The sequence below is a fragment of the Abrus precatorius genome, unplaced genomic scaffold, assembly GCF_003935025.1.
Source record: "Abrus precatorius isolate BTA unplaced genomic scaffold, Abrus_2018 Scaffold11, whole genome shotgun sequence".
NCBI classification, from domain to species: domain Eukaryota; kingdom Viridiplantae; phylum Streptophyta; class Magnoliopsida; order Fabales; family Fabaceae; genus Abrus; species Abrus precatorius.
The window spans coordinates 7,139,753-7,200,700 of record NW_020874303.1 but is presented as its reverse complement, the minus strand read 5'-3'; the positions used below and the strand labels follow the sequence as shown (position 1 = coordinate 7,200,700).

The following is a 60,948-nucleotide window of genomic DNA, read 5'->3' as shown; positions in this document are numbered from 1 at the left end:
ATTTTTCTTTTAGATAAACTAAGACCTTTTACAATTTACTTTACTTTCCTAAAATTAGGAGGAATTATACTCTTAAGATGACTTGAATCTTTCATAAATTTCATCGCATCATTAAAACAAACTTATGACATGTTATGTTTAGATTTTAAACTCAACTTTGCAATAACCATAGACAATTATGACATATTCTTACATCTTGGCCATAATGGTCGTTAAGTTGAATTCAACATGTTGTAAAATTTGATAGCATCTATATTTGGAGGTTCTTCTTCATTTTAAGATCAACAGGGTTAAACACCATACTTTGATATCTACTAACATGTTCAAAATGCACTTGCTAACTATTACAAGCAATATCAACATTCATGAGTAAACCTTTTCTAATAAATGTGAATATTGACCTCGTCTGGAGATAAATGTCTTATTTTTATACAATTTACATCGACACCGTATTTGTTAGGATTAATTCCTAACTTCCACTCTTGGAGAATGGACACGCACACTCACTCGTGGAATATATACACACGAGATCACACAGAATTTAACAAATTCTACACAAGTTTATATTTTGTATCTAATTGTTCAATGTACAGAATTGCTACTTATATATCTTTTCAAAATAACTATTAACTAATGATTTAACCAACTAATCTTATTTATTAACATCTAAATCTTATCAATTAACAACTTATTATCTATTAATAATTAATTACGTATAATATTATTACTCCTTCATTTAAATATTTTATTGACAAGCAAAATTAAGAAACTCTTCCACACCTTTTAAAAATTCAATTGTGTATCCCTTCGAGCAGGAAAAAAGTATATTATACATCCACGTTTGGTATGTAAGCATTTTCATTTTAAGCTCAACTTCAAAAGTACTATAAAATAAAACTAAGGATGTGATTATGTTCAATAAACAAACTCCTCAAGTATATAATTTAACTCCTTAGCTCCTTCTTTATAAGGTATGGTCCAACCCATTCAAAAATAAATTTTTTTCTCATTTAGCTAACAATTAGTCCTTAACTATCATACTTATACTTATATTAATTAATTATTTTTTAAAATAATAACATATTAAAATTAAATCTTATATTGTAACTTAAATTATATAATATTATGTATTAAAATTAAAATAATGTTATATTGGGCCCGCGTATTTAACATTTATATTGTTTTAATTCTTTTAACTTACATTTTATTATAACATTTTTATATAAAAATTTTACAATTTAGTCTTATATATAATATATTGCTTTTAATTTTGATATTTAATAAAAAAAATATAGTAATACCCTTTTATAACTCCAATGATGATAAAGATTTATTTTAATAAAATTATACAAAAGTCAAAATATAAATTTTATCATTTAAATACTAAAATAATAAATAAATTATTTACAAAAATTAAAATTAAAATTATTTTTTAACTTAAAATCAATATTAATATCTTTTGTCAACAGAAAATATTTTTATTTAAGTTAATATACATTTTTCTTAAATCATTTATAAGTATCTTCAAATTATTTTATATTTTAAAAAAAATAATTTTTATGGCTTTTGCTACAAATATTTCTTACACTAATTTTTACAATAAGTTTTTGTGCAAATTCACATATAACTTTTTCAGTAAAAATTTTGGTACAAAAATATGTAGGAAATATTAATTTTTTTCTGTTGTTTTATCTCCAGAAAATAATGTAAGAAGCTATAAGGATTGCTGTGAATTTTTCTTCAATTTTTTTAATGGAAATTTTGGCAAAAAAATTCGTAGAAAATTATGAACTTTTTCTACATTTCTTTTCTAAAACAATTTGTAAGAAACGTAATAAATTGTTGCAAATTTTAATAAGAATTTTTTCATAGAAAATAATAAAATTTTTCTAAATGTACATGAAAAATTGTAGAAATTTGCTAAAAAAATTCGCATGAAAAATCTGCAAGTAATAAACACAATTCTAATTGTGCATATTTAATAAAAGATATTCTTACAATAAATGTAAAATTAGTAAACATTATTATTTTTTAATAATTTTTATATTAAGAGAAAAAAAATTCGTTGAGTAAAGGAGAATCATATAATTTTTTTATTTGATAGATAGTTTAAAAAAAGAGAGAGAAAACAATATTATAGATATATAGACACTAGAGCTAAAAAAAAGTTGGTTTGACCAAGTTGATTTACTTAAGCCTGCTTAAAATATAAAATTTGAACATCAAACTTTAAACTATAATTAGTTATGGTGTTTTTTCAATCTATTTAAATTTTTCTTATCATTACATTAAAACACATACAAGTCATTTATCATGATGAATGCATTTTCTTTCTTTCACTTTTTTTGTTTTTTTGCAAAAAGAAAAAAAAGAGTTTATCATTTCATCGCTTTAACCCCTTAATCCAAATAATTAAAAAAACTATTTATTCACTTCTTTTTCTTTTTCCTAATTTTCTCTCCATGTCCATACAATCATAAAAAATGATAAATATTAGGAATAAAATTTGCTTCATTAGTATGTAAGAGTTAGAGATCATGTTATTTGAATTAATGGGGGCTTTCAATTGGCAGGGACAAGGAAAGAAACAGTATTTAGAAGCATCATAACACCTCTTTTAGGGAAATACTTCATTTTGACAACTTAAAAAGCCAACATATAAGTCAAAGATAACAAAAACCTCTCTCTTAAAAGCAACTGCACTAGCTAGCTTCCTGTCCAAAAATTTCGAAAGCCAAAACTTGTTTTATCTTGTTTTGATTTCTCTTTTGTACTACGTTTGGATCGACGACTTTGAATGAGGTCCTTTAATTAAGAAGGTCCCAATGTTGTTCACTGTCTCGGTCTAATTTCTACTTGACAAAACAGAACTAAAAATTTTGGATTTTGGCACTGAATTCTCAATATGTGGAGGAAAAGTCAAGACCACAATGCCCTTTTCAAGAGAAGAGTCATTTCGTGTCACATGGACATCCAAAGTCCATCTTTTTGCTCCAAGAAAATCTATATATCCTCACAATATAGTCGTTAATTATTGTGTCGATTTTTAAATTTGTCTAGTAAGTTTAAGAATACGGTAATTTTATATTTAAATTATACAATCATATATAAATAATTAAAATTATCAATTAGTAAGTAATTACGTGATTACTTTAAAACAAATATGTATTTTTAAAATTTTAATCATTTAAATAATTTTTAATAATTTTTATTTATTATTGTTATTCAAAAATTGAGTATTCTTATTTGAGTCATTATATGTATGCGTGTGTTTTATTCACTGATATGGTGTCTCCTTAATTATTTCTGAAAGATCTTGTGTTTGAAAAATGACCTAGTTCCTCACATGAGCTAAAGGGGGGGAAGAAAGATAAATACCTAATCTGATCCTTAGAAAGAATCGTTGAAAAAACTTTAATTTTGTATTTAATGAATAAAAAGGTTAAAACGTCTCTCATTTATAATTTAAACAATTAATTAATAATTTATTTTTGAGAAACTAAATCACAAGAATAGGCGAGTGCTGAGAAGTAGAAGGTTATTGGGAGACTAATTTCAACCATGCAGTTTGACCAAGAACCCTGACCTTTTCATCTTCGTCACTTACTAACCCCTTTTTGGCAGATTCTCAAGTCATCTAATGTATCTTTGACTTTACCTTTTCGACTACGAATTGTCAAAGTTGCTAAATCTTGAACTTGAACAATCTAGATTTCGATATCTGTGCTCAGTTTTCCAAATACAATAAAATTATTAATAATTAACGTTAGAATCAGCAAACATGCAGATTTTGAGGAGTTTGATCGATTCCTAGGATTTTGTATTGGATGAGATCAACATATTAAACTCGTTATTCCAACCTATCCCAAGCTTGAAATTCCCCATTTTCGAAGAATATTTCGAATGTTCATAAACATTTTATAAAATTCTTATGATTTTAAAAATTGGATTGGCAACTTTGATTCCTACCGTGCAATGTATATTTCTTCAAAGACTGAAAAAATCCCTTAGTAGCACTTTTCACGAAAAAATATTAATTAACATGTAAAATATTTTATGATAATTTTTAATAGATAATCAAAACTAGTTTTTATTGTTATTTATAAAATAAAAGGAATATTTTTTTAAAAAAAAATACTATCACAAAAATTAGTTTATTTTTTCAAGTTTATCCAAGACACACCATAATAATAATTTTATCATACCAATAAAAGACAAACAGAATGGACTTATATGGACAACTTAATTGCTGTAAGTATAATGTTTCGTGGAATGTCTTGAGGATTCTAAAGAGATGCTGTTTCATGTTTTAATAGAAGTAAAGAGATATATGTTTTGGATGTATATTAAGGTTTATTTTTTAATTGATAATTGAAAATTATTATTTTTATAATATATAAATTATCAAACAATAAATTTCTGGCAATACCATATTTAAAGACACAACATTAATTAATTAATTATGTTGAACTTCGTTGGTGCATAGATATTTTTTTTCACATTTTAATCAATAAAATATTTTTTATATTCTATTATATTGTTTTAATATTTATTAAACCAACGAGATTTGATAAGTCCGTTCTATAAGCTTATCTTATCATACTCTTTAGCATAATTTTTATTTTTTTTAGAGAATATTTAACTTAAAAATAGACAAGATATAAGATAGCATAACCTATTTCATTTATTATTTTAGCACACATCAATTATAAAATAAGATGAGAGCATATTGTATTTTTTTTTATCGTAGTTTATTCTTATTTCATTATTGTATTTTATTATTTCTTATCATATCCTATTAATTAAAAGGAAAATTAAGACTTCACATAAAAGAATTAATTTTTTTAATATTTTAAATTTTATAAAAATATTACTTAAATTTTATTGTATTTTTTTTATCTATTGTATTAATCAATATCTCATTTATTTATTAATTTTTTTATCAAAAATATAAATTATTAAATATAAAATTATAAAAACTTGATTGTTCATTAATTTTATAAATTAAAATAACAGTGAAAACGAAAACAACAAAATTGCTAACATGTTAAAAAAAAAAAGAGGGAGTATGTTTTATGTAATAACACAGTGTTGTGGTATTGTTTTTTTTGTTTTTGTTTTAATATTTTTTAAAATTATACAAAAGATATGATAGAAATAACATAATCTTGTTTTGTCATTTCCTTTGTAATATCTTTAAAAACTAAAGAAAATAAAATAACATTTTTTGTATTCTAAGTCATCTTAAGAAGAATCAAAATTCAAATTTAACATTTTTTGAATCGTCAAGACCTCAATGTACAAATGGGTCGAATATGAATTTCAAGACTCACTCAAATTCAATAATTACAACCAGCAACATATTATATACGAAATTTTTTTATATGATCTATAATCATATGATATAGACAAATTATATGATATTATTATATAAATTTTATGATTTATTAAGAAAACATAAGTGGTCAAAACTGCATAATTTCAGAGCATTATATAATTACTCCATGTACACCCACAGCAGAGAATTGTAACCAGCAAGTCACACCTTTGACATAAGGAGTTCTAGAACTCTGAATGATGCCAAATGACATATTTACTTTATCTTAATCTAGTCACTCTCATCTAAGCCCAATCTAAACTAGCAAACATAATTACCTTATGGGCACACAATTCCATTATTGCTATTTTTTGGTACAAACATAAATATTTTAATCCATCATAATCACATTAATTTTCTATCTCATTTATTCAGCTCTTATATTTTGGACCCACCTACCAGATTAAATCATAAATATATTAACTAAGTAATAAAATAAAACATTGCCTTATGTTTTCATATTTTATAAAAAAAAAAAATCAAAAGAGAGGAGTGGAGTGTGGACATCTCCTTTCCTCATTGCTAAGAATGCAACATAAACAAATATCATCACTATTCACCCTTTTTAATCCATCATCATCATTACTATAAACAAATTCAAAAGGACAACATAACTAAACAATACAAATAATTGACATTAAAATTGAGACAAATATCCCATGCATTAAATGCATGGATATTATAGATTTATGAAAATTAAAGTTTTAAGAGTATCAAAGTTAATTCTTTCATTTTAAACATGAAAATTCTATTTTATTACATAAATTAAGGTAAGTAATATGAACCACATATATGGTATAGACTGCCTGCAACGAGAGCAGCTTCCATAATCCACTTACATGAACAAAAAATAAAATAAAATAAAATAGGCGAGGCGCATATCACAAGTGTAACTTGTTTATAGGGGCGAAATTTTAAGGAGGGGTAGGAATATCTTTATATTACTTATATTTCTATATAAAAAAATTAAAGTTTTTATAAGATCAATCATTTTATCTTAAGATAAATTTTTGTATTAGTTTCTTTTATATGCATGTTTAATTGTATTGATAAAATTATATATAGATATAAATTTTAATTAAATATTTTAGACAAGTTCTCCACAAAAATTGAGTTAAAATTCGTGGATTATAATAATTGGTTTCAATATGTTTAATCTGTATAGTTTAATGAATTTTTAGTTTAAATTTCTAAGAATAAATTATTTTAAGTTTAATATTTTACTCTTTTTCATTGAAGTAATTTATGAAGAAGTTTTCATATGTTAATTTTTTTATTAGACTACATAAACTAAATAAACTTTTAAAAATAAAAATTTAATTTATAAGAATATAAAGGATAATATTAAAAAATGTCTAAAGAAACTAAATTATGTTTTTTGGCTTCAAATGTGAATAAATGCTTCTTACGTTGTTGGGCATAAAACCTTTTTAATTTAAAATATCCCCTTTATTCGGTGTTTGACGAAAAGCAATAACTCCCTCTGCAAGACCATGCAATAATTTCCTTCACTTAGAGTGCGTTAATATTGAACCAGCCACTAGTAATGCTCCAACATTTTATTTTATCTTTCTAATAAATATGTACCTTAGAAATTACATGTAATTAATAACAGGCCAAACTCAATGTCAATTTATCAGCAGAAAAAATAAAGCGAAATTTCTATTTATTTATTAGTATATGATTTTTATTTTTTTTCTTATTATCTTACAGAATTGAAAAAAATTAAGTCAAGGTTAATTCTTAGGACAAAAAAATATTTAGTAAACTTAACACCAAAAGAGCCTATCTTGAAGTAACCGAGTAATAAAAAAATTATTAAGTTAATTGTATAAATAGTTATAAATGCATTTTTTTAAACTATTTTGTTAGGCATAGGCTTAAAGCAGTTTTATAAATATGCATGATTAATGAATAAATACAGATCGAATGGTAACTTTTATAATAAACCACCAAATTATATAGTCCACTGACAAATTATGTGTAAGTATCATTGGATTAAATTTAAAATCAGTAATTTTTCAATTATATATATAAGTATTTTTAACATTTTACTTATTTTTATAAAAAAATATATAGTCATTTAATTCAACTGTGTTTATTTTATTTGTGATTCACGTAATTTGCTGATTCGGCTAAGAAGTTACTCATTCAGTATTTTGTCTCACTGCTTCTTCCTTCTCTTTCTTTTATAGTTTTACTCCTCAAATTGCAAGTAATGAATTGGAGTCCTCTACTTGATCTATCTGGCAAAATGGGGATTACTTTTATTATGTTATGAAACTTTATTTAATTTATATTATAATTGTGGACTTATTTGTGATTATGTGCAACTAATTAAAGTCACATTCATGAATTAATTATAATATTCCTAATCTTGAGTTATTTATTTTTTTAATTTCAATATATTTTGTAATCTTTTTATTAAAAATTTATATTATTACTTTATATGATTTGTTAGGAATTTATCGTTTTAATATAACTAAAGTTAATTAATTGACTAGTTATTGTATTATAATCAATTAACAAAACTATAAAATAAATAAAATTTAAAATTGAGGAGGATCAATCATATTTCGTTTACTTTTACTTAATTATTGGATCAACACATCTTTTAGAATGTTAATATTTGTCTTAATTATTACTTTACATGATTATTGAAGAAAATTTATACAAGAAACATATTAGGCACTGCATGATAATTAATTGCTATTAAACCTAAAATATATTCACAATCAGGAAAAAACCACAAAATATAAAGGATTGAAAAATGTTAATGATTGCAAAGGAACATTTTCTCGAGGATATGCATAAGAAAAATTACCAAAAATAAAATCATATTTTATGTTATATATTTTGAAAATACAGATAAAATTTAAATTTAGTTTTTAACTGAAAGTTATTATAGTTTAAAGTTAAAAATTATTAAATTAATTAATTAAATTTAAAGTATTAGTAAAAGGTAGCTATTAAAACTAGTGATGATAAATGTAAAATAATATAAAAATATTTATTTATATGATTTTTATATATTTTTTAGAGAAAAATACATTGTCAGGGGATTATAGTTTGACGTTCTTTTTTAGTTAATTTTCAGCTTTTGTCATTTTTGTTTGAAGAGCAACTATTTTATTAAAAAGTTAATTAAATTTTGTAATTAATATTATAATTAAAATAATGCAATGATATAAGATAGTTTTCTAAAATAAAATGTATAATATTAAATGAGAAAGTGAATGAGGAAATTTATTAAAGTATTAAGGATAAAAGCAAAAAATAAAAAAGTCAAAAGCTCAAGCACTATTTTAAGTAATGTCTAAAATAATGAAATTATTGAGATAAGGTTTTTTACAAAAATATTCATATAAAATGATTAAATAAGTCATAAAAGAATAAAATAACTTGTCAAGAACACTTAAAAATTACATTAAATTTGTTAGATTTATCTCTGTTAATATAGTTTTTGTTTATTGAAAACTTTTGTTGATGCAAATGTGATAGATCTACCTAACCAGTAATTCTTTTGTTAGTATATAAAATATTTTATGGTGTTCTCGGGTGCAGTGTAGTTAACTAAATATAATTAAGACATAAAAATATTCTTTATTATTGATTAAACTTTACATACGTTTTATCAAATAATTTAGGTTCAATAAAGAGTGTGTATGTTTTTAATATATTTTGAATTATTAAATAAAAATTTATTATAATAGAGAACGAATTTATGGGTTTTTAACAAAAATATATTGAAAGAGAATGAATCTAAGTTTTCTGATTGTATCCTTAAGTTGACCGGAGCAGCCACAGTATTGCATTAAAAAGCTTGGCAATCGTAATATGTAATTTAAATATTATAATTTAAATTTGCAAGATTTCATCGTAATATGTAAGTGTTTATATTTTCACACTAAGCTGACTATGATCCTTTATAAAAGTATATTCCCAGCACAACTTGACAAGTGTGTAAATCAAGACAAATTAAAGTAACAATCGAGGTATTATCACAACGTATGACAAAATTTAGGATAATTACAAGTACTTTTCTTTATTTTAGTTATATTTACAAGAGTTTAATTTTGATCTAATCTCACTGTAAGAGTTATTATATTATCAATCAATTGATAATTTACCTTCCAACTATTTTATTATCAAATATGTTACAACCAACATATAATATTTTAAAATTTTTTAATTATCACCATTTTAATTGTTCATATGGTTGGGTGAATATAATAAAAGTTTTGATCTTTTCCCATAAAATTATAATCTTCGTAATTTGAGTTGCATATCCTTGGTGTTACTGTTTTGAAGGATATTAGGTTACTTATGCGTAAAGAGTCACATTGAAATAACATAGGTGAGTGAATTTGCCTCTTTAATAAGGTCAAAATATTCAAATAATACATTAATTGTCATAAAGAAAAACAAATGTATTTAAGACGTAAAAAAACTGTATAAAGCATTGTTGACATGTAGCTGTAGCCGGAGTCTCTGACTAGACTGCTTAATTTCAAAAGGAAAGCTAAGTATCCTTTGACCAAACTGTTTCGGGCTTGTTGACTTAGCAACGCATATCATTTGGCAAACTTATAAACTATATAATTTTTATTTTATTTATTCTATTTAATAAAAAAATAACATAGTCATATTTTTTTAATTAAATTTGGAATATTTAAATTGCTAAGAATTTTTAATATATATAACTTTTTAGATATTGCTTTTTTGCTCTAAACAGAAATGTTAAAACCATGAGGAATTTAGAAAATTTCATAATATTATAATGTATAAGTTATATATTATTATTTATCTATTATTTTGGTGCTTTTGTAATTTTATTTTATTTATTTTTATCGTCATTATTCAAAATTAGCAAACAATCAGTATTTATTTTATAATTTTATCTATAATAATCAATACTTTGCTTGTTTTAGGATAATAAACCAGTGAGATACCAATTAATAGAAATAAAAAATATAATAGGAGTAATAAATTTTATAAAATTTAGAATATTAATATTTTTTAACAAATTTTTAAACCTTTAAGAAAAGAAAGAAGTATAATTATTGCTGTTGTGGTTGTTATGAACAATTAATAGTATCAATAAATATATAAGGTATAAAATGTGACAAGAAAAAATATATTCAAAAGCTAGTAATATAGCACATAATAAAAATAAAAGTAGTCTTGAAAACATGTCTTTATCGATCTAAGTCTAAATATTATTAAAAAAATTCTTCAATAAAGGAACCATTTCATAACAATATTTAAAAAAAAAATATAAACCATCTCTTATTTTGGATGAATGACAGTGATGACAGAATCGATGTCTTGAAGAAGATTATGGTGCAGCAACACACAGGACCCACGGAAATTAAGAACATATATGGTTCATATCTCTCCCCCTCTGCGACCTCCTTCTACGTTCTTATTCGTTTTGCATAAATGTGCACATGAATTGAATGCGTGTAATGGCAGAGAAACAAAGGAATTTTCAACATTCATAGTTTGGGAGTGCTACGAGACTTTTGAAAGTCCAAAGCTATAGAAATTTTTTAGTTGTGCATAGAATTTATCAACATCTGTCATTAATTTTTGCTTGTAGTTTGTCAACGGTCTTAGGTGTGGCTTTGCTTGATTGAGTAACATGACTTCTTTACACTTATTTTTTATATTCAATTTACAATTTTCTTTTTTACTTTTTCGATCGCATCTTTTATTATATTGATTATTTTTTTATATTTTTTTATCTCTCTTTTTATTTGAGATGTTTATCTTAAAGAAATGCCAAATGATCATTTTCTGATTATGTAATCACAATTTCTCTTCAGAGAAAAAGATAAATATTCAAAGATTACTTAGATAATATATCTAAGTTACAAGTTGTGAGTATACAAATAATTAAACTTTTAGTATTTCCCATGTCAAGATTACATTCGCAGTCCCTTATACATAAATAATGTTTCAATTAAGATGATGGGATTACAAGTTCAAGTTCAGAAGGAAAGTTCTTTGATGAAAATGAAGTTAGACTGTCATGGCTTGTTACAACAAAAAAGGAAAAAGAAAAACTAACAATAATATTATAAGCTATCAAATGTAATAAAAATAAGTTGTATGCATTATGAACTTTAATAGACCCTCTTATTTTTCTAAGAGCTTAAATATATATATATATATATATATATATATATATATATATATATTTCTGTATTATGAGATATTAGTTTTCTTTTTAGTTTAGCTAGTCTCTGATTTTTAAAAATTTAATATTTTTTAGTCTCTAAAATTAATGTGATAGAACAAAAAAAATAATATGTAATAATATCTTAATTATTCACATCATTATTAAAAAAATAAAAAGCGTTGAATTTAAAAAATTAAGAATTAAAATAAAAGAAATAGAGACTAAAATTAAAATTTAAAAAAAATGTAAGGACTAAGAATATAAAAAAAAATTAATACAAAAGCTCATATGCTAAAGAACTTACATGTGCATGAGTACACATAAACCAACGAGATCATTACAAAGGGAATCTCATCTATAATTAATGGTTTAGTATTGAATTAACCTTCACGTGAAACAAAAAGAATTGACTTTTTTTTAAATGGTTATCTAATAAAAAATAGATGACAATTTACAAGTATAAATGTAAATATCCATCAATAATATAATACACAACTTTAAAAAATAATTTTATTAGTATATATTTAGAATATGAATCTATGCAACTAAAAACGTTTCAATTAAAAAGTATTTATTCTTTTTAATATTATGAATATTTAATGATATTTGACGTGAAAATTGTTATTTATTTAGTGGATCAACTGTGAAGGGAAATTAAATGTTTTTGTCATGAGTCATTTTAATTATGTGTTGAACGTGGACCGGTCACGTTACAATACGAAGATGAATGTTACATAATAGAGGTCTATATCATTTATGGTTCAACCCACGAATTAGTGCAATAATTGGTATGGCTTTTAAAACACAACGGGGAAAAAGTATTTGAACGGAAGAGTTCCACTCGTCTCGCAATGCATTAAATAATTTAATATTAATGCGTATATTTAAGTCCTAAATGGTGACTTTAAATTAAACAATTAGAACGGGTCCATCACCAAAAAAATCATGAAGAGGCACAAGTCAGAGTTCATGACTTGACTTGCATGAAAAACTCATCGGTATAACATTGGACTCTCTTCACACTATAATAATGGAAAGAAGGTTCTTCACTTCTTTGAAATTGTTCCACGACTTTTTTCTTCTTATCCCCTTTATTTAGCAAAAACCAAAGCTAACATACACACACAGAGAGACAAAGATAAGATGGGTGTTAACGAAGATTTCATCAAGGATGATGAGTATTTGGATGATGAAGTTCCACTTCCAGGATTTCGGTTCCACCCCACAGATGAAGAACTTGTTAGTTTCTATCTTCGAAGGAAGCTTGACAAGAAACCCATAAGCATCGAGCTCATCAAACAAATTGATATCTACAAATACGATCCTTGGGATCTTCCAAGTATGTCTTTAATTTTCACTATAATTATATGTAGCTTTTTTCTTTTCTTTTTTCTTTCTCGATCTTCTTCTGTTTCTCTTGAACTTAAAAAATTTAGTAGGTTTAGTTTTCTTACAACATGAAATTAATATCTGAAGAAATAAGAATAGGGTTTTCATCTAACACACTCTAGCTTGATTCTTTAATTGGCTACCGTAGCCATATTCTCAATAACTACTAGAAGCATATATTAATGGTGATCACAATTACATGCATAAATATACAGTTTGATTAAGATGGGTAGACATAAACATATATGTACTTTTAGGCCTAACTGTTGAGAGGATGAACTTTGATTAATTTGGGGGTAAATGAAATCGCGCTTGCATGAGTCTTCGATCGTTTGTATGTATATATTGTACACAACATCTTTTTTCAGCTCTTGGATGTATGCTGCTTACTATCATGGTCACATGCAGCCACTTGTTCATCTAATAAACTGTGTGAGCCTTACACATCAATAGTCTCTTGTGAGCTCTCTCCTCCTATGTATACCGGTCGTGAGCAACTACAAACTATATAAGAACCAAAACAAGCTTATATAGGATTTTATGCAGATATATAACGTGTCAAAAAGAGAGATTTTTTTAGTTAATCAAATTTATTATAAAGTACAAACGTTACACAACTGCATATATACAATGTATACTCTAAAAATACCAGACTTAGTAACATTATAGCTTGATACAATCAATAGGACTTGAACACAATTTAGTGAATCACAAAATACAAATATTCTAATTATTCTCCTTCTCCACTTAGTGCAACTTTGATTTTTTTCTTTCTCCTTCCCTTATTTTTCTTTTTCATTATTGGCATCTAACCTTAATTAGCTCCAAATATTGCAACCTTTGGTGTATGCAGAAGCAAGTGCCACTAGGGGAGAGAAGGAGGGGTATTTCTTTTGTAAAAGAGGGAGGAAGTATAGGAATAGCATAAGGCCTAATAGAGTAACTGGCTCTGGCTTTTGGAAAGCAACTGGCATAGACAAACCAGTGTACTCACATGGAGGAGAGGGTAATAAATGCATTGGACTCAAGAAAACATTAGTGTACTACCGTGGCAGTGCAGGCAAAGGCACCAAAACTGATTGGATGATGCATGAGTTTCGCCTTCCTTCTAATACAGACACCCAAACAAACCTTCCCAACTCCAAGCATTATGTAGATATTCCACAAGAAGCTGTAAGAAATTTACATAAGCGTAATTTTTTTTAATATATTATATTTGACAGCATTTTAGTTTCTACATGTGACTGCTTTTCAAATATAATTCTGGTCTCTATAGTTTAAATTTTGAGTCCCTATAATTTCCTTTTAGTTAAGAAATTGATCTCTATATAAGAAATAAAGCCAAAAAGTATGCATGACAGTAGGAACTTGATATTCCTTGATAAAAACCAAAAAGTATAGAGAAACCAAATTTTAATGAACAGGAACAAAAACCAAAATTGTGAAAAGTATAAGAATTAAGAAATTTGTGAGTAATATTTTGTATCCATTATTTCATGATCACTTAAGCTTGGCATATATAACGAATTATAAAAGTTCCAATATGTTCACAACTTTAGCGAAAGTTAATTAATCAATTTCTATTACAGGAAATTTGGACATTGTGTCGAATTTTCAAAAGAAATGTGTCGCAAAAGAAGCACGCGCCAGACTTAAGACAATTAGCTGCTAAGCGTAATTCCATCAATGACAAGAGCACCAAGATGAGCAATGCAGAGTTTAACACTAATCAAGAAGCATATATAAATTTTGGTGCCCATTATCACAGTGAACAGAAACCTATCATTAATTACACAAGCAGTATTCAAAGGAATCAGTTTCATATGGGTCAATTGAGTTCTCCAGTGGCACATCAACCTCAACTAACTGCACCATCCTCTAACTTCGTGACTAATCCAATTGCAAACGACTTCTTCACGTTTGATAACTGGGATGAACTTGGATCCGTAGTGAAGTTTGCTGTTGATTCTCCTAGTTCGTAATTAAAGACGTGGTTCAACTTGAGTTGTGTAGTTAGGAATTAGATTGGAATATAAAAGTAGTGTGTTTGTGTTTGTATTAGAGATTATTGATATTGTTGAACACGACTTTTAGTATACTTGTTGACATGATCATGTGAATTTGTTGCCTGGATTCTTACTATACTCCTTCCATTTCAAATTGTTTTAAAATACTTTTATGTTAACTGAAATTTTATGATACTAATTAAGCATTTTTATCTTGTTTTTTTTTTTTTCTATTTTAACCTTAAACAACAAATAATTATTGTAATAATTTTTTTAACTTTAACGATCAATATTAATTATACATGTACTGCAAGGGAATGCGCTACAGGATGATACATGAGTAATTATTCCAAGTAAAAGAATAATTAAACGAAAACCAATTTGAAATGAAGGGAACAATTTATCTATTTTTTAAAAAAATCCTTGGTAAATGTTAATTTTACTTAATTTATGATTCATTTATTTTACATTAAATAATTTTTTTATACAATTAATTTTAAATAATTGAATAAGATATTAATCTCTCAACCAATCACAACCACAAGTTTTATATTAAAATACTTGTCATAATAGAAGGAATTAATTCTTTTGTCAAACAAGGACTTAATTTGATTCAACGACGTTGCCAAAAAAATAAAACTTTGATTCAAGGATGAATTATCTTTTAGTCACTATTAATTTATAATTTACTATTTTTTTCTCCCTTTTAATTATAATGAAAGTTCAATGTTCAGACCATCGAAATGTCAGTCTAGTTGAGTTAAGTAATTAGTTTATTATTATTATTATTATTATTATAGGGTCTTTTGATATTGGTGTAAATCTAAAAATTCTTACATTAAATTTAAATTTTTTATTTAACTTACATCTAACAGCTTATTATTATTATTATTATTTAATAATGCTCGTTCTTCTGAACCTTTTAAATTTAAATCCTTTTCCATCGTATGTTCTTCATAAGTGGTATATATATCTGAGTCTCCCTTCAGTTAAATATTAAATTCATTTGAATTATTCTATCAGAGTAGTTTGACTCAAAGTAGCTCTTAGATATTCAATTCATTTAGAAATCTTGATTTCTAGAATGAAGAAACGAAAAGTCATCCATATATATTGCAAAAATGAAAATTAATAATGTACTTAAAACTAATATTTCGAATAATGTCAACAAAATATATATTGTCATTTCTTTAAACGTTATTTTTTCCAGAAAGAATTAAGGGCGTGAGAAATGTAAGGTTTTTTTTTTTATATAAAAATAATTATTTTATTTTTACTTATGCAAATATTTTAAAAATAGTGAAACAGACAAAAAAATGTTTTCTTTTTAAATCAAACAAGTCCAAAATTTTTTGTTGAAAATTATATTAATTAAACTCTTACGACAAAGTTTTATATTCGAATTGTTAACACAATTCCAACAAATATTTGAATTTGGAAAGGAGAAAAGTTATACTTAACCGGTATTTTTTGTATGTTCTTTATGTAATGATCTATAGATAATCTATGAAAAGAAACTCTAGTACATCTAATGTGATCTCAAATTTCTCTCTTAATTAAACCTAGTGTTATATCAACAATATCTGAATAAAAAAATCATTAAAGAAATTATGCCAGCGGTTTAATCATGAAATTGCTAATTTTTACCCTTCAATCAGAAATTTGTTAACGAGGAACTTCTAATTTCCGTTAATCAATGAATTGCTATTGTAGATATATTTATTTTAGAATAAACCTTCATTATCAATTTCAAGTATAAACTACTAATATATAACAATTTAACTTATGTTTGTATATGAACGTAATAAAATAGATCAAGATAATTAAAATAAAATATATTGAAATACAATAAAATTTTACCATTTGAATATTTTATAATAAAATAAAATAACATTATTGTTTTACTGTTTAAATAATGAATGGAATAAAATAAATTATATTTTAATTTTTTATATTATTTTTATTTTAAAATAGTAATACTATATTATTATTTTTTATTTATATTGTATAACTTGAGCGATAGGACGAAGATTTTGGACAACATCTGAACAATCAAACACCTTTGGAAGTATGACAATTAATACTGGTTACTGGTTAGGGCTAAAAAATGTAGAATAGTAACTTTTATTGCCAAAGAAGTAATATGATACAATAAAAAAGAAAATGGCTCTTTAAAATACTTTTATTTAAAACAATTTTAAAAAATATCGTTTAATAATAATTCATATTTCACGTCTTATTTAACCATGCAACTTATTCTCTAATTGATTCTTGTATTTATTTTTATTTTGATAATTATGTGTTTAATCAGGTGTTATTAGTTCTTTTTATCTTTTCAATTACAATCTTTATCTTATATTATATTTTTTTTATATGTTTTAAATTCTTGTCATTTTAAAATATAAAAAATATTTATTTAGGAGTGTATTAAAACTCTAATTTTGATTGAAAATTAGCATTGATTTATAACAACACACCTAAACTTTATCTTTTATATTATTACTCTCTTATAAATTCTCTCAACAGTCGTACAATTTTGTTTGACATGTGACATGTCATATAAAGAGAAATATCAGAGAGGATAAAGAGATTTAATTGAGGAAAATCATAGTATTTAAAGATTTTAAAAAATTATTTATCAAAAAATTTAAGATTATGTTGCGTTTACATCATGAAACTTTATGAATTTAGTTATTTTTAAATCCCTCTTTTATCTTCAGTAATCTAACGTGATGTAGATTTAGTTTTATGAATTTCTTTAGGATTAATAGAAATTAATCTAAATGATGCATTACTATAATCCTTGTGGTGAGCATAAAGTATCAAATGGAGGATTGGCCTAGTCTCGAAGCAGAACCACAAAGCACCTTTGGGAGATGGGCCCAAGTAGGTTACCTTATATCTGAAATCATAATGGGATAAACTTGTCTTAGATACCATACATTCTCTTGTGTATACCGAAATTCCAGACATACTGTCTCTAAAACCATGCTATTTAGACTAGTTATTACATCATAAAATAAGAGTACCTCCTCTTTAAAATTTGATTAGACCAAGGTTGAATGGTATACTCTTCATATTATTTCTCTGTTTGGTCTTGATCCTTCATATAAAATCCTTGCCCATCTTATTGTGTTGTCCTGACTCTGGAAATTTTGGCCACATGTATGCAACCTGTTCTTTATCTTCTTGTCAATTGAAGATTTCCTTAGTGTTCTAAAGAATGCTACTACAGGTGAATTTTGTTGAGTATTTAAGTCTTCAGTTATCGTATATCATATGGGTCAAGTGTCCTTTTAATCGTGAATGAAGGAACAAACTTGGGGCATTTTTTTAGAGTTGAGACTGACACTAAATGAAAATTTATCAAAATTTTATGCTGGCAGTAAAATAAACGATTTTAAAAGTCATAGTAACGTTTTTGTTTGAATAGTAAAACACTAAAATGCTTTGAGCCCCAAGGGTTAAGCAACCTACTCTCCTGTTCGTGTACATTTTATTCAATTAGTGAAGGTGTGAAAATGAAAATTAGTAGAAAGTAAAAGGTGAACATTTTCAACCAAATAATATCAGCATTGGCACCTCTCTATATTCAGCAGATCAATTTTGAATGTATAGTTTTCTACATTAAAATCACCCATACCGTATAGGGAAATTCTTTTATCTAATTTATATCTTGAGGACTATTTAAGTTCATGCTACAAAGTTTCTCTCAAGTTATATTTTGATACTTGTGTCGAACACTCCAGAAACCAAGATGTATGTAATCCAAACGATACACTTTTCAAATAAAAAGTTGCTATATAGCTTGGTTTTAATTTCCTGAAGCCACGTACCAAAGTTCACTACAATAAGAGCTAAACCACAGCTCATTGCTCATTCCAAAATGTGAAAAATTGCATGCAATTTTTTATAATCACAACTTGAAGGGCAAGAGTGAGGAACCTCCAATGCCATTTGCATAACGATATGCCAAGTATTCTTTTAAAGAAGTTTCTCTATATATTGGTGGATTGTCTTCGGATAACAGTTCCTTGATTGGACCCAAGACTTTTGGAATACCCTGTGATGATTGGTCATCTGTTCTAAGAAAAGATGCAATTGATATTCTTGGGCCTATATGCTGTGCTAACACTCTGTGCTCAACACTAATGAACCTGTCATTAGTCACAAGCTGCACAAAAAAAAAAAAAGGAGTGAAAATCATAATCACAGTTCAATTCTTATTTGACATGTATACCTTAGCTATATTTTTATACTTTCCACAAAGATGATGTGAAATGACAAGTAGGAATAAACGCAGTTAGAACTACGCAGTTTTGAAGTTTTACATATATCTTTAAAATATGTGAATTAAATTCTGATAAACAAATCAAGATATGCAAGAACCTATGTTAAACTTGCGCATCCATTTAATCAATAAAACTACTATAATAGGTGAGCATAATTAATCTTTAAATTTATTTAATATTTAATTATATAAAAGCCTGATTGAAGCCTAGTGGCCGGTAATTGCAATTGGAACCATTTTTCACTTGACAGAATGTTGTAACATATCTTCATGTCAATACTTTTGTATCTATGTGCTCATGAGATTAGATTTGACTGTTAGACATACAGGATACACAGGTACTACAAAAGCAGGGTGACTTAAAAAAGTGGGATGCATAAACCAAAGAATTAAATGAAGATAAAATGGGTATATGGAAGAACAATTTTTGCTGGAGCACTGAAATACTGGAGTAAGAGGAATGCAAAAGTGATTCTAAAACCAGTATCATCTGGATTATCTAACTACCTTTCTACAACTATACTCTGTTGCAACTTACAAACTATTAGAATGTCTTCAAAATATCTTACAGAAACATTCAGAATGTATTGTTGAATCATTAGTCATCTAATTGAGAAACCAATTTATAGTTGCCTGATTTTCTTTTATTTCCTCATATGTTTTTATTTATTAAAGTTGTGAGTAACTATATAGAAGAAAGCTTGATCTGAATTGTACTAGTAACAGTACACTTTTGCTTTACACAAATATTAATATAAATATGACCTTTGTAGTAGGATTTTGTATCATATGAATATGGATAATATCAATCTAATAAAGTATTATCCTGGGTTTTGATTTTCACCTCTATCTCATGAAATTATCATTCCAAATAATAGACAACTCTAACTTCGATGATATGCTTCGAGCTTAGCATAATAAAACTATTTACTAAGTTGAATGAAATGTTGATTCTATACTTGATGAACCCACCTGCAGAAGATCCCCAATATTTACCACAAGAGATCCATGCGTGGGATGTACATCTATCCATTGATTGTCATGTAGCACTTGAAGGCCACCCGTTTGGTCTTGCAAAAGTATGGTCATGAAGTCACTATCTGAGTGCTTGTTAGTGCCTATAGTCAATTCTGGCTCAGGGCAGGGTGGGTAAGAGTGACATAAAAGAAGAAGCCCTTCAGCACAACCCATTTCTTTAAGGTGAAAGCGATCAAGGCCAAGAGCCTCTGACAATAGTTCAAACAAAATAGAAGCAAGCGCCATTATTTTTGTTGTGTATTCAATCACAATATCTCTGCATGTTATCAACTCATCAAGAAGGGTTTGTAAATTGTAACTATGAGATAATTGAAAAATGGAAATGAAAACATTACATCTGAAACATTAATCCAATAAAGATTATTTATTAAAATAAATGGACAAAACAAGAGCCAAGACCCCTACCAAGGCAAGGACATGATGATTAAGGAGTATAAAAATACAATATTTCCATGACCAAAATTTTGTATAAATATCATACAAAATTAAAAACTACCCTAAGAAATTAGGTCAATTATCCTTATTTAAGTTCAAGTTCCAACATGTCCAATAATGTTAGAAGTATTATCACAAACCTACAAACTTCAGGCAAATCTTCAGGTTTGGGTGGATTATGGGTCCAGATAAAACCAAGTGTATCCCTCCAATCAGTAGATGGGTCTTGATAAAGAGTATAATTGGAAACATAAACTACTTTCTTGCTGACATCACGGGTATAGTACTGTTTCCTCACATTTGCATCTTGTTGGTGAAACCTGCAAGTTCCTTTGATCATCTCATCCAAAACATGAGTTGGAATTCCATGATTTGTAACCTGAAAGAACCCCCACTCCTCACTTGCATTTCTAACTTTTCCCACAACATCATTTCTCAAAATTGGATCATCATGGATGCCTGTGAGATCAATGATGGGGATGCTAATCTTTGAACTTGATTCATTGTTTAAGCCATCCCTGAGATTAGACTCTCCACAGTAGAATATGCGTGGAACTTGTGTTACACCATTTTCTAGAAGTCCTTGGACACCAACCTTTGAATCATCAAATGCCTTGAGTTCACTTTTCCTATCATAACTGGAAACATTTTCTGGCTCCAACTCATTTGTGCATGTGGCTACCATATTTTGAGGCTATCAATATATGAAATTATGTAATGGAAGCAACTATGGCTGGTTCAAAATCAAGGGAAGTTAAGAGGAGTAGATTGAACAGTGAATGGTGTTTTTCATTTTTTTTAATCTATTTAGTTTTGCATATAAGCGGAATAAACTAAGATATCCTTGTTTGTTTCTGTGGATACTCTGCATATAGGACAATTAAATTATTAAGAGCAATAATTGAATAAAGCGAGTAGATAAGCAGCATTTATTGTTTCTACTTAGTTGAAGTATCTAGAGAATCCTTCTGACACTTTCTACATCATATTTGCTGTTAATTACATGTTATATGTTTTTTTTTTCCTTCTTCTGTTATTTAGTAGCCATATGGTGATTTGTTGCTGTGTCTTTTACTTTTTTTTCAATATACTAATTGGTTAGAATTTTCAGTATGGAGTATCTTGTTAATTAGCCAAGTTGATGATTAGGTCGAGTTTATTTTCAATATTAACTTTATTGATAAAAATTTTGCCAAATTCTATACAATCAACTCATATATCACATATTATCCCATCATGCATGTCAATAAGGTCCCAAGGACATAGAAACTAAATAAATAGATAAGGACAGACATTAAAATCTAATATATTTAAAGGAAATAAAAATATATTTAAATTTTAGAAAAATTATAGTTGTATTGTAATATTACAAATAAAGTGCAGATCAAGTTCTTTGTTAGTTATTCTATTTAAATATTTTTATAAATATTTAATTTTGTTAATTTAATTATTGGATTAAAAGTTCTTATACCGATAAGGATACAAAAAATAATTTAATAATTGATTGAGAATTTTATTTTAATACTTAATATACTTTTTAAAATATAAGTAAATATTAATTATAAAATTATATATTTACAAACGTCTAATTTATTTAATATTTATCTAAATTATTAATATGAATATATAAATTTATTAAGGTTGGATTAATGAAGTAAAATAATTATAAAAATTTATTAAATTATTTTTTAAAAATAACTTGATCCGCATAGGATGTCAAAATTAATATAGTTGCACTCTCTCGACAGATTAATTTTGAATGTATAATCTTCTACATGAGAATCTCTCTTACCTGGATAAGGAAATTCTTTACATTGGTTAAGAAACTAATTTTTTTTTTTATTATTAAAAAAGTAACAATACATTTTCTTTGTGATTTGCGATGTATTTTTAACATAATTTTTAATAATATTTTTATTTATTTCTTAACTACTGCTTTAAAAATACAAATTAGAAATATCTTGAAGACTATTTAAGTGCATGATATAAAGCTTCTCTCAAGTTTCGTTTTGATATTTGTATCGAATACTTTACAAATACCAAGACGCAAACTTATATATTTTCTTGTAATCTAAACAGATACAATTTTCATAGAAAGCTTAGAATATAGTTTGGTTTTCAATTCTTGAAGTCACATCCTAAAGTTCACCAGAATAAGATAAACCACATCCATTTCGATAAAAACATCTATATTGCATGCAATTGTTCATAATCACAACTTAAAGTGTAGTAGTGCACAGGTTCCACTGCCACTTGAATAACGATGTGCCATATAGTCTTTTAGAGTAATTTCCCTGTATACTGGTGGACGGTCTTCAGATAACAATTCCTTGATTGGACCAAAGACTGTTGATGGAACTGTTCTAAAAAAGGATCCAACTGAAATTCTAGGACCTTGATGCTTTGCTAAAACTCTATGTTGAACACTGATGAACTTGTCATTAGTCATAAGCTGCAATGGAAAACAGTGAAACTATATCACTATTCAGTTCTTATTTGACATGTATAAGCATGGGTTTGATGGAACACAGTAAATATGGATAAACCAAAGAATTAGTGGAAGAGAAAAAGGGTATATGACATAACAAAATTTTGATGGAGCAATGAGGTACTTGGGTGAAAGGATTCCAAATCAAATTATAAAACCAATATCTTCTGGTTGTCTGATGACCTTTGTGCAGCAATGTTTTGATACAACTTAACAAGCTGTTAGAATGTCTATTTAGAATATCTTAGAAGAATATTTTGAATATACCGTTGAATCATTAGTCATTTAATTGACAAATAATAAATTTTTGAGTACCCTGATTTTCTTTCATTTCCTATTTTTTTTCCTTATTTAATTAGCATCGTCACTAACTTAATATATTATTATGCTTGAGCAAACAGGGCTACATTTTTTTAACTTGTCCTAATTGTTAATATAAATAGAACTATTATGTTAGTTTTTGTATCACATTGGTATACATCATATCAATCCAATAAAGTACTATTGAGTATTGATTTTCACTTCCTTCCACCCTCCTAATAAACACTATAATCCAACATAATTTCTTTCGTGGATTCACCATTTCAAACTATATTCTCTCAGCTAAAGAAAATTATTTACAAATTTAAAAAATAATGGGGATTTATGCATGAAAAACCCACCTGAAGAAGATCCCCAATATTCACTACAAGAGCCCCATGCAAGGGAGGTACATTAATCCACTGATTGTCATGAAGAACCTGAAGGCCACCCATTTGGTCTTGCAAAAGTATTGTCATGACGTTACCATCTGAATGCTGCTTGTTGCCCATAGTTAACTGAGGCTCAGGGCATGGTGGGTAATAGTGACATAACTGAAGTAACCCTTCAGCACAACCCATTTCTTTAAGGTGAAAGCGATTAAGGCCAAGAGACTCTGATAGTAACTCAAACAAAGCATAACCAAGCACCATCGTTTTCTTTGAGTATTCAATCACAATATCTCTGCACATATGTCATCAACTCATCAAACACGCACTTTAGAGTCTTTAACCGTAAGAGAACTAACATTTGAAATGAAGACATTACATCTAAAAGACTAAATCCAATGGAGATTTTGAATAGGACAAGATTAGACAAAATACAGTAGATTTAGATAAGTTATTAGTCCTTGAAAATACTGTGTTTGTTTTTTAATTTCTATAAAAAATTATTTAATTTTAATTCTTAAAAAATATAAAAAGAACACGCAATTTTAGTTCTTAACGAGGACTAAAAATCAAGTGAATTTTGTTAAATATAAAAATTGAAATCCAATAAAAATTTTGTGAGAGTAAAACCATAAAGATATTTCTAAGTACTAATTACTTATTTTTCCTATAACATAAAAATGATGTGTAATGGCATCATATCATCAACAACTAAAAACTATTCCAAGAAATTAGTCATCTATCGTGATAAATTAAACTGCAGGAAATTCTTCAAATTAGAATTATCACGAAGGCCAATATTAAAAGTAGAATGATCACAAACCTACAAACTGAAGGAAATTCTTCAAATTGAGGTGGATGAGGTGCCATGGAAAATGCAAGGGTATCCCTCCAATCAGCATATGGGTCTTCATAAAGAGTATAATTGGAAAGATATGAAACTTTTCTACTAAAATCACGGGTATAGTACTCTTTCCTCACATTTGCATCTTGTTGATGAAATTTGCAAGTTCCTTTGATCATCTCATCCAAAACATGAGTTGGAATTCCATGATTTATAACCTGAAAGAACCCCCACTTCTCACTTGCATATCTAACTTTTCCCACAACATCACTTCTCAAAATTGGATCATCATGGATGCCTGTGAGATCAATGATGGGGATGCTAATTTTTGAACATGATTCACTAGGTGACCCATCATTAAGAGAAGATTGTTCACAACAGAACATAGGTGGAACTTTTGTCACACCATTTTCTACAAGTCCTTGTACACCAGCCTTTGAATCATCAAATGCCTTCATTTCACTTTTCCTGTCATAACTAGAAACTGTTCCTGCCTCAAACAACCCATCAGTGCTTGTGGCCACCATATTTAGAGGCTATTTGTTTATCAATTTTTTGATCTAAGTAATGAAGGGTTCACAACAAAAAGATTATTAAATAGGAGTTGATAGAGAATAGTGTTTTCAATACAAAGTGAGCAACCTAGATGCAATCCATGTTTGTTTTCCTGGATGCTGTACATATAGGACAAGTAAATTACTGTAACTACTACTATTCAATAAAGCGACTAGATAAGAAGCATTTCTTGTTTCCACTTGGTTGAATCAATACTCAGTCTCCTAAAGAAAAAAAAGAAGAAAATCTAGAGAGAATGTTTGAAATCAAACATCTTAAATAAGTGAAATCATTTTTAAATGTTTAAGAACCAATAAAGTTGTAGCAGATAGGGAGATCTCTTAAAATGCTGACATAAATTCCATACTCATCTTCGTATAAAAAATATTTTATTAAAAGAGATTACACGCATTTTAATGATCACTTCGTTTTTAAAAAATATTTTTTAACTGTAAATTAAAGAATACTAATGTGAGTACAATTTTTTTTTTCCCTAAGATATTATCTTCATGGCAATACTAGTAAAAAGAAAAACAAAATACTATATTGTTCTACTGATTTTTTATTCCCAAAACGGTTGAAATATATCATCTTAAAATCATTATTTAATTTTTCTCTTTTTAACGTCAAGTTTATGTGAATAAAAAAAAATTAATTGCACTTTTGATCTATATGTGTTTATTTTATTTTTTAATTTTATTTGTACTTTTAACTTTTTAAATGTTCATATTAAGTTATTTATCTCAAAATTTTATTTAATAATAATAATAATATAATAGAGGTACGATATTTTATTAATTTTTATAAATAAATAAATAAATAATATTTAAATATTTTTAAATTAAATTTTATGTCAGATAAATTAATTTAAATATATAAAAAATTAAATTTAAACAATTAAAAGTAAAAAAAAATCAAAATCACAAATATATTAAAATATATAAACTAAAAGTACAGCTAAGTTCTCCTCTCTCTTTCTCTCTCTATCTCTTAGAAAAAACCTGGCCTATGCTCAAAGGTGCAAATGCAATATGCTCCGAACATTTACAGATATGGAAAATGACAAAATTGCATTATTTTTATAATGGCCACTAATTAATTTGATCGGCACTTATCAATCTCAGTGCTTTTACACGTAAGATGAGAGTTCAAGAAGTCATTATTCTCAATTATTACCCTTTTATGTGACGTTTTTTGGCCACAATTTGCAAGGATGAGGGACGTGAAAAAATGTTTTAAAGTATTTGTCTTAAAACATTCTTATTTACTTTTTATTATAAAATATATTTAATGCATATAAAAAAATAATATTAACGTTAAAGTGGATAAGCGTTGTACATGTATTCCCATCATAGACACCTGTTAAGTTTATCAAGTATTTGTGAGTATCTGCAAATTTTTATAACTTTTTATTAAAAGTATAAAATTATAAAAAAAATTATAGTAACACTAAAAGAAAAATTATAACACTAAAATTATTAATATTAGAATTATGTTATTCTTTATTTATATACAAAGAATAATTTTTGTAATTTTATCTGTAAATACGTGCTTACGAATTAATAAGTACCTAAAAAATCTGTTAATTACACCTGCAAGTTGAAAATTTGAACTAAATTCGCTACAAATATTACAAGGGATGTGAAATTGTTCACCGTCCCTAATTTTAATCTAGAGGTAAATCATATTTTCATTTAATTATTTAAAATTTTAAGATTAAAAAAATTAAAAGAAATAAAATAGTTAAAGGCAGTGAAAATTTCCTATCTTCCGTTAATGTTTTATTTCTCGTTCACTGTGTCTATATATGATTTGTGAGATGGTTGCCGTTCTCCTTCGATCTCACCATTTATTTCTATCTTTTACTACTTCAATTTCACAGCTTCAAATTTCTGAAGTGTGAGACTATTTTTATACGCTTTATAATTCTGGAACTTTATGTTTTAAAATTGATTTTCTTGCTTGAATTTAAAACTTCCAAAAGTGTAACTATAATTTTTTAAGTTTAAATTTCACAAGTAAAATAATAAATTTTTGAAAATTTTATCTAAATAAAAATATTCTTTGTTTTTAATAAAAAATACATTTAATTCTTCAATTAATTCTTAAGGACAGTAAATATTACACAATTTTTTAAATGTACTACATTTATTTTCTCAAGTCAAGTCAAAACTGTAGGTGTATTTAAGAGATTTAAGAAGTGGATTGGAAAGCAAAGTGATTGTATACTTCAAGCTTTGAGGTCTGATATTAGTAAGGAGTATTACTTAAGAAAAATTCATTATGTACTGTGAAGAGGCAAGTATTAAGCATCAATTAACAATCCATTACACGTATCAAGAGAGACAAACTAGACAAGAAAGTTAAACCCAATATCTTTGTGAGATACAACTTGGTATTTAAATTTTCTAATCTCACACAAAAAAATATTTCTATAAGCCTTTTAATTTCAACATTTGTCTTTTCTCTTGTGACATTAATTTTCATTCTTTTTTATTTGTTTCCCTTTTTTTTTAGAAAGAAATTTCAATTGTTCATTCAATTTCCATGTACAATCAATTCATATTTTTGCAAAAATAGCATTCAAGACCTATCATGCCCTAATGCTCCTCCTCAAAGGTATGGAAAATAATAATTCTCATGTAAGGACTTGAGGTACATACATTTTCCAAAAAATTTGCTTTTAGGCTCAAGGGCTTCCAAAAATTGGATAAATTTTGAATATGAGTTAGCTTTTTGGCTCTAGCTATAAAAATGTATTTATAAACTATGCTTCAATCATCTTCATGACTTATTGTGCTTATAGCAATTAGAAACTTGAGCAAAGTTAACTGCCAAAATTCAGTGAAGTTTATTCACTTATTTACGACACTCACACTTTCACTATTTTGTCTGAAATCATTTTTCTTTGATTAAGATAAATAAATTGCTCAAACTTTCTAATTGGTTATTTCCATGCACAAGACATCCTAACTCTCTTTCATCTAGACCTTAACTTTCCACATTTACAAAAACCCTTTTTCTTTGATTTTTCAAAACAATTCCTAGATTCAGAACATGACCTATTTGACTTTCTCCAAATCACTTTCCACAAAATAAATGGTACTACCTCCAAAAACCAAAAAGGAGTTTTTCAAATCATTTTCTAACAACTAACAACTCTATTTACTCCACATGTCATTACACATTAGCTAATTCTATACAATGTAACCACCAATGCACTTATAACTTGCCAAAATATGCTTCAACAACATTGTGATGCAATATATTTACATTATCCAAAATAGAAGTGCAACCCACAACTAAAAAATATAGTCAATTACAACATAAACAACAGAAATAACAAAACAAAATTATAACCATAAACTATATAACAGCCCAAATTTTTATAATATTGATTATTGTTATATATATATATGCTTATGGGTATGTATAGATATGTATATATGATTGGATTGGATTTTCTGATGCTGAAAATAGGTTAATAGTGTAATACTGGGTTGTTCTCGCTGCAGCAAGAGGGTCCTGAGAGGAAGGACCGAAATTGTCGCCTTCTCGCTACAGCGAGAGACGTCTCGCTGTAGCGATAGAGCGATAGTTTGAGGTGCATTCCTGGATACTCGCTGTAGCAAGAGGGTCTCGCTGTAGCGAGATTCTGTAGAAATCAGAGTACATTTTTCTCTAAGTTTTTTCCTGTAGCGAGAGGGCATGTCACTGCAGCGAAGGGACCTCGCTGCAGCGAGAATATTTTGCTGTAGCGAGAGTGTCGCGACTAGAGGGGTTTTAGAAAGGGGGTTTAGGGTTTGGGAATTCATTTTCTCAAAATCCCTTCGATTCTCTCAACCCAAAACTTTTTTCCATCGATTAATTGCCTCCAAAGTCGTTCGGAAGCTAGATTGAAGGTTGAATTCGTGTGGGAAATGCTTGGAGGTGAGTTTTAAACAGTTAGGGTTTTTGTTTTCCTCTCTTTTCTCTGTTTTTGGTGATGGGATTTTCATAGAGTTTCTCCATGGGTTTAGGTCGAGATCTGTGTGGGGAGCACGTCTGAGGTTGAATTCGAGTGTAGGTCTTCAATCCAAGGTAAGGGGAGACTCTACCCTATCTCAATGTGTTGTAATTCTTGTGTGTTTTTTTCATTAATGCAATGTGGCTAAAATAGGGAGTAGAAATTATGTGTTGATGAAAATTGGTATGCAATGTGATGTGTGCTAGAATAATTAGACCCCGTGGGGGTGATTGTGTGTGATGAAATGTCATTGATTGGTGAATTAATGATATTGTGAATAAATGAAGGCTATGTGCCGTATATTATGGATAAAATGTGGGCTATGTATCGTGTAATGTAAATTGAATATAGGTTGTGTGCCATGTGTAAGCATGAATATTGCGTGTGTGAATGAAATGTATGTGAATGAGGCGTGTAGCACCGTTATAATGTACTGTGAATGGTTTAGCGATACACTAGGGTGTGGAAGATGAAGACGGTAGAAATACCTTGGGGAGGAGAGAGTGGTGGTTACACTGACTGTGAAACGAGTGCACCACGGGCCACACACTCTCTTCCTGACTAAACCTCTGACTACTATATTTACTGAGTGACCCGTGACTGCCCACGTGGTATCTGTGAGGCAGGAGTAACCGACGACCATCCATAGTGAACATCTATGATCACAGTGTCACGGTAAACGTGGCGGTGCACCTTGAGCGCGCGAGTGTGCATGATTGATTGCTGCATTAGTGTCAAGTTAAATTGAAATGTATGAAAATGTTGTTCATGTGTGTTTTGCGTGAAGTATAGGCAAGGTGAGACTCTATGATAGTTATGTATTGAGTAGTGTAGAATACTCACCCTTACATTCATGTTTCAGGTAATCAAGACGATCAGCACCAGAATCAGTGAAGGGACGGATGAACTGCTATAAGACTTAGATTTTATTTTAAAAATGTTGTAATTAAACTAGTCCTATAGCAGTTATTTGATATTAATTTGTAACTCTTCTTGTATTTCGAATCATCTTATGAAACTTTGGTTATTCAAATTTGCAAAATTATTATTTAATTGAATTTAAACTTAAGGTGTTACAAACTAAATATAGACATGTCCCTTAATTCTCTTCCTTCCTCTCTGAAATAATTTTCTCTCTAATCCTCTTCTTCCATGTCAGCACCAGTATCTTCATCATCATCTTCATCTCCATCTTCATCAGCTGCTCCAGATGAGTCTGCCACTCCCTGAAAATGTGTCATGTCCGTAGGCCACTGCTGATAGACTACAAACTCTTATAAGCTCATCTATATGTGTTGGCCCGGATATTGCAGCTGAGCCTGATGGTGGTAAGCATGCTATTGATGCATCTGGCCCCTACAGATGGCAGATTTCTGAACAGCCAAATGGTCTAGGCGAAGCTTGAGACAATGGAGGCGGTTTGCAAAGGCTGAGTTATCATGTCAGCTAGGTGCTTCCTGTACTGATGGCTCTTAAGGCTAAGGCTAAGGCTGTGTTGGTGGAAGAGGTGGTGAAGCTCCAGGCTGATCTTCCATGCAATGATTCTGAATGTAAGTTAGAGTGATAGGGAGGTTGATAAGCTCACTGAACTGGATACCTCGAGCTCCCTGCTCTTGACAAAGTGTTGTGATTAAAGCTGGATATCCAAGTGAGTCACTCTCTCCTTTCTTGATCACGAACTTGTAAATCTAATATGTGATGATGCGAGCCACATCCACAAATCCTCCTCTCAAAATATTGTACAAGAGGTAGCAGTACCTCATGGTCATGGATGAAGTGTGAGCTCTGAGGACTATGTTGTGGCAAATGAAGGTGGTCCATACTTAGGCTAGAGTGGTCATGTTCTTCCAATAGATTCTCAAAGCCTTTCTTTTCGAATTTGTGGTATAACTCCTGTTTGCAATATATAAGGCTTGAGCAGTGGCATAGTCACTGAAGGGCTAGGTGCATGAATTGAGCTTGGTGTGGAAGAAATCATTCTCATTCTCTTCCAGCTGCAATGGGTTCCCCAAATAATTATTGATTGCATCCCTGGAGTAGTCAACCTAAACCCTCCTCACCTTAGACCTTGTATCAAGCTTTCTTGAATTAAAATATGGTTTAGCATTGGCATAAAATTCTTTAATGATTTCTTCGTAATAGTCGCTCGGTTCAGCCAATATTCTCCAATTACGTCTCTCAATCTCATTATTAAATTCATCAAAATCTCCTTGCTTTAAGTCCACTCTCCTTTCCTCAATAATTAACCAATCCTGAATCTCTTTAAATCTGTCTTCTTTGTCCTTGTCTCTGAATTTCCTCAGATTGGATGGCGGTGGTTGGGAAGAAGAAGCACCTTTTTATTTCTTTGGTGGTGGAGCTGGGTCCTTGTGAGCTCTAACCTTAATTCTCCTGCAAAATTACAATCCCATAATTCAGTAAATTACAATGATAATAAAACTAATTCAACTCAATGTATTAACCCAAGCATGTTCAAGTTCATTTGAATGACAATCCTATAATCAATAGTCTTATTCAACCCAATTCAAATTAAATCCCAGATCAGTTCAATATACTCAATCTCATTTAACAGAATTTTATAATGGTATCATCTATGAAAACATTTCAATCCAAAACAAATTTTACAAGTTCAATTATAACACTTAAGCACAAAGAGCTATATAAACTTGTAAAAACAATCACAATGTCTGGACTACTCTCACCACAATAATTCAACCTCTAGCCCCTAAGATTCATGAAAACATAAAAAAATCTTGCTACCTAAGAGTGTTGGAGTTGGAAAATGAATTTTCTGAACACTTGCTAGCAACATTTCTTATCGATGCTAAAATTGTTATAAAGTTTCTCAAGAAAAACATATTTTGTAAGTTCGGTACTCCAAGAGTGCTTTAATAGTGATGGAGGGTCACATTTCTGTAATGTTCAACTTCAGAAATGTCTGGAGCATTACAGAGTTAGACATAAAATAGCATCACCTTATCATCCACAGACTAATGGACAAGTAGAGGTGTCAAACAAGGAAATTAAACGCATTTTAGAGAAAATTGTAACATCTTCAAGGAAAAATTGATCATTGAAATTGGATGATGCACTATAGGCATACAGGACTGCATACAAGTCTCTCCCCATTTCAATTGGTATATGGTAAGGCATGTTACTTGCCAGTAGAACTTAAAAACAAAGCATTTTAGACTTTAAAGTTTTTAAATTTTGATCCAAAAGCTTCAAGTGAAAAAATGAAGCTTCAATTACAAGAACTAAAAGAAATGAGACTCACTGCATATGAGTCCTCAAAGCTTTACAAGGAAAAGATGAATGACTATCATGACAAAAAGATCCTCAAGAGAGAATTTAGGATTGGCCAATTTGTACTCCTGTTTGATTTTAGGTTGAAGCTGTTCTTGAAAAATTAAAATCAAAATGGTCAGGTCCATTTCTAGTGAAGGAGGTGAAGCCTTATGGAGCTGTGGAATTACAAGATCCAGCTACTTAGAGAAGTTGGATAGCCAATGAACAAAGGCTCAAGTCATACCTGGGTGGTGAAGCTGAAGACTCACCACCATTATTTCACTACAAAAACCTTAAACAAACAAGCGTCAAGCTATGAGACGTTAAACAAGCACTTCCTGAGAGGCAACCCAGTATTTGTTTGTGCAATTCTATCCTTTATATTGTTTGTTTTAGTATTTATTAGCTATTTAGGAAGTTAACATGGTATTTTGTGACTCGGTGCATGATTCAAGGTATTTGTTCCTATTTTGTTATGAATTTGAGTGTTGGATGTTAAATGAATTGGTTTTGAATGATAGAGTGATTAAGGGCTGAAAAAAAATGGAGAATGGTCAGGTTAAAAGAGTGCTGAGATAAGGCTGGGAAGCATTCTGTGTGATTCTTGCTACAACGTGAAACCTCTCACTGTAGCGAGAGATAAGCAAAAAATAGAAGTCTAAAATATGTGATTCTCGCTACAACAAAAGACTTGTCGCTGTAGCGAGAACTCTGTTGCTGTAGGGAGACATCTTTTCGCTATAGCTAAAAAATTAGACAAAATTGCCCAAAAGTATCTGATATTTTTGCTACTGTAAGAGACCCCTCGCTGTAGCGAGAAAGCCCTTTGAAAAACTAATGAAACTGTGCCTTCTCGTTGTAGCGAGAGAATTCTAAATAAAAGAAAGCATTTTATCGCCCTTTCATTGCAGCGAGAGAGTTTGCATTTTAAACGTGCCCTCTTCCCTCTAATCCTCTCCAATCTCTTTCCCCATCACTAATCACTCAACTTTCACTCTTTTTCACTCAAGAATTTGTACAATGAGTCAAGGGTAAGTGGCTTTTCCTCTTATCTCATGTAAATTTTGTTCTTCCTTTTTATTTCTTCTCATTATGTGAACCCTAGGTATTTTTGTGTAGAATTTTTGAAAGTGATGCTTGAAAATAGAAATTATTGTTGTAAAAGTGACGATTTAGTGTGCCTTGTTGTTAATATGTTGTTTCTCAAACCCTAGGACCCTAAAACGTGGAAAATTGATAGATAGGGTTATAATGTTAGTTGAAAATTGAAGGGAAATTGATGGAATTGGTGTTTTGAGATATAAATGGGTCAATTCTTCATGAAACCCTTGTTTTGTACTTGAAAAATTTAAGTTTTGAATTGCAAAGATAAAGTAATTTGGAAGAATGTTATAATATTTGATAATGGTCGAAGCAGTTCAAGTTTTTAAAATCCTAGGAATTAAGTGAATTTGGAGGAATGAGGATGGCAGTGGTCCTACAAAATCAATTCCCCAACAATCAAACACTTCAACTTCTAGAATGGTGTTCGAGGGCATTTCATGTCTTTTTGATACTCTCCCTATTCTTTGGCAGTTGTTACATTGCTGAACATACTTGTGTGCATCTTTGAATATAGTGGGCCAATAAAATTCAGATTGAAGGACTTTTGCAGTAGTCCTCTCTCCATTGAAATGCCCATCATAAGAAAAGTTGTGACAATACCACAATATGCTTTGAATTTTATCTAATGTAACGCATCTTCTTAATAATCCATCAACTCTCAGCTTAAAAAGATGAGGATTATCCTAGACATAGTACCGAGCATCCTTCAAAAATTTCTTCTTCTGATGTCAGTTAAAATCTTCAGGGATAACACCTGCTGCTTTGTAATTAGTCATGTCTACAAACCATGACCTTTCTTGCACCAAGAGAAGTTTTTCATCTTGAAACTCCTCTATCACTTCTATTTCTTTGTTGGTCACCTCTTGGTTCACTAATCTTGATAGATGATTAGTAACAAAATTTTCACTGCCTTTTTTGTCCTTAATAACTAAATCAAATTCTTGCAATAATAAAGTCCATCTGATCAATATAGGTTTAGAATCATATTTGGTCAACAGATATTTAATGGCAACATGATCAGTATATACAATCACAGATGCACCAATCAAATATGCTCTAAATTTTTCTAATGCATACACTATAGCTAATAATTCTTTTTCAGTTATAGCATAATTAATTTGTGCTTCATTAAGAACTTTGCTAGCATAATGTATGGCATGAAAAACCTTAGACTTTCTCTATCCTAAAGCTGCTCCTATTGCATAGTCACTTGCATCACACATCAATTTAAAAACTAAATTTCAATCAGGAGCAATTATAACTGGAGCAGAAATTAATTTTTGTTTCAACAATTCGAAAGCATGTAAACATTCAGCATTAAAATTAAAAGGTGTATCCTTATTAAGCATATTGCTTAGTGGCTTTGCTATCCTTGAGAAATCTTTGATGAATCTTCTGTAAAATCCAACATGACCAAGAAAACTCCTGATACCCTTCACATTGGTTGGTTGTGGAAGCTTCTTAATCACCTCCACTTTTGCTTTATCAACTTCAATGCTCTTGGAGGAGATCTTGTTTCCCAGCACCACTCCTTCCGTTACCATGAAATGGCATTTCAACCAAGTCTAAAAAATTGGCAAGCATACAACATTGGAAGGTTGCTGGTGCATAGCAGAGCCCAAATGGCATTTTCTTGTTAGCAAACACACCAAAAGGACAAGTAAAAGTAGTTTTTTTCCTGATCTTCCCAATCTACTATTATTTGATTATAAACTGAGTATCCATCCAGAAAACAGTAAAATATTTGTCCTGTTAATCTTTCCAACATTTGATCCATGAAAGGTAAAGGAAAATGATCTTTCCTAGTGGCTTGATTTAATTTTCTATAATCTATACACATTATCCAACCTGTGACTGTTTTAGTAGGGATTAATTCATTTTTATCATTATAAACTACAATTATACCGCCTTTTTTAGGCACTACCTAGACCAGGCTGACCCAGGCACTGTCGAAAATTGGATAGATCACACTAGCATTAAGTAACTTCAACACTTCTTTCTTTACCACCTCTTTCATGGTCGATTCAATCAGCTTTTAGGTTGTGCTACAGGCTTGTAATCCTGCTCCATGAGAATCTTGTGCATACAATAAGATGGATTCATACCCCTTGAAATCAGATAAAATCCAACCTATTGCACCCTCATTAGCCTTGAGGACTGAGATTAACTTCTCTTCTTCAGAAGCAGTTAAGGTATTGCTAATCACCACTAGTTTGTTTCCTCTATCTGCAAGAAAAACATATTTTAAATGAGGAGGTAATACCTTTAACTCCAGCTTCTGACTTTTAGTTTTACTCTCCAATTGTAATTTTTCATATTTTTCTTCACTTGATGATATCTCTTTTGTTGAATCCAATTGCTTCAAATATTCATCTTCTTTTTCTTCTTCTCCATCAATTTCTTCACATGCACCTATCAAAGCTTTTTCTAGCAGGCTTGATTTTGTCAATTACTTCTTTGTTGCCAGAAAAATTTCATCTACAACATCCATTCTGAAACATTGTTGTTTGTCTTTTGGGTGTTGCATTGCTTCAAATACATTAAAGTTGACTTTGTCATTCTGCACTCTGACCTTTAATTTGCCATCATCAACATTGATAATGACTATAAGAGGAACTTCAACATCCTTCTCAATATCCATTACAACGAAATCCACTAGGAACATAAACTTGTCAACCCTAACCAGGATGTCCTTGGCCACACCATATGGATATTTCATGGATCTGTCAGCTAATTGTAATGTCATCCCTATAGGTCTGACTTTCAAATCCCCTATTCTTCTTAGCATGGACAAGGACATTAAATTTATGCGGCACCCAAGTCAAGTAATGCCTTGCCTACTGGACGCGTCCCAATTGTGACTGGAATAGTGAAGGTTCTAGGGTCCTTGGACTTTTGGGGTAAAGATTTCTAAATTATAGTACTACACCTTGCTTCCAACTCAACTGTCTCATCTGTAAATCTTCTTTTCTTGATTAGGATATCCTTCATGAATTTGGCATATGTAGGAATCTGCTCCATAGCTTCCACAAATGAAATGTTAATCTGCAGCCGCTTAAGGATATCTATAAATCTTGCGAACTGCCTCTCCTTATCTTTCTTTAAGGGATTATGAGGGTATAGTAAATTCTTCAACTGAGGTACTTGTGGCTCACTTTTCCCCCTCTTTTGTTCACTCTTTTTATTTTCACACTATTTTTCTTTTTCTTTTTCTTTTTCTTTATTCTTCTCACTATTTACTCTCTCACTTTTATTCTGTTTGACTTCTTTTTCACTTTCACTCTTTTCTTTTTCACTTTTATTCTCTCATTCTCTTCTCTCTCCTTCACCTCCTCTTTATTTGTCAAATGATCACCTATCCCTCTTCCAATCTCCTTACCACTTCTTGTGGTAATTGATTTGCAATATTCCTTTGGGTTGGTTTGTGTGTTGGTAGAGAAGTGTCCTGAAGTTTGCTACTCTGAAAGCTATTTTGCCAACCGCCTCACTTGTGTCTCTAAATTTTTGATGAATGTCTCAGTGTTCTTCTGGTTAGTCATTGACATTTGCATGAATTTCTCTAAGATGTCTTCCAGTTTGACTGTCTCTCATATAGTGGAGGAAAGTGTGGCTGGTGTTGTTGTTAGTTGTATGAAAATTGCTGATGAAAAGGTGGTGGTCTATTGGATGATCCTGCCTCTTGTCTCCACCTATATCCTTAGTTTTTGTTCTGCTTCCAACCCTGTGAAAAATTGTTAGAATAAGAATTAGTGTTAGCGTTAGAAAAATTACCTCTCCGATGTGGGTTGCTTATATAATTTACTTCCTTATTTTCTGCATTGAGTTGGGTAAGCCCAATTTTCATTTAGATGGTCCCCTCCACAGAAATCACATTTGAGTACTTGGCTAGTTGTGGAGTGAACTGAATGAAGCTGTTGTGGCAACTTGGTCATCTGTTTAGTAAGGGCTTCAATATGTTGAGTTAAAATTTTATTTTGAGCAAGAATAGCATCTGATGTGCTTAAATCTAAAACTCCTCTTCTCTGCACTGCCCTTCTATTATGCTGAGCTTGCCTATCAGTGGATGAAAGAGCATTAATTATTCTTGTGGCTTGCTCTACATCTATTGCCATCATTGAAACACCACCAGCAGCATCCAAAATCATTTTTGTGTTAGGGTGAACACCATTACAAAATATATTCAATTGATCCACATCTTCAAACTTATGGTTAGGACATTTACTAAGCAAGGACTAAAAATGTTCTCAGGCTTCATAGAATGCTTCATCCTGACCTTGTTTGAAAGTGAAGATATCAGATTTTGCACTCACATACTTGTAAGATGGAAAGAATCTGGTAAGAAATTTCCTTTCCACATCACTCCAGCTTATCAAACTCTGATTTGGATGTGATTTTAACCATTCTTTTGCTTTTCCAATAAGAGAAAATGGAAATAGTTTCAAATATGCTCCCTCCTTATCATCATCATCATCATTAAATCCCATAGTGAACACCAACTCATAAAAAGTATCAAGATGGGCATATGGGTCTTCATGGTCCTTTCCTGAGAACTGATGTGAACTAATTAAATTCATGAAAGCAGGCTTAATTTCTACAGTCCTTGCATTGGGTGGAACCACTATACTTGAATAGTGCCTTGGACCTTGATGCATGGCATAATCACCAAGAGTTTTTCTTAGTCGTGGATTTACTCTTGGTCCTCCATTCCCTCTATGATTTCCACCATTCTCATTGCCACCTTGGTTATTTTTTCCAAGATCAGTCATTTCTTCCTTTTCTGAATCTGAGTGAATTTCCAGTAGTTGTGAAGTTAAATATGCTTCTTTTTGTACTTGCTTCTTTTTTCTTCCTTGTTGCACTATTATTTCTTCTAGATGTTCTTTCAATCTCTGGATCAAACAGCAACTGATCTGCAGGAACTTTTCCGTGCAATATCATAAACAAGGAACTTGAAACAAGATTAGTAACAAAGAGTAATCAGATGAATGAAAATTAAATAAAACTAATTACAATACTCAACTAATTATATTTAAAAGCTAATATAATTTGCACATTGTTCTCCGGCAATGACGCCAAAAACTTGTTAGAACTTTTCCTTCGAATACGGCAAATGTACTAGGTCTATTGCAAGTAATAACAGATAGAGTACCGAAGTATCGTCCTCATAGAACAATTCAAACCTATTAATTATTAAGATAAAAATTGTGTTTATATACAACAAAATTGATTGATGATTTTCATGAAATTTTGGATAACAATTAAAATGTAAAATGATAATGTAAAATATAGTAAAATTCAAGTTTAAGAAGCTAGGGTTGAATTTCATCTATCTTCCTCTCTATATTCTAGTAATTCAGCGATAAATATAGCAACTATTTTCAATGAATTTGATGCAAAATACGTAGGTCATATATTTCAATTCCTTGAAAATATATTTCTAAGGTAATTTCTTAAATGTTGATTCCTCAAATAGTTAACAAACTATCCAACATTAAAATTAGGATTTAAAACCAATTAATAACTTAAAATCTATTCCTAGAGTAACCAGTTATTGAGTAATCTCAACCAGATCTAGATCTAAATAATATCTTTCCAAATATAACTTAGATATGAGCTCCAGAAACTATCAGGTAGATTGATACAACCATTAAAAGGATTGAAATCACCAAATCAATAGAAATGAAGAAGCAACAGTTATATTTATATAAATTACTGAGAATACATCAAGTTTGAAGATTTACATTCAATCTCATACAAAATTTAGCTGCTCATTGCAACCATAATACCAAGAATTGAGATACAAATGGAGTAAAACATCAAAAATCGAGTATTCCTACTCTTTTCCTATGCCCTGCATCGCTCTCCCTCTTTAGAATGAAAATGAAACAGTAACCTTCTTCAAAAATATAAAAGTCGTCTTTTATACTGATCTGCATGAATTTTTCTCACTACAGCGACACCTCCTTGCTGTAGCGAGACATAGAGATAGAAATTAGGTCATTTTGTTTGTCTCTCACTACAACGATAGTTCTCACTAAAGCGACACAAGGGACTCTCACTACAACGACAATTTTCTCTATAACGATAGGAGTACAGATTCACCTTCTTCACAATTAAGCATTCTCGCTGCAGCGAGGGTGTCTCGTTACAGCAAGAAACTTCCAGAAGTTAACTTTTTCTATAACTTCATGTTTTATATACTTTTTTTCTAACTTTTTACAATTTTCTTCAACTTTAAATGATGTTTCTCTTTCGATTTCAACTACAAAATATATCAAAAAGGAGTCAAAACACCAAAAATTGCATTATTTTCCTAAAATATACAAGTAATTGTAAAAGTTCCAAGTTTAAGGGAAATTTAACAAAATAATCCAACTTTGAACATGAAAAGTGTTCAAGTCATCATTTCAAATCACTTATTTTATATAGTTATCATGAACTTATTTAATAGTTCAAGAATGATATAATGTAAGTATTTGAGATGATAGACCTAGGAGAAATGTCTTATTTCCTTGGTATGGAAGTTAAACAAAAAGCAAGTAGTATCTTCATCTGTCAAAAGAAGTATACAAAAGAGATCCTAAAAAAAAATTAATGAGAGTTGTAAAAACATGAACACTCCTATGTATCAAAAGGAGAAGTTATGCAAGGATAATGATTCAAAACAAATGGAAGAAACACTTTACAAAAGTTTAATTGACTACTCAATATACCTCACAATAATAAGACTAGATATCTTGTATGTTGTAAGTGTGTTGTCAAGATTCATGAATTATGCAAAAGAATCTCATTTCGAAGTAGCAAAGAGAGTATTAAAGTATGTTAAGGGGACCTTAAATTATGGCATCAAGTTTAGCTAATAAAAAAATTTTAGGTTGCAATGTTATTTTGATAGTGATTGGGGAGGATCTTTAGATGACATAAAAAGTATCCTAGGCTATTGTTTTAATTTTGGATCAAAGATATTCTCTTGGTATGCTAGAAAACAAGAAATTGTTAGACAGTCTACAATAAAAGTAAAATTTATAACACCCACAACAACTATTAATCAAGCCTTACGGCTGAAAAAATGTTAACTGACTTACATTTGAAGCAAGAGACAACTATTAAGGTAATAGTGGACAATCATACAGTCATAACGATCTCTAAAAATCTTGTCTTTCATAGAAAAACAAAGTGTATTAGCATCAAATTATTTTTTTCTCAGAGATCTATACAAGGATGGTGTAGGTGCTTAAATTGCTACAAAATTAAAGACCAGTTGTTAGATATATTCACATTTTCAATGAAAGTGCATATTAGCATTTGTCTATTATTTTCTTTTGCTAGTTGTTTGACCAAGTTTTTTAAAACTGTTTCTTCAATTTTCAATTACTCATTTTCAAATAATGTTATTGGCTATGATTTAAAAAGTTCATTACTAATATTATTCAATTAAAATACATCTTATTCCTTATATTTTTAATGAAATAAAATTACTTCTTTTTTACTTACAATTGATAAAGTTATGAAAATCAATGAATAAGAATAGGTAACGATGCTATAAAGATAGGAATATTTAATGTCACACCTATAAAATTTGTTATCACTCTTATCTAAGAAATTTTTATTTAAAATACCTTTACTATTAATTTTATTAATCAAGGGGAAAAGAATATTTAAACAAAATTATTTGAATAGGAATCATAATAGACATTTTAGAGTGGCAATATACAGGATCCGGATTCCCTCATTTTCTTGCGCAAACATAAGGATCATGTTACACAGAACATGAGGGTCTTGTAATAGGAGGGAATCCTTCTCCCAGTATACACACCATCTAACCAAAAGCAGCAACGTCACCTTCCATAAATTTAATTTATACCTTGAATACTAGTCAAGTGTTGTTCATATTGATAGTTGTATAAATAGAACTAAGAAGCATAATTATTTAGAAAACCTATGACTTGTTTTCCCATTATTGAAGACATGCCCCAAAGTTCACTAGAATAACATATAAAACACAAAAGATTGCATTCAGTTGTCCATAATCACAACTTCAAATTTGATAGCGCGGAAGTTCCAATGCCCTTTGCATAATAATATGTTGTGTACTCTTTTAAAGAGACCTCTCGGTATACTGGTGGACTTTCTTCAGATAACAGTTCCTTTATCGGACCATAGACTACTGATTCATCAAATGCTCTAAACAAAGATGCAACAGAAACTCTTGGACCTTTTTTACTTGCTAAAACTCGGTGCTGAACGCTAATGAACTTGTCATTAGTAAGAAGCTGCACAAAAATGCAGAGAAACTGATAATCACAATTCAATTCCTATTTCCCATGCATAAGCTGAGCTACATTTTGGACAGTGTCCATAAGACAGTAAGTAAAAAGAAAGAGTGGTTCTTGCTTGTGGGCAGTGTCTATAAGCACGCTCATTCAAAAGCTTAAGATACACATTAAAATAACAACAAAAAAGAATAAATCCAATGACTACACAGTCCTTGTCATTTCAATATTTTAATGTAAATGTGTGAAAATTTCCGTTTAAATTTCAATGAACAGAACAATATAATTGATTTGTAGCCAACACATATTTCAAACTAATGTGAAAATTTCCGTTCAAATTTCATACTATTTCAAACTTATTGTAACACATTCATATTAACATGGTTAACTATGATGCGGTACATGTGCTTAGCCTCAAAAAAGTTATTTATGAAGTTGTATGAACATGCTATATTTATGCATGATGATTTCACCTGCAAAAGATCCCCGACGTTTATTACAAGGGCTCCATGGATGGGAATTACATCAACCCAATGATTATCATGAAGAACTTGAAGACCACCCATCTGGTCTTGCAGAAGTATTGTCATAAAGGCATTGTCTGTGTGCTTGCTAGTGCCTATAGTTAATTCAGGCTCAGGGCATGGAGGGTAATAGTGACATAGAAGAATAAATCCTTCAGCACAACCCATATCTTTAAGGTGAGATCGATTAAGGCCTAGAGCTTCTGATAGTAACTCAAATAATGTAGAAGCAAAAGCCTTTACTTTCTTCGAGTATTCAACAACAATATCTCTGCAGGTATATATATTATCAACCCATCAAGGATAGAGAAGTTACAAATTAGAGGGTTAACTATAAATGAATTTCATTAAGTTGTACAAAGTGAAACTTTCAGAGACGAAACATAAACATAATGCTACTTGTACAAATCAAATTGTATATTTACTCAGAAAAATGGAATGAGGACATCACATCCAAATCTGATGAAAATTTTCTACAAAAAAAATAAATAAGTGTAAAGCAAATACTCTTACAAAGGCAATGACACGAGGATTAAGGAGTAACAGATTAGCTTTATTCACAAAACGAAAATTGCAATGTAGCACATGGATGTCATTACCATACAGAAATTATCAAAATTATCCTAAGAAACTAGTAAATTGTTACGTTCAAGTTCCAGCACGTCAAAGAAATAATGCAAAAGATAGTATTATCAAAAACCTGCAAACTGTTGGCAATTCTTGTGCTTCTGGTGGACGAGGTGCCATCAAACAACCAAGTGTGTCCTTCCAAACAGCAGCAGGTTCATGGTAAAGACTATAATTGGAAACATAAGCAACTCTCCTGCCAGGATCACGGGTGTAGTACTCTTTCCTCACATTGGCATCTTGTTGGTGAAACCTGCAATTTCCTTTGATCATCTCCTCCAAAACATCAATTGGAATTTCGTGATTTATAACCTGAAAGAACCCCCACTTTTCACATGCATATCTAACTTTTTCCACAACATCATTTCTCAAAATTGGATCATCATGGATGCCTGTGAGGTCAATGATGGGGATGCTAATTTTTGGACTTGATTCACTAGTTGACCCATCATTAAGAGAAGAGTGTTCACAATAGAACATAGGTGGAACCTTTGTCACACCATTTTCTACAAGTCCTTGTACACCAGCCTTTGAATCATCAAATGCCTTGAGTTCACTTAATCTATCATAATTGTAAGCAGTTCCTGCTTCCAACTCTTCTATGCTTGTGACCACCATATTTTGAGGCTATATGGGCATCAATTCTGTGATGAAAGTAACTAGAAGGATTGGTTCAAAACAGAGGGGAGAATGAAAACGCTTTGGTTTCAATTTCGGTTTTCCACAAGAGTTGAATAAACTGAGGCATTTTTTTTTCCCTCTCGATGTAAGACAACTAAATTGTTGTCATGTTGTGACAACTTGGATATAATAAAGAAACAACATACGAAGTTTTAGTTGTTATGTGATTAGTAAAAGCGTGGCAATCTTAAGAATGGATCACCACAATGAATAATAAACGTCGGTTAAGGATTATTTAATTTGAATAATTGAGTAAGATTTTTAAATAACTTTATCAGGTATGAGGTAGGTTGAGCACATTGAGCTAAACAAAAATGTATTTTTTTTACGATTGTCTAATGTTTAACAAGAACTTATCAATTCCCATTGCTTTACGTTAGGTGGGAACTAGGGAGAGGGGGATCTTGAAGACGTTGTTTAACGATTATCATAAAAAAAAAAAAAAAAGGTCCATGATTAGGAGTTACCAATTAGAAAAAGAAAAACTTTACATTTGTTCTTACGACCAAGCAACCGGAAGAAAAATAGCCAGACAAGAAGTGTTGGTTTTCTTCAAATTTTTTATTTTTAATCATAGTAGTCTTTCTCTGATTGTTATCGTCTTTGTATCGTAATCTAAAATTAAATATTAATTTTATTATTAAATTTTAATGTAAAATGAATTAATCATTTTAATTTAAAATAAATAAGCTTAAATAAGGCTTTATTTCCCTAAAAATTCACCATTTTTTCTTTTGATCCCTCCTTGTTAATTTTTCCCCAAATAAATCTCTCCATAAATCATTTTTCTTAGTAATTTATTAATTTTTTTAATATTTATTTATATAACATCTAATTTAATTCATATTCATGTTATAAAATTTATATAAATGATGATATGATATTTATATTCTCATTTATTTTATATTTTTTAATTTTAATTTCATAAGTTTTAATTTTATGACTTAAAATTACATTCAAAACTCCAAAATAACATTAGGATATATATCTCTTTCATGTTACGCTTTAATCAAATGATACGAGACAACTCAGACGTTATGCAAACAAGTAACGAAATATGTTAATAAAATTACTAATAATGAGACTAGATGAAAATAGAAAATAGTTTTAAAAGAATTAAATTGAAAATAATAAAAGACAATTACCATTGAATTTTAAAGAGTCGTTATAAAAATAAAAAATCACTCATGTTAAATGATAATTATTTAAAAAAAATCTATAAAATAAATGAGGCTTATTATAAAATTGGGGTCTATTACAAAAAGGTGTTTAAGTTGTCTTTTGGTTCCAAGGCTCTGGTTGATGTTTCAATTATAAAGGTACAATTTTTTAAATTATTTTTAAAAGATAACGTTATCTAACGTTTTACCGATAATGAACACGTGCATCAATCGATAAATAGTTGCTTTAATTTAATTTGTAATCTTAAATTTGAATTTTGATAAATCTAGTGGTGCGATATAATTAGAAAGAAAATTTTGTCATTTGATCCTATCAAACTCAAATAAATAAATACTTTTAATCTAAAGAACAAGTTTGACCATTTTTTAATAGTATTTTAAAAAAATTACCAATAAAATTGTTCTTGCTCTTAATTTTTAAATTCACCACTAGTAAGAAAATGAACATGTGATAACTTCTTATAATCACGCCATCATTAGAAATTAAAAGTATTAGATTTAAAAAAAATAAAAAACCAAAATAATAAAATCAAATTTAAATTTAAAATCTATAAAAATATAAGAATAAAAACACATTTAAGCTGCAAAACTTTCATGCTATAAAAAATTATTTAATTATTATATGAAATGAATATTAAAAGGAATCAGTTCAATATATAAATATTTAAATTAATTTTTTAATGTCTCCTTTTTTCAGTTTCTCAATAGAAAAATTAATTATACTTTTCATCTATATACGTTAATCTTAATTTTTTTTTATTTTAATTATACTTCTAACTTTTTAAATGTTTATATTAAGTTTTTTATCTCAAAATATAAATTAATAATAATATAGTTGAGATATGATATCTTATTAATTTATGCAAATGAACAAAAAATATTATATGAAGTGTATAAAATATAATAGAAATATAAAATTTTATATTAGATAACTTAATTTAAATATATAAAAAATTACATTATTTTTATAATGGGCACTAGTTTGATCGGCACTTATATCTCAGTGCTTTTACAGGTAAGATTGGAGTTTGAGAGTGACTTTTTTGGCCAAGAATTGCAAGAACGAGGGATGTGAAAAATCAGAGTGTTGCGTTGAAATGTACAGAGCAAAACACAAAAAATGTTTTGTTGAAATCTGATTTCCTATCTTCTGTTAATGTTTTATTTCTCGTTCACTATGTTTATATATGATTTTTGTTTCACCGATTATAATTCTGAAGCTTTATATTTTAAAATTGAATTTCCTTAGTGGTGCCCCGTGTATTATATGAACATTTGCATTTTATCATTCTTAATGTACTTACAAAAAATAAAGTGATTTGTTTAGTTATTTAGACAAACAAACTTTAAAATTTGGATTTATTTGAAAATATGAAAATTGAACTTGAACTTGAATTGATTAACTAGTTTACAATTTGATCTCCTTTTAATTTTCATTTTATTATTTACTATTTTGTAGACATTCTTAATTTAGTAGATGAAGCAAAACAATAACATTAGCACCATCATCAACATATCATTTTCTAATGTATAATCTTACATTAGAATATCCCTACCATAGAAGAAAAATTCTTTTATTTAATTTACACCCTCAAGACTATTCAAATGCATGCTACAATGCTTCTTCTCAAGTTTTATACTGATATTTGAGTTGAACACTTAATTTATAAAATTAAAAATCAAGATGCATTTAATTATAGTCTTAACAGATAAAATATAACTTGGTTTTCAGTTCTTGAAGGCACGTACCCGAGTTTAGTAGAAATGAAATAAGCCACAACTCATTCTAAAAACATCAAAGTGTTTCATGCAATTGTTCATAATCACAACTTGAATGGGGTTAGTGAGGAACTTCCAAGGCCCTTTGTATATTGATGTGCTAAGAAGTCTTTTAAGGAAGTTTCTCTGTACACTGGTGGAGTGTCTTCAGATAATAGTTCCTTGATTGGACCATAGACTTTTGGCATACCCTCTGGTGATTGGACATCAGTTCTAAAAATAGATGCAACAGAAATTCTTGGGCCTTGATAGTTAGCTAAAACTCTATGCTGAACACTAATAAACTTGTCATTAGTCACTAGCTGCACACAAAAAAAAAATTAAATTGATCATCACAATTCAATTCCGATTTAACATGTCTTTTTACTTTATATATACAAATACACCATTTTAAACTAAAACAAACACACATTCTCTTTGGTCTAAAATACAGTCCCCTATAGTTAATCACGATGTTGTCCATTATGCATAGCTAAAGAAAATTATATATGATGTTGAATGAAAATGTTATTATTATAAATGATCAACTAACCTGCAAAAGATCCCCAATGTTTACTATAAGGGATCCATGAATTGGTGGTACATCAATCCATTGATTTTCATGAAGAAATTGAAGGCCACCCATCTGGTCTTGCAAAAGTATTGTCATGAAGTCACCATCTGGATGCGTAGTAGTGCCTATAGTTAATTCTGGCTCAGGGCATGCTGGATAGTAGTGACAAAGAAGAGTAAGACCTTCATCACAACCCATTTCTTTAAGGTGAAAGCGATTAATGCCAAGAGCTTCTGACAGTAACTCAAACAAAGAAGAAGCAAGTGCCATCACTTTTGTTGAGTATTCAATCACAATATCTCTGCAAATATATACTATGTCAACTAATTAAAGATAGAGAAGTTTCAATTTAGAGGCTCATGCCAAGCATTTCTTATATGACCAGACTACTTATAAGCATAACTAACTAAAAACTTGGTATACAACTATACATTAAAATAATAATAAAATCTATGTTGAAGATGTTTAAATATTCCTTATACTCATGCAAGAATTGCTTAGGTTTGTAATTTCAAGAGAAGTAAAAGAAAAAGGAAAATTACATCTAAAAGACTAAAATCTCAAGAAGATTTTCTATAATAAATGGGCAGAACAGCAAGACACCTACCAGGGCAATGACATGAGGATTAGGGAAAAAATAGTTATAGATTTTTACCAATGAAAAACTATTAACAAACCCTTAAGATAGTCACCAAAATTGTTTGAATTTTTTATTTTTGTCACTAAAATTTTAAAAATCTCTTGTTAGCATTTGACTGTGCAAAATGATATTTAATTAATTTATTTTTAATTCAAAAGATAACAAAAATAAAATATCCAAAGGCTAATGTTAAAACTAGAATCACAAACCTACAAACAGCTGGCAATTTTTCAGCTTCGAGTGGATTAGGTGCCAAGAAAAATGCAAGTGTATCCCTCCAATCAGCAGATGGGTTCTGATAAAGACTAAAGTTGGAAAAATAAATAATTTTCTTGCTGAAATCGCGGGTGTAGTACTCTTTCCTCACACATGCATCTTGTTGGTGAAATCTGCAAGTTCCTTTGATCATCTCATCCAGAACATGAGTTGGAATTCCATGATTTATAACTTGAAAGAACCCCCATTTTTCACATGCATTTCTAACTTTTTTCACAACATCATTTCTCAAAGTTGAATCATCATGGATACCTGTGAGGTCAATTATGGGAATGCCAATCTTCGAATTTGATTCATTGTTAAAGCCATCACTGAGATTAGACTCTTCATAGTAGAACATACGTGGAACTTTGGTGACACCATTTTCTACAAGTCCTTGGACACCAACCTTTGAATCATCAAATGCCTTCACTTCACTTTCCCTATCATAACTAGAAATAGTTCCTGCCTCCAACCCATGTGTGCTTGTTGCCACCATGTTTTGAGGCTATCAATGCTTTCAAAACTTTAACCAAAATAAGAAAGCTTCAAAACAAAGGGATTGAAGAGGAGTAGATTGAATGAAGAGAATAGATTAATGTTTCCTTTTCGGTTTTTCATTCAAGGTGAATGAACTAGATGCATCCTTGTTCGTTTCCTAGATGTTTGCTTTGCATATAGGACAAATATAAATTATTGAAACCACTTGATTCAATAAAGTGAATACGTAGGAAGCATTTATTATTTGAACCTTGTTCAAGCATCTACTATATATTATTTATCTAAATAAAATACTAGAGTATGTTTGGAATCAAATATCATAAAAAAAAATTAATTTTTTCATAAATGAAATGTTTTAAAGTATGATATGATTTGAAAATTCATTCTGGGAGAATGAACCTACATGATGGCCGACAATAGAAGGTGAAATTAAAAGACCAGTAATCATTTTTTATTATCAGTAGTCCCTTGTGTCATGCTTTCAATTTTTATACATTTTATAATTCGTGAGATGTATGCTGTTCTTCTTCTAAGATTTATATTTCTTTCTTTTTTACGTGCAATTTCAGAACTTTAAATTCCGGTAGTGTAAAACTGTTTCTATATGATTTTACAAATTTGAAACTTCATGTTTTGAATTTTTTTTTTTTTTTCTAAAACTTGAAATTACAAAAGTGTAATTATAGTTTCAGAAACCTAAGTTTCAAAAGTAAAAAACAATTGCAATAACAAAATTTAAAGGTCCAGAATAGTAAAAATTACATAGATCATATATATATATATATATATATATATATATATATATATATATAATACTAAGTATAAATCTTTTAAAAAAATTTCTTTTTTACACGTTTATATTTTATGACTTTAGTCAAACAAAATGTAATTTTTTAACTGTTAAATTATTGATTTGTGTGGTTGAGATTTAGTCTAGTAAGATAATTAAATCCTAAAATCAAAACAAGGATCAGTGGCAAAATTACTCTATCCTTTTCTTAATATCATATGAATTTCATGTCTCAATATATTTGCTTGCAATTATTTAAATTAGGTATCAGCCACTCCTCCAGAAGTGAACTACCTCTCCTTTAAGCAATTAACCCTAACCTAACCCATAAATATTTTTTTTATATTAGGGCCTAGATCTAAACTTCACCTACTACCTGCATGGCTTTCAAATATTAATGAGTTATATATAGAAAAATATGAAAGTTTAATTTTGTTAAATTTTTAAGTTAAGTAATTTATATATTTTAAGAGTAATAAACAAATTAATATATAATACAACATAAATTTAATTATTTTTCATATGTTCTAAACTTCTTTTTTATTTCATAACAATATAAATATATATATATATATATATATATATATATATATATATATATATATAGAAATTACCAAAGAAGTCAAAACAAATTAGTAACATTGAAATTGGTTTCTAAATTAAATTGACTAATCAAATAAATCAAATCACTTCAGATTAACAGGCTTTAATAGTTAAGGATCTAATCTAGGACCTCAACCTGATAGCTTGAAATTAAAACCCATTCTCTCCTCGTTAACGTGAAGAATCTTTACTATATTTTTTTAATAATTGGGTTGTAATATTTAAAACCTTGGTATCAGGTATACATACTTCAAAGTCTAAACTTTAACAAGTGGACGCATGGAAAGTGGCTAAAATGCATTCTTTAATGATGATCCATAACTTTTAATCTATCATGCTCAATTAACCTAGTACTCTCGTTAGTATAAAATTTATCTTAAACGAAACGAATAAAATAATTAAGATGAAAATATCTTATCTTATTGTTAACAAATATTATTAAAATAAAAAAGTATAATTTATCATATCATTAATCTGACTATCAAATAAAACGTACATATGTAGGAGGGGACTAAGGCAGGTCTTAAATATTCCCAGTTATTCTTCCTTTTGTGATGTTGTTTGTCCACTATTAACAAAAACTAGATGTCAAAACATGGGACTTACAAAATTTATTTCAAATAATTATATAATAATTTTTAGAAACAAACTTAGAGACTTTATCTAATTAAAAAACAATTAAGATAAATGTCTTGGCTATTAATAAGGTTTCATGATTTAATAATTAATATATATATATATATATATATATGTTATAAAACTGATACACTAATGGTTTCAAGAATTGTGTCAAATACAATCTTTATATATTTTTTGTTTGTAAAAACTATTACAAATTATAAAATTATAATAATAATAGTATCAAAATAGTAGATTAAAAAAATTAACTATAAGTATATTACTTCTTTATCAAATATTGTTATATTCTATTAAAATAAGAATAAAATACATGGATTTAATTCAAAAGCTACAACTAATTATTGAAATGTAAATTCAAACGTACACTTAATAAATGATTGAAGTCACGTTTAATTAATTACGTATTCACATTTATTTCAATAATATTAGTTATAACTTATGTATTAACATGATTTAAAAAATGTTCAAATGCAAGTACACGCGTGCTATTACATATTAGATTTTCTTCCTTTTTTATGTTATGAATTTGTTTTATTTTAAAAATAATTTTCAATGATTTTATAAATAAGAATATTTTCTTCTACTATAAATGTGGTAATATATAAACTAAATGAACTATTTAATTATTAAGCATGTCAATATTAAAAAAATTATCATTGAATTATATTATTATAATAATTATTGATAATTTTATATAAATAAATAAAATCCATGTGTTCATTTTTTTAAAATTATATTTTTATATGTAACATGTAAAGAAAGTTGACTTGAAAGATTTTAACTATTTTGAAAAGAAAAATTAAAATAAAGTAAGCTTAAAAGGAATAAAAAAAATGAAAAAGTAGTGTGTAAACAGGCATAATAGAGCCCGTTGATGGAAAAATTATTGGATGTTAACCACATATTTACAGTCTTAGTTAGTTATTATATGACACGTGATTATATTTTATAATTAATAAATAAAAGTACTAAAACTTTGTCATATATCGTATAAAAATATTCTAACAATACATTTTTTTTTAAAATACACTTTTATAGCACATTCTCAGATTTCAATTTTGTAAGCCAAATGAAAGGTAAACATTTTTTTCAATTTGAAAAAGTTTGAAAACCCAATTTATATTAGCTTGAATTAAGACAAGCTTATTTTGTCACCCCTAAAATTGAGAAACTCGAATCAAAATAGAAGAATAATTGAGCCATCAAATCATCCATTTGAGAATTGATCACCCACTTGCTAATTTAACCCAGCACACAACTACATTCACAAACCACATACATTAACCATCAAAGATACCCAAGTTTTTAAGCCATTGTTCTCTTGTGCAGATCATATATAGTTTACAGCACATTACACAACTATATAATACATATATCATAACAATGGCTAATTATTCACCAATTAACTCTTAGAAAGAGCAAGGAAGAAAATGTCATCAAGCCTGTCATTACTAGGAGAGTTGCCACCATACACCAGCAATCCCTCACGGCCATCATGGGAAGCTCCGGCGAAAGCACACCACCCACGGGCCCCGGGATGGCGACCTGAGTCCACCTGATCATCTTCTAACCTTTTCCATGTTAGTGTCTCTGTGTCTAATGCATAAACCTCACCTGAAAATTGACCAGCACCCAAGTGACCTTGGTCACTAGGATCAATTTCCCCACCATACACAACTATGTGTTTCCCATTACTAAGAGTGCAAAACACACTACGTGCCGTAGGTTTCTGTCCACTTGTTTCAACCTGGACCCATGTCTTTTGGGCCAGATCAAAACGATGAACATCATCCATTTCCTCCCCAGAGAAACCATACACAACCCATATTTTTCCTTGGGCCACTGCCAGGCCCGGCCCACCTCTCCCCTTGCAATTTTCACCAGGAGAAGGAAACTCAACCCACTTGCCCTCAACAACATCATAGGCCCACAAATCATTGAGCCTTCCAGCAACCCCACAGCCACCAAATACATACACATGTCGGTCATCGGCGATCATGGAGTGGTAGCTCCGGTGAGGAGGCCCAATACCCTCACTTGAGATCAAGGCCCATTTATTAGTGACTGTATCAAAAGAGTAGAGCTCATTCAGCTCTTGATGTTCAGCATCCCTTCCACCAAATACATAGATGGTTTCTCCTACTACAGCCATTGTAACACCGACACGTGGCGGCGGTGTATCCCCTGATGCATCTGCCACCGACCATGTCAGAGCCTCTAGGTCGAACACGTGGAGCTTGTTATCAACTGGAACACGTGGCACGAATTCGCCTCCAAATGCATACAGCTTCTGTCCTACTATGGCTATGGCATGTGAACTTCTCGCTCCCAGCCCTGTTCCTCCTTGATCAAGCTGATGTAAGATTCAAAAGTTTCTGTTTAATTAGGTTTAAATCTAAAAAATATATTTTTAATTTTTTAAAAACGGAAAAAAGAGTAGTTTTTTTTCTGAGATAAATTGATTTAAACATAGACTAAACCTCGAAATTGATTTATCAAAATTTTGTTGACAGATATTATGAATTTTGACAAAATTTTGTTCTGATTCTTAAAATTTGTAAATGTTGATCAAGTTGGTCTTTGACAGAGGATAATGTGTTCGGTGTGGTTCTAATGATCTAGAATAAAGTATTTGAGATTATTGTTGTGAGATTTATTTGAGAATTAGTGTATCTTTACAAATCTACTAAAATCACGTTAAATTGTAGCATTAAAATCACTGTTTATAGTATTAAAATTGATCTACGGGCGAGTAAATTTAACATCAGTCCAAACACACCGTTATTTGGATCGGAAGTCCAGGTATGATTCAAGTACTTTTCATTGAAAACTTAACTTTGGCATGAAATCTTCATCCTAATAGCAAGCCTCAATCACCTATAATCATAGTTAAAGCACAGAGGAATCCTGAACCCCCAATTTTTCATTTCAACTTCTCTCCAACCCTTGAGAGCAATTTCTTCCGGAATTTTGTTCACCATGGATGTGAGAAAATCATTTTCTCTAAATATGACTATTGCAAGGACTTGCGCTCTGAGAAAATGATTGCAATTGGAAAACACCAAGGAAAAGAAATTGCAGGGATGGAGAAATTAAAAAGGGTAAAAAATATAGTGCTTCGTCAAACATGATTTCATATTAACTTGATACCTATGATCTATATATACAAGCATAATAACAATAATAAAGATGATAAAATAGGGATATTAGAAATGAAGGAACAGAGAACAAACCTTGACCCAGTTGCCATGCACTACCGCCATTGCTGGAATCTACACCCAAAGTGGGATAGCCACTATGTTTCTGATACGTGTTGGGAATTTCGCCTTATATATAGAAGTGATTGGTTAGTACTTAGTTCAATATTTATTGCTCATTAACCTATTCTAACATAAGAAAAGAAACAGGTGGGTGATGAAGAAGATAAAGAAAGAGAATATATGATAACAAACGATGATGATGAGGTGGTTTTACTGTTTTTCTTATAAAATATAATTATTGTATTTTCTGAGTTTGTTCGTCGAGAAAAAGGACAAAAACAATAAGTACAAAATGTTAATAAGTTCTGAAAGGCGTTGACAGCAGTGTGGTCCCCTATTTTGGCACGGAAATTGCAGCTATTATAATGTGTCAAAATCATTTTTTATAACTTTTACTTCCAGTATGTTAATTTTTTATATTGTAAATATTTTGGTGTTAAATGTAGTAAGCTATAATAGTCATCAATTAAATAAAATTAATTTGAGTTGGATTTATTCAAGGCAGAAGACTTTTTTATCTTTTTTTTTCAAAGTAAAACTTTATTTAAGAGAAATTAAATTTATTTTCATTTAAATTAAGTTGTATTCATTGTTTAAACGATAGCCTATATTATATGAGTGAGGTTTGTAATAGTTAAGATTAAAAGATAAATTTTTATATTTTAAAAGAAATGTGTCTCATCAAACTTTTCAAAAATGAATTTTAGAGTTTATTCTTATTTTAAGAAATGGTTAACCTGGGTGGATACCTACTGGTTTAGGTGTTTTGCAATTATAAATATGATCTTAGTTGTAATATTAAATTTTGATCTATGTATGAAAAAATTTTGATTCCCTTAAAAGGCCTAGATCACGCCTTGATGATGTAATATCAAGTTGAATTGTCACAATAGGCCCAAATATTAGTTTAAATTAAGTGTCACAAGCTCACAATCCACTAATTGCTTTTTTTCAAGCGATTGCTTTCATTCAAGACTTCAAGTAGTTCTTTTAATGTGAGCTTATTGATATTAATTAAGGAAATGCTTTTAATTACTTAAAAAATAAGCACATATGAGTTTGATATTTTAATATAATATATATTTTTTTTAATCAACTTCAATAAACACACATTAGAAAAGTTGCAGTGGTTAACTACTCTTGTCCATATTTTATAAAGGCTGTAGATTCGGCGAGTTTTAGCTAAATAATTGAAAGTCTTCAATAATATTACGGTTTCAAGCATATAAGAAAGCATTTGTAGAAAGAGATTATTACAAGATACACCCACGAAGTGTGGTTCAGATGACAATATGGCTGAGTTTGCATGAACAGCTAAGGGTTTGATCCCAACTAAGCACACTCACAGAAAGGGGTGAAGCGCCGTAACTGTGTTTAAACTCCGAGTTTAAAACAGTTGCTTACTAACATGATGAGCAAATACAAAATACTATTACCATAACAATAATTAAGTCTTATCTCACTAAGCAATGTGAGATACAAAATACTATAAAGAAAAGAAGGTTACAAAATACTAGGAAAAAAAGTCTACTATACAAGGGTCGCGAATCTGATAGGTTCAAATGGACCAAAAGTGTATACATTAAAAGATCAACGATATTGAATGATGGATTAGTGATGAACATGTAATTTAGGGATCTACTGCAAAGGATAACTTTAGACTGCTGACAGAGACAGCATATGTATATAGATTCAGTCTGGTATATGTCTAAAGTAATGGTCTCGTAAACTTATCTTTCAGCATCATTGTCATTGGAGTAAATTTTAGTTCTGTATGACAGGGAACCCACCTTTGTGCTACAGAACCACAATCGAAAACTTGGATGCATTTAATGCAAATTAACAACAAAAGCAAACAACATAAGTAGCTGAGCCACAACACTTTTATTTTTTTTGTTGTGTCCTGTACATTGTTTGGTGATTAATGTGCATAGTAATTTTAGAACTAGCTAGTGTGGATGAGGTTGTACAGTCTTATACTGGTTGCACTCATTCATTGAATTAAACCCGTCAGTTTAATAGTACCAATACAGAGAGAGGATATCCAAGATTTTTTATTTTCTGTCAACACTTTCTCCTTAAATCTTCCCAATTTTTGGTACAAATGTTATTCTATAACATCTATGAGAAGTGGTCTTTCTGGTTGAAAGCTAAAGGATGCAGTGTTAAGATACATCCATTTGATGTGAAAAAATGTAGTACCAAACATGCGCTTAAAATACATAAAATAGCTGAAGAGAGTATACCAAAAAAAATCTGTACTAGTTATCAAGCACAAAGTTCAGCTAGTCTTCCTGAACTGCTTATTGCATAAAAGTCAAGTTCTGTCACATGATAAAAAGTTGTATTGAGCAATTCTTAACAGAAATTATGTTATTGTAGCACAAGAGGCTTAAAAGAGAAAGGGATTGAAGAGTCAAGGTTACAGCGGTCAATAACCAATTAACCATCACTTCATATCTAAGCCAATAAAAAAGCCCCCAAGAAATTGTGTTTTTTCTCGCCAATTGAAGTTCATAATGGAATTACAAGACCATAAACCCAAAAGGCAGCAATAAAGAGTATCAACCTATTAGTATAACTTCATTCAAAACTAACCGCTTCAACTTTCAACTAGGACTAAAAGGACAGAAGAACAGGAGTAACATCAAGGAAAGTGGAAACATTGCCACAAACAATCTTAAAACTCCAAGCACAAATTCCAGTTTCAGATATGCCATAAAAAAGGTTTCAATGATCCCACTAATCATAACACCAAAACATTCACATTTTATAAGATCAGTTCATCCCAAAAAGACAACCACACTTGACAGGATAACAACCTCAACAAATCATAGGTTTGCTATCAAAGGCTTCTCTTCCTTCTATTAAAGTCTCTTTCCAAGAATATTCTCCTACTAAACAAATGAATTCCCCCATGATTTCCAAAATGTTGGACTATTTGGTTCCTTCCATTGTTTTCTACTTATTCCTTATGTTTGCTTTTGGCTTTCATTTTATTCTTCTTCATCTTCATTACTATCTCATCACTTAAACATCTTCTCTCCTTTTTTTTTCTTACTGATTTGTCTCTCTTCTTCCCTATTCCAAATGAATGTAATATTCCCATCAATAAATCAAGTCTGTTTGTCTGCTGCTTTCATGGGCACAATTTTCCTCAATGGTGTCAATTTTCATTTGAATTGAGTGTTTTATCCATAGCATGTTTTTTCTTTCTCTCTTGCTTTCCCTTAGATGTCTCCAGCTCAAAACTGCTTACCAAATTGTTTCTGTCAAATCTTAAACCGTTTTCTTCTCGGCTTTTAAAATATATGTTAGAATTGGATATTAAAATGTAAGTAATTCATTTTATTAAAACTTTTTTCCTTATTAGCATCTTTCCCCACGTTCACTTGTGTTTAAAAAACTTAGACTTTTGTCATTTTATTCAGTTGGTGAAGTTATGAAAATCAGTGAACAGGATAGATAACCCATGTTGTAAAGATGGGAATGTCTATCGTCACACCTATAAAATTTGTTGTCACTCTTATTTAAGAAATTTTTGTTTAAAATAACCTTACTATTAATTTTATTAACCAAGTTGAAAAGGATATTTTAGACAAAATTATTTGAATATATAAATCATAATAGACATTTTAGAGTGGCAATTTACACACCATCTAACCAAAAGCAGCAATGCCACCTTTCTTAATTTAATTTATACCTTGAAGAATATTCAAGTGTTGTTTACTATTTATATTTGTATAAATAGAACTAAAAAGCATAATTATTTAAGAAATCAAGATACACAATCATTTTCTGAAGACGAAACCGATAAATTTTTCAAAGAAACCATGCAATATGTCTTGTTTTCCCATTATTGAAGACGTGCCCCAAAGTTCACTAGAATAACGTAAAAAACACATATAGTTGTTCATAATCACAACTTCAAATTTGATAGCGCGGAAGTTCCAATGCCCTTTGCATAATAATATGTTGTGTACTCTTTTAAAGAGACCTCTCTGTATACTGGTGGACTTTCTTCAGATAACAGTTCCTTTATCGGACCATAGACTACTGATTCATCAAATATTCTAAACAAAGATGCAACAGAAACTCTTGGACCTTTTTTACTTGCTAAAACTCTGTGCTGAACGCTAATGAACTTGTCATTAGTAAGAAGCTGCACAAAAATACAGAGAAACCGATAATCACAATCCAATTCCCATTTCACGTCAGAACCTGAGCTACATTTTGGACAGTGTCCATAAAACAATAAGTAAAAAGAAAGAGTGGTTCTTGCTTGCGGGCAGTGTCTCTAAGCACGCACGCTCATTCAAAAACTTAGGATACATTAAAATAACAAGAAGAAAGAATAAATCCAATGACTACATAGTCCTTGTCATTTCAATATTTTAATGTAAATGTGTGAAAATTTCCGTTTAAATTTCAGTGAATAGAACAATATAATTGATTTGTAGCACCACATATGTCAAACTAATGTGAAAATTTCCGTTCAAATTTCATACTATTTCAAACATATTGTAACACATTCATATTAATATGGTTAACTATGATGCGGTACATTGTGCTTAGCCTCAAAAACGTTATTTTAGTTATGAAGTTGTATGAACATGCTATATTTATGCATGATGATTTCACCTGCAAAAGATCCCCAATGTTTATTACAAGGGCTCCATGGATGGGCATTACATCAACCCAATGATTATCATGAAGAACTTGAAGACCACCCATCTGGTCATGCAGAAGTATTGTCATAAAGTCGCTGTCTGTGTGCTTGCTATTGCCTATAGTTAATTCAGGCTCAGGGCATGGAGGGTAATAGTGACATAGAAGAATAAATCCTTCAGCACAACCCATGTCTTTAAGGTGAAACCGTTTAAGGCCTAGAGCTTCTGATAGTAACTCAAACAATATAGAAGCAAAAGCCTTTACTTTCTTCGAGTATTCAACAACAATATCTCTGCAGGTATAGATATTATCAACCCATCAAGGATAGAGAAGTTACAAATTAGAGGGTTAACTATAAATGAATTTCATTAAATTGTACAAAGTTAATACATTCGAGGAATAAATTGTACAGAGTGAAACTTTCAGAGACTAAACATAACCATAATGCTACTTTCACAAATCAAATTGTTTATTTACTCAAAAAAATGGAATGAGGACATCACATCCAAATCTGATGAAAATTTTCTACAAAAAAAATAAATAAGTGTAAAGCAAATACTCTTACAAAGGCAATGACACGAGGATTAAGGAGTAACAGATTAGCTTTATTCACAAAACGAAAATTGCAATGTAGCACATGGATGTCATTACCATACAGAAATTATCAAAATTATCCTAAAAAACTAGTAAATTGTTACGTTCAAGTTCCAGCACGTCAAAGAAATAATGCAAAAGATAGTATTATCAAAAACCTGCAAACTGTTGGCAATTCTTGTGCTTCTGGTGGATGAGGTGCCATCAAACAACCAAGTGTGTCCTTCCAAACAGCAGCAGGTTCATGGTAAAGACTATAATTGGAAACATAAGCAACTCTCCTGCCAGGATCACGGGTGTAGTACTCTTTCCTCACATTGGCATCTTGTTGGTGAAACCTGCAATTTCCTTTGATCATCTCCTCCAAAACATCAATTGGAATTTCGTGATTTATAACCTGAAAGAACCCCCACTTTTCACATGCATATCTAACTTTTTCCACAACATCATTTCTCAAAATTGGATCATCATGGATGCCTGTGAGGTCAATGATGGGGATGCTAATTTTTGGACTTGATTCACTAGTTGACCCATCATTAAGAGAAGAGTGTTCACAATAGAACATAGGTGGAACTTTTGTCACACCATTTTCTACAAGGCCTTGTACACCAGCCTTTGAATCATCAAATGCCTTGAGTTCACTTAATCTATCATAATTGTAAACAGTTCCTGCTTCCAACTCTTTTATGCTTGTGACCACCATATTTTGAGGCTATATGGGCATCAATTCTGTTATGAACGCAACTAGAAGGATTGGTTCAAAACAGAGGGGAGAATGAAAATGCTTTGGTTTCAATTTCGATTTTCCATAAGAGTAGAATAAACTAGGGCATTTTGTTTTCTCTCGATGTAAGACAACTAAATTGTTGTCATGTTGTGACAACTTATTTAATAAAGAAACAACGTACGAAGTTTTAGTTGTTTGTGATTAGTAAAAGCGTGGCAATCTAAAGAATGGATCACCACAATGAATAATAACTGTAAGTTAAGGATTATTTCATTTGTATAATTGAGTGAAATTTTTAAATCCCTTTATCTGGTTTGATGTAGGTGGAGCACATAGAACTAAACAAAAATGTATTTTTCTATGATTATCTAATGTTTGACAACAACTTGTCAATTCCCATTGCTTTACGTTAGGTGGGAACTAGGGAGTGTGTGTGTGTGTGGGGGGGGGGGGGGGCTGTCTTCAACATATATCCTTCTATGTGACGTTGTTTAACCATGATTGTACCAAAAAAAATTCCATGATTCGGAGTTACTAGCAATTAGAAAAAAATAAATTTACATTTGTTCTTACGACCAACCAAGGAATCAATCTCGAATAAATCCTAGCATAGGTTATTATCTATTTCGAGATGGCTCAATTGTCGTCATGCAATATCGTATAAGGGAAAGACGCACACCCATCACTCGTACAAAACGACAAAATACTTAAACGTCTCATATATAAGAAAGGACTTTTCATAGCTCTTGTACTCATTTTACCATATCTTACCCTAACCCTGAACAACTTCCTCTAACTTGGACGTGAGTGTTTCTTGCAAAAACACCTACCATTAGAGCTCACTCAATACCAAATACCACTGTCAACCAACCACCAAAGATAACCCACACTGGAGGAACTCTATCTTAGCTATTCAATACACATCAAAGGTTAATACTAAAAGTAGAAAGTTTGTA

General features: G+C 29.7%; 7 protein-coding genes across 10 annotated transcripts; 1 reads left to right on the top strand and 6 right to left on the bottom strand.

The window, feature by feature from the left end:
- Positions 1-12,704: 12,704 nt before the first annotated feature.
- Positions 12,705-14,932, top strand: LOC113855551 (transcription factor JUNGBRUNNEN 1-like). Its single transcript, XM_027487190.1, has 3 exons — positions 12,705-12,900; positions 13,804-14,123; positions 14,540-14,932. Exons 1-3 carry the CDS (start codon positions 12,705-12,707, stop codon positions 14,930-14,932), a joined length of 909 nt encoding a protein of 302 aa, XP_027342991.1.
- Positions 14,933-18,872: 3,940 nt separating this feature from the next.
- On the bottom strand, positions 18,873-21,405 carry LOC113856348 (1-aminocyclopropane-1-carboxylate oxidase homolog 1-like). The gene is made up of 3 exons (XM_027488133.1): positions 20,861-21,405; positions 20,220-20,541; positions 18,873-19,130 (listed from the first exon to the last, which is right to left on the bottom strand). Exons 1-3 carry the CDS (start codon positions 21,403-21,405, stop codon positions 18,873-18,875), a joined length of 1,125 nt encoding a protein of 374 aa, XP_027343934.1.
- A 1,527-nt stretch (positions 21,406-22,932) lies between these two features.
- LOC113856134 (1-aminocyclopropane-1-carboxylate oxidase homolog 1-like) lies at positions 22,933-25,268 on the bottom strand. 3 transcript variants are annotated; one of them, XM_027487818.1, is made up of 3 exons: positions 24,721-25,268; positions 23,871-24,192; positions 22,933-23,172 (listed from the first exon to the last, which is right to left on the bottom strand). In XM_027487818.1, exons 1-3 carry the CDS (start codon positions 25,266-25,268, stop codon positions 22,933-22,935), a joined length of 1,110 nt encoding a protein of 369 aa, XP_027343619.1. The 3 variants fall into 3 exon arrangements, with proteins under 3 accessions (XP_027343619.1, XP_027343620.1, XP_027343621.1); XM_027487819.1 differs by having other exon boundaries at positions 22,973-23,134; XM_027487820.1 differs by having other exon boundaries at positions 23,012-23,146.
- Positions 25,269-41,724: 16,456 nt separating this feature from the next.
- Positions 41,725-43,736, bottom strand: LOC113856323 (1-aminocyclopropane-1-carboxylate oxidase homolog 1-like). Its single transcript, XM_027488108.1, has 3 exons — positions 43,192-43,736; positions 42,441-42,762; positions 41,725-41,967 (listed from the first exon to the last, which is right to left on the bottom strand). Exons 1-3 carry the CDS (start codon positions 43,734-43,736, stop codon positions 41,725-41,727), a joined length of 1,110 nt encoding a protein of 369 aa, XP_027343909.1.
- Positions 43,737-46,640: 2,904 nt separating this feature from the next.
- Positions 46,641-48,820, bottom strand: LOC113855210 (1-aminocyclopropane-1-carboxylate oxidase homolog 1-like). The gene is made up of 3 exons (XM_027486749.1): positions 48,162-48,820; positions 47,292-47,613; positions 46,641-47,061 (listed from the first exon to the last, which is right to left on the bottom strand). Exons 1-3 carry the CDS (start codon positions 48,704-48,706, stop codon positions 46,804-46,806), a joined length of 1,125 nt encoding a protein of 374 aa, XP_027342550.1. The 5' UTR covers positions 48,707-48,820; the 3' UTR covers positions 46,641-46,803.
- A 3,105-nt stretch (positions 48,821-51,925) lies between these two features.
- On the bottom strand, positions 51,926-54,198 carry LOC113854578 (nitrile-specifier protein 5). 2 transcript variants are annotated; one of them, XM_027485656.1, is made up of 2 exons: positions 53,974-54,198; positions 51,926-53,093 (listed from the first exon to the last, which is right to left on the bottom strand). In XM_027485656.1, exons 1-2 carry the CDS (start codon positions 54,001-54,003, stop codon positions 52,143-52,145), a joined length of 981 nt encoding a protein of 326 aa, XP_027341457.1. In that variant the 5' UTR covers positions 54,004-54,198; the 3' UTR covers positions 51,926-52,142. The 2 variants fall into 2 exon arrangements, with proteins under 2 accessions (XP_027341457.1, XP_027341458.1); XM_027485657.1 differs by having other exon boundaries at positions 51,933-53,773; positions 53,974-54,158.
- A 3,721-nt stretch (positions 54,199-57,919) lies between these two features.
- On the bottom strand, positions 57,920-59,968 carry LOC113854577 (1-aminocyclopropane-1-carboxylate oxidase homolog 1-like). The gene is made up of 3 exons (XM_027485655.1): positions 59,424-59,968; positions 58,642-58,963; positions 57,920-58,162 (listed from the first exon to the last, which is right to left on the bottom strand). The coding sequence occupies exons 1-3, from the start codon at positions 59,966-59,968 to the stop codon at positions 57,920-57,922; spliced, it is 1,110 nt and encodes a 369-aa protein (XP_027341456.1).
- Positions 59,969-60,948: the final 980 nt, after the last annotated feature.

Coding starts and splice junctions, on each gene's coding strand:
- LOC113855551 (XM_027487190.1), top strand. CDS start 12,705: ATGGGTGTTAACGAAGATTTCATCAAGGATGATGAGTATTTGGATGAT. Junction 12,901..13,803: donor CGATCCTTGGGATCTTCCAA/GTATGTCTTTAA, acceptor TGGTGTATGCAG/AAGCAAGTGCCACTAGGGGA. Junction 14,124..14,539: donor TAGATATTCCACAAGAAGCT/GTAAGAAATTTA, acceptor TTTCTATTACAG/GAAATTTGGACATTGTGTCG.
- LOC113856348 (XM_027488133.1), bottom strand. CDS start 21,405: ATGGTAGCCACATGCACAAATGAGTTGGAGCCAGAAAATGTTTCCAGT. Junction 20,542..20,860: donor GATTTGCCTGAAGTTTGTAG/GTTTGTGATAAT, acceptor GATAACATGCAG/AGATATTGTGATTGAATACA. Junction 19,131..20,219: donor ATATTGGGGATCTTCTGCAG/GTGGGTTCATCA, acceptor TTTTTTGTGCAG/CTTGTGACTAATGACAGGTT.
- LOC113856134 (XM_027487818.1), bottom strand. CDS start 25,268: ATGGTGGCCACAAGCACTGATGGGTTGTTTGAGGCAGGAACAGTTTCT. Junction 24,193..24,720: donor GAATTTCCTTCAGTTTGTAG/GTTTGTGATCAT, acceptor ACATATGTGCAG/AGATATTGTGATTGAATACT. Junction 23,173..23,870: donor ATATTGGGGATCTTCTTCAG/GTGGGTTTTTCA, acceptor TTTCCATTGCAG/CTTATGACTAATGACAAGTT.
- LOC113856323 (XM_027488108.1), bottom strand. CDS start 43,736: ATGGTGGTCACAAGCATAGAAGAGTTGGAAGCAGGAACTGCTTACAAT. Junction 42,763..43,191: donor GAATTGCCAACAGTTTGCAG/GTTTTTGATAAT, acceptor ATATACCTGCAG/AGATATTGTTGTTGAATACT. Junction 41,968..42,440: donor ACGTCGGGGATCTTTTGCAG/GTGAAATCATCA, acceptor ATTTTTGTGCAG/CTTCTTACTAATGACAAGTT.
- LOC113855210 (XM_027486749.1), bottom strand. CDS start 48,706: ATGGTGGCAACAAGCACACATGGGTTGGAGGCAGGAACTATTTCTAGT. Junction 47,614..48,161: donor AAATTGCCAGCTGTTTGTAG/GTTTGTGATTCT, acceptor ATATATTTGCAG/AGATATTGTGATTGAATACT. Junction 47,062..47,291: donor ACATTGGGGATCTTTTGCAG/GTTAGTTGATCA, acceptor TTTTGTGTGCAG/CTAGTGACTAATGACAAGTT.
- LOC113854578 (XM_027485656.1), bottom strand. CDS start 54,003: ATGGCGGTAGTGCATGGCAACTGGGTCAAG. Junction 53,094..53,973: donor TGCATGGCAACTGGGTCAAG/GTTTGTTCTCTG, acceptor ATCTTACATCAG/CTTGATCAAGGAGGAACAGG.
- LOC113854577 (XM_027485655.1), bottom strand. CDS start 59,968: ATGGTGGTCACAAGCATAAAAGAGTTGGAAGCAGGAACTGTTTACAAT. Junction 58,964..59,423: donor GAATTGCCAACAGTTTGCAG/GTTTTTGATAAT, acceptor CTATACCTGCAG/AGATATTGTTGTTGAATACT. Junction 58,163..58,641: donor ACATTGGGGATCTTTTGCAG/GTGAAATCATCA, acceptor ATTTTTGTGCAG/CTTCTTACTAATGACAAGTT.